The following is a 51,618-nucleotide window of genomic DNA, read 5'->3' as shown; positions in this document are numbered from 1 at the left end:
AATGCTTAAATTAAGCCCTTGGTTTGGTAGAAGCTGCTAGGAATCAAATGCACCATACCATTATTATTATTATTATTATTATTATTTGTATTTCTAGTAGCTTCTCTAAAATTTTTATTTATCATCAATTATTGTTGAAATTTTAAAATCTATAGAACCCTCATTACAGAAGAAAGTTAGTTGTTTTTTTGTGGAAGTAATATTTAAATTGTGTTAATATTTACGAAATATCCATACATGACCCTTCAAAACAGATTTTACACAATGTTTAATGTGTGAATAATGAAACAAGAAGTCTTCCAATAAATTGAAACCATATAATTACTTTAGCCAAAAATATCAAATACACAAAATATTGTTAAGTATTTCTTGATAATGGGTACATTGCTTAGGTCTCTTTCATAATAGTTTAATATCAGTAATTCTGTAAATCAGTGTCAGTAATTGTACTTAAGTCTGATAGCACTAAAACTTGCTTACTTCTCGAACAAGTTTATATTTAATTTATTTATTGAGTTGGTGTTTTAAGTCCACTTTATGCACAGTAAGGCTAATTGGGACTGGACCTACAGTTTAAAGTGGGATCCGAACCACTATGTGCCTCCACCGGGTATCAAACCTGGGACCCCTTGATTACAAGGCAAGGATGCAACCACTGTGTCATCGGGGAGGCCAAAGTTTATATTTGTGACATGTTTGTGTTACATATGTGACTGTCACACTGTCACTGCTGAAGACAAATGGATACCGATTTCAAGATATTCATTTGATGTCAAGTTATTTTACTGCAGTCAAAATTATTTTCCTTCCATAATAATAGCCCATGGCACAACAGCACGTGAGGACCAGGGGCTACCTACTGACTTCCTACCAGGGCCTACCTATCTCACTCCCACCTGTTGAGGTGGGAGATCATCTGACTAGTTATGGGGTGATGTGTGGTCAGCAAAATGTACACCCAGTCGTTGTTGTTGGTTTGCATGACTGGGTTTTGCCACACATTCGCAGCTCCCCAATTTCCTCACGATGGTAGGTGGCCACCAGTGCAATATACAGGCCAATGTCTCAGGTGAAAAGTTATTACACTTCCCCCGGGGAGACTCGAATCTGCGCACGTCCCGTAGCCGGAGCCTAAAGCATGATGCCAAGTGCCAATGCTAAGTGTGGGACATTTTCCTCCCATCACAGGTGCAAATCCTGGCCTGGGCATGGGTGTTCTTTGGAGTTCCCTGGCTTCATTAGTTTCATCATATCATCACTCATCTTCACGATTGGCCAAAAGTGACAGAGAAGCAAAGTAAGATAAACCTATATCGTTTCTTCTTTCTTTTGCTTTACTAGTGCAATTTTTTTTTTGCCGTCGAACAACGTCAATAACACAAAAGGAGACCAGCAGTGAATTTTTATATTTAAATATCTTAGTATTCATACACCACGAAATATAGTATTAAAATATATTAAAGGCCCAGGCATCTGACATCTGTGGTTTACAAACTATTCCGGAATACGCAGATTAGTCAGCTTCCGGTGTGAATTTGTTGAGATATATTAGACCAAACTTAGTGGTTACTTCACTGAGTACTTACGTCTTCGATGTAACTACTTAGGTGTTCAATTCACTTGGCGGTAAACACGCTGAAAAACACTAAAGGTGAACACTTAGGGGGAGTTGGGGGGAAAGCACAAATCTTGCTGATACCGAGTTCGACGTCTTCAATCTTCTAATCCTCCTGTCATTGGTTCATAGTAAACATGTAGCCTCTCTTCTTTAGTAACCTTTTCTCAGGTTCTGGTAGAGATACTGCACAGGCCGATAGTTCACTCACAGTTTATTCTTTAGACGCTATCTCTCTTTCTGGCTGAGATCATGACCATTAGTTCCCTTACAGTTTGTTCTTTAGACACTATCTCTCTTTCCGGCAGAGATTATGGCCGATAGTTCACTTACAGTTTTTCACAGCCCGCGAAATCAATAACCAACGTAACACGGATCCTAACCGTATCAGTGCTTGACTCGGACTGTCTTCTCTGCAACGCACATCAACCATTCCCTAGAAAAGACGTTAACGTCTCTTGCCGCCCTTTTTTCCTCAGCAAGGCGGGTCAACTTTTATAAGGGGTGCGTCAAGATCGGTTACAAAATAAAATAAATCAATTGAACTGCTCGGGTGTAAAACAAGGTAAGTGACATTTTGGTCATTTTTTATTTACAAATCCATCAATTTTCGAGTGAAATTGTCATGTCATACAATTTGCATTAGACTCAGTGAAGCTTTCTGAATTTGGCAAACACAACACAAAAACAATTTATCTACAGTATAGCTTCTAATAACATTTTTTCTTAATGAACTCAGAAATTATCAAAATGTCACTTACCATGTTTTACACCAGAGCCCTTAAAATCTTTCCCTCCCCCACACATACACATATCAACTTTCCATTTCCATCTCTACCTATCACCCTCTATTTCTTATGCTTTCTTCAATTTACTCTAACATCCAACCACTGGGTACAGTTATTTTTTTCTTTTGGCTCCTAAAGCATGGTATGCATTGCCTGTGAACTTTCCATGCATTAATAACACAGGTGTTTTCCAAATTAAATCTAGATCCACTTATGGACCTGCCCCCCTATAAAATAATAATAATAATAATAATAATAATATATCTTTATTGAGCGGGCGAGGTTCAGCGTACGCTGTTCTCGCACCTAACCCTTGTCAGAATACAGTCTACAGTTACAAACGGTATATATATCCAATAAGAAAAAAAAGAAAAGAAACAATAATAATAATAATAATAGTAAATAAGTAAGAAAGATGAAAAAAAACAAAAATAATGCATGGACAATTTGAAATCAAATAAGAACTGTAAAGATACAATTAATGAGTATATGTATACACAAAAAAATACATAAAACTAAATTCTAAATACAATTTTAAGTATATATATATATATATATATATATATATATATATATAGGCACACACACACACATGTACACATAAATGCATATTTGTTAATGTTTGATGGTGCAAGAATAGAAATATTTGACATGAAGTAATATGAAATTCTTACATTGACATTAATACATTGTGAGATGTATTTTTATTCGTGTGTGCTTCTAGATTCAAACTGTTTACATAGTAGATAGTCCTTTGCTGTGGATTTAAGAGCATGCAGTGTTGATTGGTTAGTTATTGTTATGGGCAATTTATTCCAGGTTGAAACTGCATTTACCGAGAATGAAGATTTGAAGGAGGTGGTACTGTGATGACATGTAAAAAGTTTGTTATGCCCTCGCGTGAAGTGTGAGTGTATTTGAGTGCCTACTTTAAGTTTTCTAAATAGATAATCTGGTTTACTTACTTTCAAAATTTTGTTTATGAAGGTGATATAGTGCAGATGCCTTCTTCTGTCCATTGTTAATATTTTATTTGTGTTCAAATGAGGCAGGATATGTTCATATTTTCTTATGTTCAATGCAAATCGTATACAAGAATTTTGCATCACCTGAATTTTCCTTTTATCTCTGACTGAGACCCCAGGACCATAAACTACATCACAGTAATCAAAGAGTGACCGCAAGAGCTCAACGAACTTCAGTTTAACTTTTTCTGTTAGATAATTTTGAGACCTATATAAATTTCTGAGAATGTAGAATGATTTTCTACACATTCCATTGATGTGTTCTGTCCAAGTGAGAGAACTATCAATCACCAAACCAAGGTTTTTAGATGTTGTTTTATGCGGTATGCACGTCCCATGTATCTTCAAGACTATGTCGTTATACTTGTCGTTCGTAATTGTTTGTCTGGGTACTGGCTTCAGCTAAAGATAAATAGTGATCAATGTGGAAATTCCCAGCTGGGGGATTCATGATCTAGTTTGGGGAAAGGTTAGAGGATGCTTGTATGGATCAATATGGAGACAATGCCTATGCAAAATATCCTGGCTAGGGGACTAGCATCCCTCCACGTTTCGTCCTCTACAAGCACTGCGCATGGGTGTACAGCCGAGATGGTCAAGTCAGGCAGTCATGACGAAGTGGTTAGTGCCCAGGCCTACAACTCCAAGAGTCACGGCTTCCAATTCCGTTGATATTGAGAAAATATAGATGAATGCAAGGAATTGGAAAACTAGATATTAAGTTAAATGCTAAGTGCAAAGGAAGTCAGCATAATAACTGACTTTTAAAAAGAAAGCCAGTATGATGTCTGACTGCCACGTAGAAGACCCAAGTTCAATTCATGGGGTGCGTGTTTTAAGTTGTGAACTTGACCAACAGTGTTAAGATCTTCATAAGCGGTTCTAAGGTGCACCCAGCCTATGAAAATAAACTTGAACCTGGGGCAACCTTGGGAGGTAAAGGCGACTGGAATGCGGTGCTGACCACTTCACATTCACAAATGACAGAGGTTATGGATTTGTGGGTCCATCCTCAGAGAGCAGTGGCGTATGCAAGGGGGGTTACCGGGTTTACCCCCCCTTGAGGTTTTAAAATATTATGGAAAATGCTGTAGAAAAAAATTAAAAATGGCTAATTTATCAGTCAAAGATCTGCGACAGTAATAATAATAATAATAATAATAATTTGAATTATTATTCCCATGCAGCATGAAGAAAAACACAACATTGCAAACACAATCTAAGCGGCCGCAAAGTTCAATTTTGCAATTTATTTTGCAAAAAGTCACGCAGTGACTCTCGCGAGAATTGTGAAAATTCCTTGCTTCGTAGCAGTGTGCCGACCTTATTGCAAACGTTCTTCCTGGTACTGATTTCACATCCCCTTGTGAACTCTCAAGTGATGCTGAGTCTACATGCACATCATTAAATAATGTTGAGGAAGTGCTTTGTGAATCACCTAGAAGTGATAAATGTGTTGGAATGTCTATAAACTTACTTTTCAACGAAAACATAGACTCAGTGGAATTTAGCAACATGTATTCTCGCGCTTCATCATCATCCTGGGCGAGTTCCATAGGTAAAGGTAATGTAAATTCTCCCGTGCATATAGCACCGTGCCATGAAGGCACACGTAGTGGTGTGGTGGGCCCCAAAGATTCTCGATCGCGAACTATTTTTTGCAGGTGATGTGATCAGCACCATGCTCCGGCAGCCTTCATCCCCCAGCGTTGCTCTCAGGTACCCATTGCTATGAGGCTGGGTGCGGAGACAAGGCTGGATAAATTCCAACCAATTCCGGGAATCGAACCCGGATATCCCACGAAGTTGTCAGACTAGACCAGCGCGGCTCCTTGAATGAGTGTCATATTTCGATTATTTCAATAAATTTAATATATTTGCTTGTTTTTATGGATTTTCTTCACACTTAAAATGTCTCACTTATCATATACAAATAACCGTTGACTAGACAATTATTTTGTAACAAAGAAACAAAAGAAATGTAATTTTGTTCTATTTCTTTCATAAATAGCAGCTGCATTAGTAGTAATTATTAGGCCTAGTAGTAATGAAAGTAATTAATTAATTATAAGAATTATTAATTTATTATTATTATTATAATTAATTAAAGTATAATAAAACAATGGTAATGTGAATTTGTAGAAAGTTTTCGAAATAACACCCCCTTGATGAAATCCTGCGTACGCTACTGTCAGAGAGTAACGTCACTTTTTTTAAAAGATAAAAATGGAATACCAAAGTATCTAGTTTGGTATGTGTCGATATCTATTGGAATGTGATACACCTCTTCTTGGTAGTCGGCCATTAGTTTTGGGACTGCTTTGGTTGTGACGTGTTTCTTTGGTAAATAGAAGAGATAACCTTCTAAACTTCAAAACTTCCAAATTTTGTTTGGCACGGTAATGATTGATTGATTTTGTTTTAAGCCCACTTTATGGACAGTAAGGCTAATAGGAACTGGACCTACAGTTTAAAGTGGTATCCGATCAACTTTGTCGTGTGCCTCCGCCGGGTATCAAACCCGGAACCCCTTGATTACAAGGTGTCGATGTTATCACTACACCATCGGGTAGGCGGTTATAATAATAATAATAATAATAATAAATTATTTATTCCCGTTGACCCATTTCCTTGGGTATGGAAAACGTAATGATCTATAGTATTTATATAATCTTTTCGAGCAGGCCTCATCTCTAGGAAGGTATCAACTCGGGGAAGCCCCGCCACCTACCGACCTGTTGGGTGAGATGAGTCAAGGCAAGGACTTTTAAAACCTTTTCCTGCTCCCCAAAAATAGGCAATAGTTAGGCTGGAGAGCTCGATCAACTAATCGATCTGTAACTAAGCACTGCTAATGGTTAGGCTGGAGAGTTCGTGTGAACTACTAACCGATCTCTAACCGGATTCGTGAACCGTAGTTTGTTATGATCTGTACTAGGTGTAGTAGGCCATGTTATGTATATTTTATTTCCGACTAATTATTGTGTTAGTAAAGGTAAAGTTCCCCAACACTTTGCACTATGCCATGACGCACATATAGGGGGATATGGGGGTTGAACCTCACACATTATTCGATCTCAGCCATTTTTATGCGATCAGCACCACGCTCCGGTCGCCTTTACCCGCCTCCTCCTGAAGTAATCATTTATTTGAAGCTGGGTGTCCCTCAGAGCCGCTTCATGACCACCCACCCCGGGGATCTAACCCAGGTCCCCCGCGTGACAGTCAGACGCCATACCGTCTCTATTGTGTTAGTAATTTGTCGAAATGTGTACATTGGATGGTTTCAATAATTGAAACTGTTTATTTATTTGTCAAAGAAATGACAGCCGTTGTGAAAAACTGAAAGTGTTTATGTGTGTGTGTCTGTGTGTGAGGGAGGGAGAGATAGATTGATTGATTTCGTCCAGGAATCACATTGTTTGCAATTACATGCTGTGATATCGAACATGCCAATTTGTATTTAGAATATCATAAATATTGCAATATAATACAGTACAATGAAATACAATATATGTACACTTGAAATATAGTAAAATATAGTGAAATATTTATAAGGAAATTACTGTTATCTAATAATAGGAAGGAGAAACAAACGAAACGGTATACCAACACGATAATTTTACAGTGTGAACTGGCAACACTGTCGGATCGAGCAGAAGCCGTGCAGTAGTCAATCCGTTCAAAGGCAAGTTCAAGAGTAGGGAAAGGATCTTTTGAAATAAATCATGTAAGTACGAAAGCACATGACGTGTGTTTTACGAACAGTAATCACCAACTCTTTTATATGTGTTTTGTAGAGTAGCTATTTTACTGTATGTATGACATAAACAACACCTGTAACTTGTTCGATAAAGGTAATGGAGAAAAACCGAGTAGGAAAGAACGACTTTCTGTCAGCTCGATATCTGAGTTGGTCGTATATTATGTATGTTGTTCGACAGACATCAGGCTTCACCTTCGATTTACCACGAAAACGTGTTCTTAACTACGTCATACTTTCGATAGTTGTTCGTAGATTTCTTATTTCCTTCACTTTTAATTTCTAAGTTTCAGTTTAGTTAACAAAGTTATAGGAGGGTAAAACTGAGTCAAACATTGGAAATTAAAGATGTGTGTTAGGGCAATGGTTACAGCAATGCAGATACTATCAGTAATGCAAATCAACATGTTCTTTTGGTATACATTAAGATTAAGTAATAAATTTGGCAATCCCCCTTCATACACAGGCCCGTAGCTAGAATTAATCTCCAGGGGGGCTCACGGGTTATCAGGGGGGGTTGTAAACCAAGCACATGTTTCAAAAGTTTAACAGCATTAAATGAGAGTAAATTATCTGGGGGGAGGGGGTATTAAGCTACATAAAATATAGAAATACGTATCATACAAATACTACAGTTTTTTCTATGTCTTCTAAAACATCTCTTGAAGTGTTAATAGACTGCTACTGACATCCCTTACAACACACTCAATACTACTTTTGATGATACAGATATTTATATCATGCAAGGAAAGAGGCACGATATTCGTGCGTATCGTACCCGGCCGAAGCAATAAAACTCCCCTCTCCTTCCCAAAACTTGGGAGTTGACGGAGATGTGAAAGGAATGTAAATGATGACGTCAAAGTCAAAGATTTCTGTCTAAACGGGAGGCCACAACAGGGACAGACAAGGAACAGACAGGCCCGTTGCCAGAATTGATCTCCGGGGGGGGGGGGGGGGGTCACGGGTTATGAGGGGGAGCTTTGTAAATCAACTCCATTTTTCAAAAAATTAACAGTGTTAAATTAAGGTAAATTATGTGGGTGGAGGGGAGTCATTAAGTTACATAAAGTTTAGAAATATCACACAAGTACTGCATTTTATCTTTATCTTTTAAAATATTGCTTGAAGTGTTAATTGGCTGCTACTTAAATAATTCCTTACTACGGTTGATGATACAGATATCACACAACAGAAAAGGGGCAATATTCAATCATAGTGCCTAGCGTACATTCCACTCCCCCGCAGAAACAATAAAACTCCCCTTCGTTCCCAAAACTTGGGAGCTGTTAACCTTTGACGAAGATGTGGAGGGAATTGCCATAATGACAGATCAGTCACAGATTTCTGTATAAATGGGAGGTTGCAACAAGGGCAACGAAGGTACAGATAAAGAAGCTCCCCTGTGAAGAAACATTCTGAAGTCTAGAGAAGAGAATCTCCTAAATGCTTGCCGCTACTAGACCTTATAAATAAGATGAACGAATGTAATAGCTTCTGTTCATGCTCCCTGAATTTATCCATCACCAAACTTGTGATCAAAATAATATCGGCTGTCTACATTTTCACTCTTCACTGCAAACAAATTATGCAAATAGTTTTACATTATATCATGTGGCTGACGGCAGTACCAGGTAGGGTGGAGGGGAGGGGAGCCTGTTCCAGCGTCTCGAGATCTGGGAATCCTAACCAAGAATTTGATAAAGAGTATCGGAAAGTCTCTCTCTGAACATCTTGTTTCCTAAGTTTGCTAAGTATGGTGCGAATTTCTGTAATAATTCATTCTATATTCTTTTAACTGTAGTAGAAAGGTTATAGTTTTCAGAACCCAGTCTAATATGAAGCACCTCACCCCAGCACATCATTCAATGTACCTATATATTGTATATTTTTCGTCGCTTTTCTACAACTAATTACGACGACGGTAATGAGTAATCATAAGAATGAAATTGATGAAAGGAAATTCACAATACAATATCCGAGGAGGCCGGGACTCGCTCGAACCCAAGAACTTCGGTGGTGAGATCGAACGTCGACGACTTAACTGACTCGGCTCTACCGAAACTAATTATTACACTTTTTTGGCTAAGTAAGACACCGCGGTGTTCCGTTGCTTCAGACCAACAGGCTAAGTTCTCCGATCTTTTCAGACTTTTCCCGCTGAACAATTTCGTTTACATCCATTGCACATTATAGGCCCCAGACCTCGCGTAACATTGTTCCAGTAAGTTTATGGTCCCGGGTTTGATTCCTGGCGGAGTTAGATATCAGTGGCTCTGTTGCTGATCGTCCTTTCGAACGATCCCGGTTAGAGTGCTGCAGGAAAAGAATTTCGCTCGAGCACCAAATAGTTCGCACGGACGACGCTAGATAGCGTACGGAACCGAGAGCTGCTTCGCTCGAGCGAATAACGCTCGAACAGGCAAAACGAGCGGTACACACTCGAAGCCCAGTAATACACGTACAACCGTAATTTGTCTGAGGTGGCGGGCCCTCAAATATGAATCGTGAAGTGACAGACGCAGTGAAATTGAAACTCAAGTGAATGTAGTCACTTTCTTTTTCAATATCATTTCAAAGTCTCGAACGAGTCTGAGTCCGCTTTCTCTTTTTCTCGTCTAGATTTTTATAAGACCGTTTTGATCTCTGTACAGCCAACGGCAAAGATAATAGAAGGCGAATTGACCATCGCTAGTTTCATTTGTTTTTATTCTCGTACATCCAGTGTTGTCTGAAAGAATGGAATTATTTTGATGCGATGCATATGTTGCCCACTGCTTATTGAAGTTTCTGTTTCAATTCATGTACAACACAATGTGGAAAACAGACTGTATGAAAATAGTGATGGACAATAATTCTCCTACTGTTACTTTTGGTGTTGGGTGTATCATTCTTACTTTTGGAGAGTATGCAGTCATCATCATGGGGGTGACCTCTAGAAGGAATTTGGCAGGGAGAAAGATTCAAGTTCACAAATTCAGAAGGAACCAGTAGCGTACATACCCTCGAGCCCAGAGGCGGACCTGAAGCCGAGCCCCCGCGCCAGATAAAAATACTTGTGTACGTTTTTTTCGAGTTTATAGGATGCTGCTGCCTCCAACTAATCTATTTTTTCCTGACTTCATGGACATTGTTTTGACATGCTTTAAAATGTTACATGGATTCACTTGTGTAGAATGATATTTTGCACAGAGTACTACATAAAAATCGTGTTCAAATATTTCAATCAAAAATAGTTAATATGATGCACTATTTGTTTAATTATACAGCGTATTTACAAAAACATTTCGTGATTATAAACGACCACAAAATTTTAATTATGTATATTACGAAATTTATACCGTTACCACTCGAAAGAACAGCTCAAAGAATTTTAGCGGATGTGTAATTGATGGCGTTAACTACAACAATAGATGGCATAACAGTAAAATAATGAAAAAAGGAAAAATATAGCCAAAAGTAGCAGAAAAACACATTTTAGGGAGTAAGAGGAAAATTAATGAAAACATTGACAATTTGCACGGTAATACTAATGGACCCCACTGTACAATGCTGTATGAATGAGTGTTGCAAAGAAACTTCAAATAATAATAAGAAGAAGAAACGTAATGGTCTACAAGAGAGAACACACCAAAAGATCTTTTGACTGTTAATGTGTTATTGTAAATGGCATTGTTGTTAGAAGCAAATTGTATTACTGTACTGGCGATGTTTACTGGATGTTTAGGTTTGTACAGTGGAATCCATGAGTATTACCGTGCAAATTGTCCATTTCATTAATTTTCTCTTACTTCTGCTACTTTTGGCTATTTTTTCCTTTTTTTCTTTCTTTTATTGTTATGCCATCTATTGTTGTAGTTAACGCCAACAATTACACATCCGCAAAAATTCTTTGAGCTGTTCTTTCGTATGATATCGGTGTAAATTTCGTAATATACATAATTAAAATATTGTGGTCGTTTATAATCACAGAATTCTTTGTGGACACGCAGTAGAATGAAATCACGAAGTGAATATATAATTTTATATGAAACAATGTAAATTCATTACAGCGTCGAACAAACGAAAACTAAACAAAAGAGATTTATGATAGATTACGTTATTGGATATGATTAAAAATTGCCACTTCGATAGGATAATGCACCCAGTTCTGTAATTAAGTATAATGAACGTGGCAACAGTGGCACATCGGAAATGAAAAGAAACACAAATTTAGAAACTCTTATTAGACTCCCATAATTCTTGGTTTTAACCTTCAACATGCTCTGCTTATTATTCTTAGGTAATAATACGAAATATAATTAATTGTTTATATTGTGAATATATAGGACACCTGTAATTCAGGCTAAGGAACGAAAAATTGTGATTTTTTTTGGTTAATTGGCCCCGCCTACAGTGATGAATTCAGGAGGTGTCCTGGGGTCAATTCCCCTGGAAATTAAGAAGTCCCTCCCGAAAACTTCAGGCACAGCATTAGATAAGAAATTTGGCAACTATGTTACTTTGGCTTTCTTTAATTTATTATAATTTAACGTAGAACGAAGTAATAAGCATTCCTTCAGTTTTCTTTATAAATAAAAGTCAAAGTAATGAAAATATAAGTCATCGTCCGTTTTGTTAGCTGCTAAATTAAGAATTATGATGGAAATGTAAATTATTGCATGTTACATTATTATTTTATTGATTCTTATAACATCACTAGCTGATTGCCCGGCGTTGCCCGGGTATTTATTTATCCCAATCTTCTATTAGACAGGAAGATATAGAATTCTAACTATAGTGTAAAATGAACTTGTAGTTGAACGGCACTGGGAGTGTCAGTATTCATCTTAGCGACCCCGAAAACTATGGATTCCACACTGATATCGGTCATTTTCGATTATTTTTACATATCACCACCTTCCCACCCCCACCCCTAGGGATGCCAGGGATGTCTTACCCCCACAGTATTTCTTTGTAGATTGCAAGTGATATGTGTACTAAGTTTGATTGAAATTGCTCCAACCGTTTGAGAGTTATGCCGGAACAAACATACATACATACATTTTTATATAGATAGAAGAAGATATAGATTCTTAAAATGATAGTTAACTTTATCTAATTACACTTAATTTAATTACATATCAGAAGTAGGGGAAAAATTGAAAATGTTAGTATTCTTTTATTGATATTATAATTTTATGCCTATGATATTATATGCCTCGTATTAAGGAAGTCCCTCCTTCAATTTCGGTACTTCAACGTCCATTCTTTCACATCAGAGCAAGAGATTTAGTTTCAGTGTTGGCATTCATGAATTTCCTTTCCAGAAAGTTTGGGGAGAGGTAACCGGTGTAACCGCAGGTAACAGAAAAATGTAAAGAAATTAAAAAGTTTTTTCTAAATAAAATAACAACATTGTTAAATAAGTTAACCGACAGCGTTGCAGTTGAGTGTATATTGCAGAGGACATTTTTTCTGCAGCCGACAAAAGCGAAGAGACAGGCCGTTCCGCTACCCTCAAGAGGCAACAGGAGGAAAGGGCGCCAATGCAAGGGAACGGCGGGGAAAGACTTGAGGAGGCAAGTTTGCTAGGGAGTTATTCATATGCCTGTTTAGGGGCCCTGTTGCCGCTGCGGCCTACAGGATCAGCAAGTGTTGTCACATTGGATTTCCAGAAAAGAGCTAAATCCCGCCTAAAACGGGGATACTATTTCTCTGAAGCAACAAGAGCTAGACTGCAAAGGCAAAGCTGGATTTAACTACAACTGAGACCGTTTACGTAATAGATGAAAAGATAAGTACTTGATGCGATTCGTAATTTGGACAAACCTTGCTCCAAAAAGCTAAGTTGGCAATAGTAGAACGTACATCTGGACTTCCCTTCCACCTCTGGAGGAGGGGAATTCTGTCGTCTGCTCACCGCAGAAACGTCAAACTGACCCGAATGTGTGGTTCTTCTTTCCCTTTCCACCTCTTTGCAAAGAAACAGAGATGGTTGACAACGCTCGACCACTATTCACTGGATTTTCGCGGTAACTCTCTCATGAGTGGTAGTTCTTTGTAGAAGTGATTGTGGCTAAATAAATCACTGAGCGGATTTTAAAAAAAGAACGAAATGAACAAAAATCCAGAATAAAAGCATGTTTTCTTTAGGGGGGTAGGGTGGAGATGATAACTTCTGATGACCAGTAACGCTTTTGAAAAAGTCACGCCACGCCGCTGAGAGGAGTAAAAGTCTGGATTGTTACACGAGTGCTTCTAGAATATTACAACACTAACTTTCATCCACGTGCTCAGCTTTGCAAAGATAAAAGCATTTATTCCAAAGTAGAACGTATTAACTGAACAATCAGTTAAAAGGAAAAAAGTAACCAAATTGTTCATCACTATTATCGTCAGTAGAGTAACTAAGATCGCGTGCCCCCCCCCCCCGCAATATTGGCAAATGCCCCCCCCCCTTCTTTGAATCTTCCTCTTATTCAAGTTCTTAGTCTGATGATAACACAAGTAAACATAACTGATTCCATCTGACCTTACTTTTGTGAAACTAAATAAACTTACCGTTGGCAGATCTTCGTATCTTTTTTACCGAAGCGTCGTTGTTTCGAGGACATGAACTCCATTACCACACTCTCAATGTTTATGTTCTGGCTTTCTTCGCTTTCAATGGAGAGGAAGGCTAACGAACTGAGCCTCATCTGCGACATAGTACTACGAAGATAGATCTTTACAAGTTTAAGTTTGCTGAATGAGCGTTCAGGGGATGCTGTGGTAACTGGCAGAGTGAGGAAAAGCTGCAGAGCGGTACACATATCAGGTACACTGCTGGCAATAGCTGAATTTTCCACCATTAACAGCTGGGCCAGTTCCTGTATGATTGAAAGTTCAATTTATCGTTCCAACATTATGGATCGAAAGTTTAAAAGTTGTTCAGGAAAATCGAAGGACAGATCATCAGAAAAATATTCACAAAGTGGTTTAGCCTTCTCCGCGATGCCTTTGTCTGATAAACTGCAGAGTTCTGAAGTACAGAAAATTTCACTCCGAAGTCGTTCATGTTCTGGAAGCGTACTGTTACATTAGCAAGCATCACATCATTGAATATGGACGAGATTACATGGCCCCCTTTTCATGGTGGGCCCCCGTACTGCGGGCTCGTTATTTGCACCAGTGATTATCGTTCTTTTTTCTTCATTCTATGTGCTCTAGGAAATGGATTTACACTTGAGCTGGCTGGATCAGAGGTTATTATGTGTTTATTTGTTATTTTCGTTTTAATTCTTGAACACCAGGTGGCGGAAAACAGAATGAATGAAATTGGTGGTGGATACTACTATTATATTTTCTGTAGGCTGTACGTACACCCAACGGCAAAGATAATAGTAGGCAAATTGACCATGGCTGTTTTCATTATATATTTATTGCACGCCCTGTGTTGTTTAAAGGAATGGAATTCTGTTGATTCGAAGCACATGCTGACCTCTGCTTATTGACATTTTTATTTCAATTCATCATCACAGTGTGGAAAAGAAACTAAATTAAAAATGATTGACGATTTGCCTGCTTCTTTTTCCGTCGGGTGTACACTTGGCAGGTTGTGGCACTTTCAAATCAAAGTAACCAGTTTTCAGTTAAATTGAATATCGAGCTTTTCCTTCCCCATCCCTTGAATTACAGCTGCAACAATCAATACACCTTCTTGAAATTGCAGTTTGCAAGAATTGATAGCCTCGTTGAGGAGGTCTCATATACTCACTAACCCCTCTGCAGGCAGTTGAGAGAAGGACTGCTTTGCGGAATAAAAGTGGACAACGCTTTCTTGAAATAAGAAAGCTATTTTCATTCGTTGTCGTTCATGACTTCGGAGCAGTTAGAAGCCAGTCGAATTGGTTATCAATACAATATACATTACCTTTGTCTAGCCCTCGTCCGATCAAGTATTCAATGCTAAAATTCAATAAGGATATGGGTGGGTTTAGACCAGTAATTATGAACCTTTGTGAGCTCACTTCCGGTAAATTTGTTTGTTTTTTTTTAGAATTGATGACCCAATCTAAACAATTTTACTCGCAATTAGCTTAGCATTTTTTTAAATAATTAATATGTATTATTAATAAATAGATCATGATACAGATGATACGATATAAAATTTGGTTTAAATTAGCTGGCAACGACTGGATTTAATGGAATCGTTTAGTTTCCTCTGGCCAATATCATTAAATTAATTTAGTAAGTGCTGATTTTCATTGGCATGTTCTATTTCGGATACGGAAAATCTCCAATTAATCAAAATATTTCCACTTCAATAAATTTGTTAATGAAAATTGGCGGGAAACTAAATTGATATTGTCCGTCAGTCAACCTCCAAATTTGGAGGCGGTAAGCAACGCTCCTTCCCTGGTTAGATGGTTTGATCGTTCACTGCCACTGTTGCGAGAAGATTTTCGATTATCGCAGTCGAAACCAGCTCGGGCTGCAAGTTGTTTCACTCTTCCCGCCCTAACTCGAGAAAGGTCGAACAGTTAAAATTCAAATTTCGAATCACAGCCTTGATTTCTCACCAGTACTGGCGAGCAAGGATTTCCTCTTATCGCTAACAAAAGCCGAACGAAAGGCCATATTTTCAGCTGGTTACCAGTTCGGGCTGCAAGTCACAAACTTTAGGAGAGCCTGTTGCGACCCGGTACTGGGCCGCGGCCGAGTGGTTGAGAAACACTGATTTAGACAGAGGATGGAGGGAGGCATTTACTCGTATACAGTGCTTGAAGTGGTAATTGTTATGTGGGGAGGGGGATTGGCTCAAACCTTCGCATACATTGGTGGACTGCCTGTTTGTTTGAGACAGTGCCAATGAGTCAGCTTGGAAGCAGGGTTGCCAGGTTGTCAAAAATACGGGACAAAATCACACTCAGAAATTGAAAATATGGGATAAAATTGCAGAAATAGCGTATACAGTCTCAACAAACATTTCTACTCAATGCTTGATCTTCTGAACAGTTCTTTATTATGCAGAACTACCATATACACTGTATTGGCATAAAAGTAAAAGGCATATATGTATATACCTTTTTTTTCGAACTGTCGATGCATGGAAGAGAATGATACAAGTTTTAGTTGCAAATAGGATTGTTTTTATCTTGATATGAATGAACACGATTGAAAAATTGCACTTCTAGACAACGCATATACCCTATAGTCCACGACACATCACTGCTTAGAAGTGATTGTACATTTTCGAGAAAAATAGTATTTACTGGGGCAGGCCCGAGGACCAACGAGGCCTAAACAAAGAGGGCCGAACAGAAGGACATGCCATCGTAAGAGAATACTTTTCTTTCGACCTCCTAAAACTGCTCTCAATGTCAACAACTCTCGAATGATCTCCACAGACACTCTACAAAGGGATTAAAATCAATAGATGCGACTCTCTGCGTAGCGCACATGAACCGATGGAAGAAGAGTTGCCAATTTGGACATTTATCCACTAGATCTAGACGTATCTTATGTTCTCAGAAATGCCTTACGCACATGCATGCCGCTGACCTCTGTAGCGGAGTGGTCAGTACGGGGGTCTGAGGTTCGAATCCCGTTCTGGGCATGGGTATTCTTTGTGAGTGTTCCTTCAATTTCATCACACCATCATTCGTCCTCATGGTTGCGATTAGCCAATAGTGGCAAAAAATCGACGCTAAATAACAAACGTCAAATCAAACCATATGCGTGCTCAGATCCTTTGATTAGGGGAGGGGTGGAGCAAAAGCCTTGATGAAAGTTCAGTAGAGAAAAGCCAAGCTACTTTCCATCTCACAGTTTCCAATTGACACATACAGGGCGATTCAAAAAATGTTAACACTATATGGGAAATAGAAAATGTATGGTTTCGTTGATTAAATTCGTGTTATTGCAGCAAAGTTTCCTCCTTTAAGCAAATTTATATCTCCCATATAGTGTTAACATTTCTTGAATCACCCTGTATATGTTGACTCTAATATCACATTAACGTGCATAAACTGCAAATGATGCACTTCTTGGTGTGTCAAAATGCACACAGAAATGCAAAAACTGGCAATTTGATCAGCTGTTGTTCTGTGTGTAATGCACCAAAAATGCATCAATTGGGAAGATCAGGCAAGATCATTTCAAAGATAACAAAACTACACATTTATGTGTCAATTGATGCATTAAAAGTGTTTTTTTTTTTTTGTAAATCCTTGAAATGAACTTGTCTGATCATCTCAATCGATGCATTTTTAGTGCATCACACAGAACAACAGCTGATACAAGTGCAATTTATGCATTTTTGTGTGCGTTTTGACACACCAAGAAGTGCATCATTTGCAGTTTATGCACGTTAATGTGTTATTGGAGTCAACATATACAGGATGATTCAAAAAAATATTAACACTGTATGGGGAATAGAAAATTTGCTTAAAGGAGACTTTGCCGCAATGACACGAATTTATTCAACGAAACCACGAGATGTCATCAGAGGCGGCAATTAGGGGGCGAGGGGGGCAGTAGCCACCCACTTTTTGCTACTTTTGTCCTTGCTTCCCCCCACACACACTTTTTGCATCTTGCCCCCTAGTTTTGGAACCCAATCGCCGCCACTGGCTGTCATATACACTATCCACCAATCATGAGCACCCGTGCTCTGCAGTCTACATGGGACAGGTTTCAAAAATGTGTCAACAATGATGGTAAACACGTGGAGAGCATGTGAAAACATTATCATGTAAATTTGTTCAACAAGTAAACGTAGACGGCGAGTGGTATATTTTCTATTTCCCATATAGTGTTAGCATTTTCTTGAACCACCCTGTATGTGTCAATTGACACGTTTTGGGTTCTGTGTGTACAAGCTCTGTATTGATGCATTTAAAACAGGGGCGTATCTAGATTTGCCCCAGGGTCCACGAAAATCCCGCTCCCGTGGACATTAGTTTAATTTTAGAAGTAATTCTATACATGTCATACCTGTGACGCGGTAATGGGACTAATATTTTGTCAACAATTAAACAAAAGTCACAAAATTAGTGGCTCTTTTTGAACTAAAACTTTCACTATACACACGCTTGCAAATTGAATGGACGTATATTTACAATTATTGTGTAGTAGTATGTGAAACACAGTTCGGTTCAACCGTCCAATGAACATCTGCAGGCTTACGTAAATTGCCTAATTTAAAATGTTAGTCTTCGTTCAATTGGTCCAAGAGTTTCAAACACCGCCATTTTGTTTGAGTTTTGTTTTAAGTTCACTTTATCCACAGATAGGCTAATCGGGACTGGAAACACAGTTTAAAGTGGGATTCGAACCACTACCCTCCACATTGTCACTCTCACATTCATAAGAAATAATTTCACCTCGTTGCTTGAAACTCTTCATCGACTTGAAAATGCTTAATCTTTTTTTAATAATAAAGAAATTGTCTGTTAACGCGATAAAATAAAATTTCGTTTTCTGAGACTCATAGCATTCAAACGAGGCCTTAACTTGCAAAATGTTCACACAATTTGAAAGTTTGTCCGTTTTTTACGGTGACACCCTGTACATTATTAGACGGCTTCACGATATTGTTAGTTCCGTGCATCCACATAGGTCTCTATAAATCCTGGCCTGTCGTGAGGAATGGCGATACAATAAGATTATGCTTTGGGGAGTCCGTATGTGAGGAGCTGCAGCTAGGAGAATCAATGCCGGATGACGTCAGCAAGTCTTCAATCCATTAGTTGCGTTGCGACAGAAGCCCACTTGTGACAAATTAAATTAACACACGTCTCCGACACGTGTGTCACCCTGGCGTCTCCTAACCAGGGGCGGATTTATTCCATTCGAGCCCCACCCTTTGCATTAACTAATGAAAATAAAGTTAACAAGATTCTGAACTTCTATTTTCTCATTGACGTGGAAGAGAACTTATAGGAATACGACAAGAGTTTGCTGTGGATTCAATTTATACACACAGACGGCCTCCTCGATGGCGCAGTGGTTGTGTCCTCGCCTTGTAATCAAGGCAATACCCGGTGGACGCACATAGTGGTTCGGATCCCACTTTAAACTTTAGGTCCAGTCCAGATTAGCCTATATGTGCATAAAGTGGACTTAAAACAACAATTCAATTATACACGCAGACACACACACATGCCGACCTCCGTGACAGAGTGGTTAGCACAGCGCACTACGGCGCCAGTGGTCCTGGGTTAGAATCCCGGCATGGATCTTCTTTGCAAGTGTTCTTACATCAAATTCATCATTCCATCACTCATCCTCATCGTCACGATCATCCAAATGTGGCAGAAAAGCGACCCTAAATGACAAAAATAAAATTTAACAAACAATTTGCACACAATCGGGACTGAATTTGCAGCATGAAATAAGGCACGAATCATTGAATGTTGAGAATTGATCCCGAGAACCTCTAGACAAGATAGAGTAACTAACTAGCTACCTAACTCTCTAGCCTTCTCAAACCCGAAGGTTTATGGGATGCGAAATGCAAGCGAATTGTTCGTCACCACGTTAATTAATTTTGTTCCACGCAATATAAGGTTCAGGAATTGAAACATGTTACGTTCCCCGGTTTAGTCTCAATGGATCTACTCACTTTTATTCCTCTACGGCGAGCATGAGACTTATCAGCCTACTTTGAAGCCCTCAGGTTGTGGGAAATCAGATAAGGATATGCTTACGTAAACCTTACCAACTTGCATTCGCAATTAAACTCCTTATTAGAAACAAAATTGTATTAAGTTCATAATTGTTCTTCACTACACAAATTAACACATTCACATTTTTTAAATCACTTCCATTATCCCCCAACATTCATAATAATATCACATATTATGTCATAATAGACAATTAACATATTAAACATATCAAACACTTAAAATGATACAATAAGTGGGTGCGTATCAAACAAAAGGGCGACAAAGCAGTTGAAAATATCCATTCCTTAAATTACGCAGAATGTGAGTGAAAAAAAAATAGTGATGGATAATTTGGTTGGTAGTATGTATGCATTCATTCCACTGTACAATGACGACCAGAAGTTCCCTGACAATTGGACTGAAACAATAGTCTTCGAAGTGGCTGCACCTTCACATAAGAGACAGTGGGGTTTTATCGGAAGAAAGTTGGCGTGGACTTGAGAGAGATTGTAAACCATTTAACTAGAACAATACAAGTGAACTAATCCTAAATGATAGGCAACGTGAAAAACACAACAAATGACCATATTGCATAACTTTCAAGGGTCTATTTTAAGTAGGGTGACCATACGTCACATTTTATAAAGGTCTAGGAGTTATCTTGAAAACCAAGTCTAAATTTGAGAGACATTTCATGCTAAAGTGAGATATTGTTTTGTTCTGTATGTGTTCCGTTATTTGTAGAGCAGTGAATAAGCATGGCCAAGAAGCGCACATGCAGCAACAAGACAAATTTAAACGTTGAGTGTTGAGTTGAGTGTCAGATGTGTGGGGTAAGGTTTTCGGTGAGATTTATAAACGGTTGGTGAAAAATAAAGCTGCCCTCAAGAAGACTGATTATTCTGATAAATACTTCTGGCACTCCTCAGCTTCAGCGTAGGGCTAACATCAAAGGTTAATCAGAAGGAACCAGAAATACTGTGTAAGTCACGCCGAGATTATAATAATTAATACCTTTTGACAACTGGAGATCATATTTCAAATAATAATAATAACATAATTATATAATTAGACCTAACCGATTTTTCAGGAGGGGAGGGGGTAAACTGATCTCCTTGGGATAGCACCATTAAGCCTTGTTTCCATGATAGCCAAACACTCAATATGCTGACCAAGGCAGAATTAATTTTATTTTAAAACATAAACTAAACGTTACGTTTCAACCTTCTAGCAAGGTCTTCTTCAGACTCTGTACCAAATACAAAAATACAAATGATTTGTATTTGGTACAGAGTCTGAAGAGGACCTTGCTAGGAAGGTTGAAACGTAACGTTTAGTTTATGTTTTAAAATAAAATAAATTACTCCTTAGGATGCCCCGTTTCTGGGCCAAAATATTATGGTCACCCTAATTTTAAGAGAAGAATGTATGCACATGTTACACATTTTTTTAATTCAGTCAGAATTTCTGCACTGTTGAAAGCACATATGCAAGGAATGTTCCTGAGTAAACAAATTGTCTAATCGATTGTTGTCAAAGGCCTAGACTTCCGGTTTTACACGTGAACAAGCGAAAAAGTGTGGTATGGACTTTTGTCGTTTCTTGTCAACCTAGTGGATAGTTATGGCAAGATATGTATATACGTAAATAAACATGAAATGATATTTTGAAATTCAAATTGTTAAAACTCTCGCCTTTGCCGTGAGCGGTTGATTCCTGGTGGAGCTTTAAATTTCGGTGTTGATAAAGCACTTTGAAGAGACAATTGAGAGCTACTTGAAAGCAATTAGCGGACTCTAGTCTTGAAAGCCAGAAAGCACAAAGCAGCAGCGATGGGACTCACAAGGACGTATTTAGGGGAGATTCAAGGGGTCCGGACCCCCCACCCCATCTCGCGAAAGACTTAGTAAGTACTAAAATCAAGCAATGAAAATATAGATTGATTTATTCCCGCCGAACTTATTGGAAGGCAAGGATTATATTGGGATCATACGACTTTGAATGACATACCAAAGAAAATTCATACAAGAATTATTACTACTTATAATAAAATATTACCAGGAACTTTACTTTTCGTCAACTGGATCTAACATCCTTTTTATATATTCCATAAATATTCAATTCTATATCTATTTGACATTAATTTCCTTGGCATGCCGGTGGCCTTTATTTTTACAAATTTTGCCGACCTTAATTATACGTAATCTACATAATGAATATGTGGTGTTATATCAGTATCTTTATGCTGTCTTTTTCCTATTCATGAAATAAAAATATATTAATTAATTGGAATATTTTAATTCATACTATTTTATTATTATTATTTTTGAGACACTTGGTTTGCACCCCCCCCCCTCGAAATATATTTCTAGATATGTACCTGAGAATTCATATAACCCAGTAAAAAGCCACTTGACAAGCCTTGGCCTGTGCTACAGAGTGTGAGTTTCAATAGTACTATTTGGTTTTGCCATTTTTATGAAAGAATCTAATATCTTCTTAACGTTTTGTAAATTATGTTTATCTTTCATCAAAATGAATTTTATGTAACACAACCAGTGATAATATGCCAGACAAGAGGAGAGGTTACATATAGTTTTCACTTCACCAGCCCCTCTCCCAAACAGAGGAGAATTTTGTTAAATGGAAAAACGTATACCACAAATACAGATGCTATGTATGTGAAAAAGTGCACAATAAATGTTATTTACACTCCACAAAATGCTCTAGTGATTATATCTCCACTCGCTCATTATGCAAACTCACTTTATAGCCTCGCCGATGGTACAGTGGTAGCATTGTCACCTTGTAATGAAGGGGTCCCAGGTTTGATACCTGGTGGAGGCACATAGTGCTTCGTATCTCACTTGAAAATGTAAGATCAGTCCCGATTAGCCTTACTGTACATAAAGTGGACTTAAATCACCAACTCAATCAGTCTTTCATTTCCTTTTAAACTTTACGAGGACTTTTTTTTGGGGAAGAGTGTCTAAAACCAAATTTTGCAAGTTGATGTGGAAAAAGAAACTGTTTTGTGCATTTCAATTTGAATTAGTAAATTTAATGATGGTGATTGTGTTCTGAATTAAAGGGATCTTAAAGAAGTTCCTGCAGATCGTGTTGCTCCTGGTGCAGCGAGCGATGCACCAAAAACTCCACAACAGATAGCAATGGAAAACCAAAGACTTGCAGCTCAGAACCAACGACTTGCAGCTACAAAGAGACTGCAGCAAACACAGGCTCAAGTTGATGAGGTAACATATCTTGTATCCTAATGAAAGTGTGTATTGTTTCAAAAGACTTCCTTTGTTTTATTCTGCCAATGGATAGATGTATTTTATAAAAATGCACAAGGTATTTCTATGAGATTTTTACAGATAATAGTGTTTGCTAAAAGAATCAGTTTGGCATAAGGAATCAGCAATTCATTGTGTAATGGATGTCTTACTAGTCTCATTGTTGTGTCTGAACATTTCTATTTCACTATTTCCTCCTAATTTCTCTGGCACACTCTGATGAACTTTATTTATCCTGTATTTCTAATGATATATCTGATGAAATGACAATAGAGCAACACATCTTTACTGTAAGCACTCCTACAAGAATGTGATATTTTGAACTCTAGGCTTGCTCATATAAGACTAATCTTCTCCTCATTTGTTTTCACATTGTGATCTCTGTTGTGACCTTTATTGAGTGTGGGAATTAAACTTCTTGCTTTGGGGGGGGGATTCATTCAAGTATAAAGAATCTACTCTCTTTTCAAGGGGAATACAGACATATTATTATAATTAACTAGAAAAACATTAATATAATAGAAAACTATAACATGAATAGTTAATTTCCTGATCCAAATATATTTTTCAAATTTACTTTTGACTATAATGAATTCCAATTTTTAACATATAGTCTTGATCTCATTTTATACAGTAACTTTAGCTGTTTATAAAAAACAACAATATTTAAATTATATTTGTATTTGTTGGATATTTACAAACAATATTCCAAACCAGTTCATCAAATTTGTGCTCTTATGCAAGTATAATTTGAGAATAATGAAACAATAAACCTTGCTGTGGTATAAATTTTCTCATCCCAAGAATTTCTTGCATTTGTTTCATATATTATCTTCTTAAAACCACAAAAATATATGAAATATTATTAAGAATTTTGTGGTAATAATCTGGGTACATCCTGTTAGTTTCACAATAATAAGATTGGCTCTATTGTGAGAAAGCCCCAGCAGCCCTACCCCCTATTAATTCATACCCTGCACTTATGTTAACCAAAAATGTTAATAAATGAAGTTTCACTGCAGAAATCTCTCTCTAAGCATAAGCTCTAGTATTGAATTATATACGTTTTCTGATCTGAATAATGTCAGTATGTGTGTGTGTCAAATACACATATACACACAAACCGAAGACTCACATCTGAAGATCTGAAGAACACCTGGAGTCTTTACAGACTGGAAGATGAAGTAATTTGAGCTAAGTATGTTTGAGAGCATTCTCTAAACATTCCTTACAAGAAGTGGCAAATCATTGATGAAAAATAAAGGCATGTGAAGAATATAACAGTATCTTAGAGGTTTCACTGATCCAACAAGAACAAATCAATATGCAACAATGCTGACTAATCTTTATAGAAATTTTGCTTTTATTTGTGACCCAAAACATAAAGATTTGAACATCTTATTCAAACATTCTCTTTCCTGTCTAAAGTTGAACCATTCAGACACGTTCCTGGAATTTGAAACTACTTGTCTTATTATTCTATTTTTCCTCTTTCTAGAGACCAAATGTCCCTATTCAAGTTAATGTTAAAAACTTTGTGAACCACTTCTGATGTTGGTTTGATTGTAAAAGGTAAATTACATTTCATGCCTGCATAACTTTTGTAATGTTTGCATGTAGGCATTGCATATAGCTGCATTGGCACCATGCATATTGCAAATACAGTAGCATGCAATATATACAATAGCATGCAAATATATTTGGGATGATATTAGAATTTAGAATTTTTAACATTCATATGATGTAAGTACTTTTAGAGCTTATCTCATGATTTCTATTTCATTTAGTAATTAACCATTTCTTCAGTTATTTTAATGTCATGATTTGGAGTTTGTACTTTCATACGTTCACATACAATTTGTAGAGTGGTTTTGTGAATTACTTACTGCTTTCTATGCATGTAATTATATAAAAAAATGTATGTTTAAATTGTAATGATAAATTGTACTTGACAATATTTCTTTCTCCATTTTTACCTCTGTAAAACTATGTCATTTTACTATGTGCATACTCCATACTCAACTTTTATATGTGCATAATTAGTTCATGAGTTTACAATGAACAGGTATTTACACATGTCCACCATTTTTCAATTTGGTATAATATTTGTATCATTCATAGTACTTATTTCTACACTCTGATTTCTAACTTGTTTCATTTTTCATTTCTTTTTTGTATCCAACTTATTTTTATTTTCCACCAAAAGATTTTAAACTACCGTTTTTCAATCGTCACACACATTTATATGGATATTTTCAGTAGTTTCATCTGAAAGTAAGATATGAAATCAAGAATGTAGAGAATTTTGAATTTCATATGTTATTTGCATATAAATAGTAAGTTATTAGAAATTTTGCTTCACGTAGGAAACTGCTAAATAGCATGAACAGTTTGAAGCATTTTTAGAGTTGCATTTTATAAATTGACTCTAATTATAAGTTGCACAATTCTTGCATGAATGTAGCTATCTACAACCTTTAGCTTTCTGGATGATACATTCAACCAAATTCTTGCTAACATTGCTCATATTTTGACCAAACTATTTGCTTACAACATAGCCACTAAAGCACAAAATATTCTTCTATGATCTTTCATTTTAATTATTAATTGCAGTGTATTACGTATATGTAAAAAAACAGTGCTCAAAGTGGAAATTCATAGCAGGGGGATGCTTGTTCGAGTTTAGGGATAAGTGGGGAGGATGCTTGTATGATATAATAGGGAGAAGATGGGACAAGTTGGGAACTTTTACGTAAATTATCCTACCTGGGGGAATGCTTTACACAAATTTTCTTAACTAGGGGAAAGTATTCCCTCATATCCTCTCCACTTTGAACACTGATACAAATAGCATTATACATTCAATGAATGGTTATTTTCTGCATTCTCAGAAGTTTACATATTGTGCAAGCATGCACTAATGTTAGTTTTGGAACAGTATTAAAGAGTGAAACAAAGGATTATGAGCAGTGCTTGTTGAAGTGAGGGGGATGCAGGAGGATGGTATCCCCCAGCTAGCAAAATTTTTGCAAAGCATCCCCCCTCCTCTAGTTCTTGTTGTCGCCATGTTAATCCATAGGAGCATCTCCTCAGCTAACCCCAAGGCTTGACCAAACATCCCCCCCAGCTAACATTTTCCACTTCAGGCACTGATTATGAGGCAGATCATAACATTGACTATGTAATAAAACAGTTTCTCATCCATGCAATCTTTCAAAATCTTACAAAGTAGTCAAAGCTCCTTTGTTCCTTGATTGTGTGTGTGTGTTGCTTTGTTAAGATGGACCTAAAGGAAATCGGTAAGGATGGAAAAGATTGGATTGATCTTGCCCAAGATAGGGACAGATGGAAGGTTTGTGTTGCTGCAGCCATAAAACTTCGGGTTTAAGAATGCGAGAGTTAGTTAGTTATAGCTCTTGTCTACTCTTATGGTGGGCAGCCTATATGCTGGCAAGGGAAGTGGGGAGCAGGTAATCAGGCATGCCGAGAGTTATGACATCTTGGGAGGAGTTTCTGCATGCACCTCGTTCCACAGACTGCTGCATTTCTTACTGCACTGCATTGGTCACTCCCGCTCCCCACTTCCTTTACAAGCATGTAGAACGCCCACCATAAGACTGGACATCTTGCTTTCAACATGTTTCCCGTCAGTTCTTGAATGATGTAAATGATTCTATTTTTTCTTCTTATTTTTTCTTCCCAACTTACTTGTCTACTTTCCTTTGTAATTATTAACAACTTACATTCCTCCTCTTTACTTAAGGTTCAACATTTATGTTTATATTTCAAATGTTATTTTAAAAAATACAACAGAAAATTTAACATTTGTAAGTTATTTAAAATTTAAGCTGAAGGGTTGCTGATTATGCATATACAGGGTGATTCTAAAGGTATAGTACAAACGAAAACCACAGATACCTCCCATGAAATAGAGACGAAAGTTCCCCTTCCACTTTGCCGAGAGATGCCTCCGTGAGGAGCTAGACAACGCCGAAAACGTGTGAAAATGAACTTCACACCTCTGTAAGCCAGTACCAGTGAAGATAGAAAGGCGGAACAAACGAAGTCAAAAGGAACACCAAAGTCGCCCATCCGAAAAACACTAGGTGGCAGCTGCGCAACGCATGCGCATGGGTTTCCACAAAGGAAATAGGAGTGTCCCACAAGACAAGTGAAGGGAAAGGGTAGCGATCGACAACGGTAGGGAGAAAAGAAGCTATGAAGCATGAAGTAACAATTGCACAGCGGGAAACAAACACCATGACTGAAGCAGTGCAGTCGAGAAAAGTAGTGCGGGGTTGCAGAACCACGGGAGGACGACGTAGGATGTAAAAACACACCAAGAATGCAAGCAAAGTGGTCCGTGACACTTGACAGGCAACAGATGCGTACATGGTTCGGGGCAGAAATGGCGGCGCTGGCGGTGCAGCGCAAGTGGAGTCCCCAAAACACAGTGGGGAGACACCGCAGCAAGAACAAAGCACGGTGCAACAAAAGAGAAAGAGGACCGGATGGGGAATGGTACCTGCCAAGGAGACAACAAATGCGGGACGAGGGATTCCCCGTAGCAGCACTGAGGGGATGTCACACAGAGGTCGTGCGCCAGCAGGACAAACACAGCAACTACGGGCACAGGAGGTTATTGCTAATGAAAGGTGCACGTACAGATAGGACCACGTACCCCGTACTGATGTTGTAACAAACGTCGTGATGGGACCCAATCAGCCTCTTAGAAATGAAGCCGGAGGCACATCGCTGGTTAGGAGCTGGCGAAAGGCTGCTGGAGTGTCGTACGGACCCCACTACTCCCTACGGTGGACAACACTAATGGACAAGGTCGGAATGTTTCCATTCCGATCACCAGGTCCACCGTTCCCAGACCTGACGCGGCTGCTTGCTTCCGAGTGGAACCCCAGCCGAACAACTCGAGTCCCTCCTCGGCCGCAGCCTTCCGCTCCGAAACCAAGCTTGGCCTCACACCACCGCAGCCACACACTGCCGCGTGGGTGTGAGACCGGGTCAAGCAAGGCTGGACAGATAAACTGCGTGGGACAATCGTGTAATGAAGCTACGTGGGGGTATGCACGTCTGTTCAACTGCTGGGTTACCCCACATTGGTGTACACAAACACCACACGATCATACGTAGTGCTCCCCGTCGGCTCGAGCAAGACAGACGAAGTACGTGTTGTGGGTGAATGGGGCAAGAATGAAGGACGCTACATGTGTTCCACGATGACAAGGCCCCAGAGTACATGGCCCCACCTGACGGCAGTGGTCAGGTAGTGAAGAGCACAGGCACGGGTGGCTCAGGAACGTCAGCTGATTGTACCACAGCGCCGTGCAGATGTGTGGGCTGATTGGAAGTGCAGCGTCAGGGAGCGTGTCAGTGAAAGAGCCGGTGCAGTGGTGGTGTGCTTGACGTATGACAATTGAGTACATTGTTTCGAAGCCGTTGTGACCAGTGTGTGTGTGTGTGCCACCTGTGCACTGCAGTACAGTATTCCATAATTGGCACTATCCTCACCATACCATGGAACGCTACACATTTGTAGAACTGACGGACATGCATTTTGTCTACGGCCTTGCAGATGGCATTGGCCGAGCAGCTGCACGCCTTTATTGCGGATGGTATCCGGAGAGGCGACAACCCGACAGCAGGTTGTTTTCGAACGTGCACCGTACCCTTGGTGAATCGGGTGTGTTACGTGCAGGCCATCATGTCGGTCATTCAAGACATGTGCGCACCGTGGCGGTCGAGGAGGACGTACTTGCTCGCGTGGATGACACACCGTCCACTAGCACCCGTAGCATTGTACGTGCACTGGGAGTATCACAGTCGACAGTGTGGCGTGTCCTTCATGATGATCTGCTGTATCCCTATCATCCACAGCGAGTCCACGCGTTGCAGGCTGGGGATTACCCACGACGTGTGGAATTCTGTCAACGACTGTTGCAGTTTTGTACCGACGATCCCCGTTTTTTGCGCCATGTGCTTTTCACGGACGAGGCAACATTCACCCGTGAGGGCATCTTCAATTGCCGAAACAGCCATGTGTGGGATTATGAAAATCCACATGCTGCAGTCGAGGTGCACCATCAGACCCAGTTTGCAGTGAATATCTGGGCAGGTATCATCGATGAACAGATTATCGGTCCATACCTGCTGCCACCACATTTAAATGGCCGCCTCTATCGCACCTTTCTTGCATCAGTCCTTCCAGAGCTGCTAGAAGATGTACCCTTCAACGTGCGACATCGTATGTGGTTTCAATTGAATGGAGCGCCTGCACATTTTGATGGCACAGTGCGAACCCTTTTGCACCGTACCTACCCACAGTGCTGGATCGGCAGAGAGGGCCCCATCCCCTGGCCCGCCCGTTCGCCTGACCTCACACCAATGGATTTCTTCTTGTGGGGCCATGTGAAAACACTCGTCTACGAGACCCCGGTGCCTAACAAGGAAACATTGGTAGCGCAGATACTTGCAGCATCGGCCGAGGTGTGTACCATGCCAGGGATTTTTGATAGGGTTTGCCAGAATTTCCTGCGACGCTGCAATGCCTGCATTGAATGTGGTGGTCTTCAATTTGAGCAACTTTTGTAACAACGTCAGTCCGGGGTACGACTACGTACTACGTACTATTCCTATCTGTAAGTGCACCTTTGCGTGGCAATAAACCTCCTGTGCCCGTAGTTGCTGTGTTTGTCCTGCTGGCGCACGACCTCTCTGTGACATCCCCTTGGTGCTGCTACGGGAAATCCCTCATCCCGCATTCGTTGTCTCCTTGACAAGTACCATTCCCCGTCCGGTCCTCTTTCTCTTTTGTTGAACCGTTCTTTGTTTTTGCTGCGGTGTCTCCAAACTGTGTTTGGGGACTCCCCACGTGCTGCATGTGTTTGTTTCCTGCTGTGCAATCGTTACTTCATGCTTCATTGCTTCTTTTGTCCCTACCGTTGTCGATCGCTACCCTTTCCCTTCACTTGTCTTACGGGACACTCCTATTTCCTTTGTGGAAACCCATGCGCATGCATTGCGCAGCTGCCGCCTAGTGTTTTTCGGATGGGCGACTTTGGTGTTCCTTTTGACTTCGTTTGTTCCGCCTTTCTATCTTCACTGGTACTGGCTATACAGGGGTGTGAAGTTCATTTTCACACATTTTCGGCGTTGTCTAGCTCCTCACGGAGGCATCTCTCGGCAAAGTGGAAGGGGAACTTTCGTCTCTATTTCATGGGAGGTATCTGTGATTTTCGTTTGTACTATACCTTTAGAATCACCCTGTATAATCCAAGCAATGACCACGAACTCATGAAACTAAAATTTCATAAAGTACATATTTATGAAAATATTGCATAAGAATAGCTATATCTCCATATCATATGATTTTTTAAGAACCTCTATTGTTAAAGAATGAAATTTTCCCCAACAGTATTAAGGACACATAATGGTAACATACACATTGTCCCTCCATTGCTTCTTCTCACTTGTATCTTCATTTTAATGTATGGTTCTATTGTAATGATTATCATTATCTTTCAATTTGTTATGTGTTAAAATTTTCTTAGGAATGGTTAATACGCTGCAATATGCATGTGCATGCATATTTCCATGGTGGTGGATTATTTATTGTGTGGTTCAAGTGTACAATTCATAATAAACTAGACATAATTATATTTTTGTGTTAGTATTAATATTATGTGTATAGAGATTTTATAGAATGTAAAATAATTGAAAAATGTGTCATATGGATAAGGATAATTTAACAACATGTAATCTGATACATGGGGAAGAAGAAGAAAAATATATCCAGACAATTTATACTTGCCACAAGAGAAAGAACAATAGATATTTAAAAAATTATGAGTTGCATGAGGTAAGAAAGGAAACAAAAGTTGTAATGACTGTGTAAGCACCAATAAAAATTTCCATGATATTTTTAGCAACACAATGATTAAAAATGGATTATAATTTTTCACATGTTCCTGAATGAAGGCTTTTCTACTTATCAATACAGAATGCATATAGTACAATCTAAATGTTCCTTTTTGTATCAAAAGTAAAGTTACTAATTCATTAAACCTATTCATGGTGGGTGCGTTAAACACAGTTTTAATACAGATGATGTTCCTGCTTAACATGATGTGGTTTGTGTTCCTTAGGCAGGAGGTATGAGGGGTTGTGTGGGTTGTCTACATTTGTTCTTTCCATTTGGAATAGATCTGAACAGTTTTCAGATTACAAGTTCACAGTTCCTTCTGAATTATTTATTCTCCTCATGTCATATTAAGTCTTTATACTTGCTAGTAAGATTGTTACATAATGTTATTGGAAATATGCAAATTATTTTATAATACTGAATATTGCACACATAATAAGTTTTGACTAAGGATACCACATTTCAAATAATAAAAATAGTTGCTAAAATTTTATTTTGTAACAATTTTAACATATTTTTAAATAGGTTGTGAGTATCATGTCTACCAATGTGGAGAAAGTCCTGGAAAGAGATCAGAAACTCTCAGAATTGGATGACAGAGCAGGTATATTTGTATTCTATTTATATATATTAACAATTTTATAAGTTTATATTGTTGTAATTTTATCATTCTATTCATATTTTTGCTCTTTTATACTTTCGTTCTCACAGTGGCATGCCTACGAGGGGTTGGCAGGGGTTATAAATCTCCTATAGTCCAGTATTCCTTACAAAAGAAAAGATCGTTAAAAGCAGGAAAAGATGGCAAAATGAGTGACTACTAAATAATGTAGCCGCAATCCCCCCCCCCCATCCTTTCCCTTGCAAAAATCCTGGGCATGCTACTGCTTTCTCAACCTCCCCATTAATACAAGTATGGAAGCAATAAATACACTACTGAATTATCAAGTCCTTGTCCAATACACTGATGAACAAATTCAAACATTTTTTTTTGCTCCTTTGAACGAAAATAGGTGATTATTTATAATTCGACCCCGCTAAATCCAAATCTGCAAGTAGAAATGATGTATCACCTATAGTTTTTCCTGGATTTTCATTTTTTTTAATAAAAATGTAATTCCTTTTGTAATAATACATCGAAATTTGAAATTATTTTTGTTTGTTTGCTCATGAAATAAGATGTAAATATTGAAGTGAATAACTATGAAATATAAAAAAAATTTAAAAAATATATATAGGACCGATTCTGATTGATCAATGAAGAAATTTCATGCAAAAAAAGGAAAAAAAAACACATTTTTACTCACATTTTCAAAATATCTTTCTTGAACTCTGCCATTTGTAACTGCCACCAGAAACCTTTTCCTTGAGGTTCCAACAGTAGTCTGCTAACATGTTCTGTACCGATTTTCCTGCATATCGTTTCTCCATGACAGAAATATCCTGGTTAAATCTCTGGCTGCATTCCTCACTAACCGTGCCCAAGTTAGGGGGTGGGGGGAAGTCCAAATGCGAATGTAAAAAGTGAATTTTCAAGGACATATTGCACCCCATGCGCTGATAACAAGTTCTTAACAAGTTCCTTGTAGTTGTCAGCTTTCACATTTCCAAGAAAATTACAGCATACTTGTCTGAAAGCTAACCATGCGCATTTCTCTTTTTCTGTTAGCAATTCCACAAAGTTATCATCATGAATGATCTCACGGATTTGCGGCCCAATAAATATGCCTTCTTTTAACTTACTATCACTGAGTTTAGGAAATGTTTTTCTCAAGTACCCAAAACCCTCACCGTGTTTATCCAAAGCCTTAACACAATTTTTCATCAGCCCTAACTTTATATGCAACGGTGGTAACAAAATCTTGTCTTTCTCAAGTAGAGGGTGATTCCTAACACCCTTCTCTCCAGGAATTAAGATTTTTTCGTATGGGTCAATCCACAATGTTTTAAGGTTTATCCTTTGCCCGGCAGTCCCATTCGCAAAGAAATCAACAAAATTTTGTAGATCCAGACTACATGTCTAACAGTATACCAATCATTTTGAGGTCTCTGCATATCTGCTAACCATATTTTTCATAATTTATCACTTTTAATATTGTATCCATATTTTCATATGTTTCCTTCATGGTGGAAGAATAGGCAAGGGGTACTGATGGGTATATATTCCCATTATGCAACAATACTACTTTTAAACTATTCTTAGATGAATCTAAAAATAGTCTCCACTCGTTTGGGTTGTGATTCCAAGTTCTTGCAGAAGGCCTTCTACATCATTGCAGTAAGTTAACTCATTACTAACAGAAAAAAATGTGTCAGTGATTGTTGGCATTTTCGATATGACACCCTAACACCATCTTGTAATAAATTCCACCCTCGGAGACGATTGGGAAATAAAGTGAGGTATATTTGGATCAGGAAAATTTGGATCGGTGTTTGAATATGAGGGTCCAGGTTCGTCATCCAGAGAAGCACTGGTTGTTTCTGTTTCATCCACTGTCCATTCTTTAGAAGGCTTAGGAATTGGTATAAAATCATAACTCATAGGTTTCTTTGCTGAAGGAACATCAGGATAAAATATAGAATGTTTTGATTTAGAACTATATCCCACTATGTTGTTAAACAGAAGTAACAATCCGTAGTATGATCTTTCTGTTCTGTCCACATTACAGGATTTCCGAAGGGCATTGATTTGTAAGTGCCATTAAGCCAACCACGTAAAGTTCGCGAACAATTACAACAAATTTTATCTCATGCCCAGCTTTTTCCCTCGTCTACTTTACTTCCAAAATACAACTCATATGCTTTTTTCACTATAGGAGTGATAGTATTTCTCTGTGACTTCGGAGTAAATTCCCCGCAAACATAACAAAACAAGTTCGGGTTATTCACACATTTGCGTGACATGGCGAACTCATTAATTGAGTTATAATATATTTCTTTAAAAAAACAATTATGAATGCTCTTATCGTTTTGTTAAAATACAACTTACACTTCACTTCAGTATATACAAGATTACATTCACAATTTCACGAACATAGTCAAACATAAAATACAGTTACTCACGAAGGCTACTCGCGAAGTTATCGGAAAGGAAGTTAAGACTCGACTAACCCACAAAAGAACAAATTTTAACAGAGAAACAGGAAATTACTCTACTGCCAGATGTTTCCTCCACGAAATATTAAGTGCCAGTCATGAACACACAAGGTCGCTAAAAGGTTCTTATCCATTTGCTAGGAATCAAACATTAAGCCAGATGCGGAGTTGGAGACCTGAAATCATAAAACTATAAAATGTGGGTGTTCTGCAAAAAAATTAGGTGATACAGGAAAACGGATGCGATATTCTTTATCAGCACATCTGAATACATAAAGATCACTTAGTTTTATTTAAAGGAGTATTTCATTGTTTATCAGTGTAATATAAAAACTTGTTGAAGTATATGCAAAGTAAATACGTATGTATGCTCAGCTGGAAACTTATCATACATTGGTTCCAGTATGAGTGAATGAATTGAGTGCTGGATCACAACATCATCTCTGGCGATTGCAGGTTCAAGCCTTGGGAGTGTCCCTTCACCAATTTAATCTAATCATGATTCATTCTCATTGCTGCGATTAACATTAGCCTAAGGAGGCAGAAGAGAGACGTAACCAGTGGCGGCTGGCCAAGTGCAACAAGTGCAGATGTTTTCACCTAATTTTCAAATTAATATTGACATTTTTCATTTGCTTGTTAAATTAAACTATTTCCCAGCAGAACGCACACGATAATACTCAAATAACACGCCGCTCGGCGCTACGCACGTATTGAGTTCGTCCCAACCCAAGAGCAAACACCGCTAGGTTGCGGAAAACTTAGCTGGTTGTCATGGCAACGGTGACGTCACCTAGCGTTGGCCTTGAACGGGTGTCGCCTTCTAGATGAAGCAGTTCTCTCGTCGGAGAAAACATCGCATCCAGTGCTTGTGGCAAAATCTTCGCGTTCTCGCGAGATCTTGTTCCGCGTGTGTGTTTCGCGTTTCCTATCGTGTGTTGTGTTCATGTGTTGAGCTGTGGTTTCTACAATGAACCCAGTAAATGACTTAGTGTGTAATTTGTTGCAGACACCATTTTCCAGATGGACGGATGAAGACAAAAAAGACGTTTTAAATTGGGGGCACTGGCACTTACTATTTGTTTTCATTGCCTATAAATATACTTCTTCACCTGTTATTTTAGGCACGAGCCGCTACTGGTCACGTAACATGAGAAAAATACAAAGAAAAATATAAATTATACTCAACACGTGAACTGAGATGTACTGAATCCAATTTCAACCCACTGCTAAACTGAAATGAAATGGAGTGAAAAGTAACCAACTGAAATGAATCAGTATTATTCTTATCATGTAAATGAATTAGAATCACTATACATATTGAACATGATGATAATAATAATTCATGAACAGAGAAAATACTTGAATATTTCAACATGCTTAAGTGCAATGAAATTATGCATAGCTGATGTGCACTGCAAAATCAAACATGCAATAGGAATATTGGCAGTGTGGCATAATTTCCAGTGGGGGGGATGGGGGATGAGGAGTCCCACTAACTTATATTGAAGGGTCATATATACATAATGTATGTATTTGTTGAGAATAATGTTAAACCAATTAACCGTATGATGTATGTATTTCATTCAAAAAATGCTCTTTCTTGTCCTGCAAAAACTGAAGAGACTAGTTAAACTAGCTTCAGTATTGATCAGTGTTCCATGTATATAGAGTCCAGTGTGTATAAGGAACTGATAATTACAGGTAAGACTGGCACAGGTACTTGTAAGAATGTGATTTCAAATTGAAGTAGTGTTTTTGAGGTGGCAGCATTGTTTTATGTGAAAACTGCTTTGCTTCTCATTCAATTCTAATTATATTTCATTCTTGACCCTCATCTGAACATTTAAACACCAGTTTCACTATCATATCAAATATAAAAATATACAATACAAGTGGCACTGTATCACCACACACATTCTCACGGTCAATGACAGACACTCAATATACCCAGGGCAGCATGCACTACCCACTGTCTAGGGGGTGACTGGTCAGCTGGTATTGAATATTTTATTTCAACATGTTGTGAAAAGAAAGATGAAGTGTTAAACTTACTGGTGAAATAATGAAAATACATATATACTTGACACATGAAGGAGTGGGTGAGTGTTTTGTAGTTTCTGCCCATTTTCGAAGGAAGCGTTTGCCACTGCTCCCAGTGTATCAAAGTCTTGAACTTTTCTTAACATCTCAACATTCTTCTATTTGTTTTGATGCTACAATCTCTTGAAAAATTATTTTCAATGCAAAAGTGTGCAGTTACTGTAAACAAAATATGTGTGACATATCTAATAGGTAATAAATAGGTATATCCATTTGGTATGGCTGTTTTCAAGTATCACACATGATCACTTATCAAAGACTCAGATGAAAAGGAGAGGCTCCCCTTTAAATAATCTAGACTAATTTCGATTTTACAGAAGTCTATCTTGTTCTTGTTATTTCCTAGACAAGTTTTGAAGGGAATGATATCATTTGAATTTTTAAATTTTAAATTTAGAGACAAGATTTGTCTCGATGCTGTGCCTAAGCTAAATAAATATTTCATTTATAACTTGTTAATACAAGACGAGGAAACATCTCATTATCACAATGCAGTTCTGAGTTTTCTTAATTATTTGCCATACTACCATCAATGACATTGATTTTGCTAGTGGCCACCCAGGTCACATCATGACCCTATTCCTTGATTTTTATACTAATTGCTACTGCCATTGAAACAATAGACCGTGTTGCCCTGTAAACTGCAAGAACTGGACATATAACGTGTGACATGTGGTGTAGATATTGAATCTTTGTGAAACCTTGATGTTCATGCCATTATCTGAAGGCAGGAGTAAAACCCTCACTCCCCCCCCCCCATAAATTTGAAAAATTTGAATTTATATGTAATTAAAATAGATCATGATATATTGTGCTTCACTGAGATATTACAAATAAAATTGGATTATGAATATAAAAATATGAACTTATTTTTCTTTGCTCTTCAACATTTCTTCTTATACTCTTTGATATGCTAATTAATTTGACATTGTTTATTCCTTTCCCCAAAGCTAAAATTGTCACGAAAAACTTTTTACACTTGTGACAACATAACTGCAACATTTTAAACTACGCAACCTCACACAAAAAACAACATACTCATTTAACCAGAACCATATGATTTGACATTGTAAAATTATGAAATGACTAAATTTGTAGAAATTTAAAAATCAAGTAAAAATTGGTATTGTTTATTGAAATTAAAAGTGCACAGTGAACACTGAAAATGAAAAAAGAAAATAAATTCATTGAATACAATTAGCAATGAAATAATACTTTTTATACCAGTAGTGTGTGAAAGATTATGAAGTCATGAGCATTATGACTATTCCATTCTATTCCATACATTGAAAAAATATTTATTTTATTACAGATGCACTAGAGCAAGGAGCATCACAGTTTGAAAAACAAGCTGGAAAATTAAAAAGCAAATTTTGGTTGCAAAATTTAAAGGTAAGACTGCAAGCTGTTACAGATTCTTGTTTGTTAAAAATCATGTAGAGAGAGTTTCTGTTGCCAAGTCTTGTTTATGCATTTACTTTGTCCCTATTTTAAATTAAATACTCCCTCTATCCCATAATTATTGCCCGGTACACGTTTGTTTGTTGTCTCATAATAATTGCCCAATATTCAAACTGTGATATTGGTGTATACAGAAGAAGAACATGAAACAAGGAAATGGTCATACAACTTTACTACTCAAGGATCAGTACAAATTGTGCTTTCCATCTGCCTCTTTGTCTGTCATTCCTGTACTACCATTTTGGCATACTGGACTATAATTATGGGACAGAGGGAGTACTAGGTAATTTCTAAGTTTGCAACCTTGATGAATGAACTTATTGGGATATCCAACTTATGGTTGGAAGTTCTGCAGTTGTGTCCTTGGCCATGACAGTGTCATTGTGATTATCCTTTCAACAATTTCATCTGATCACTATTCATCATCATCATCATCATCATCACAACCTAATGAGAGGTGAAAGTGGTTTCCTTTCAGTGTATGTGTGTGTGTTTTTGATTGTCTGTATAAGTTTCTATACTATGTAAGCAACAAATAAATTAAAATACATAATGAGTAGTAGCCACTGGATGCAATGCATGCTATGGAACTTTTGTAGTATGATTATCATTGCTGAAGAAATGAAGACTAAAATTGGTAAACGCTGTAAGTGCCACAATAATTCAAACACCGTTTTCTACGTTAAACTGTGAAATGTGCCATGCTTGATAATGTGGTAAATGTGAAATGTGGCTGGTAGCCCTCTAAGTAGTTGAAAAGGCATGTTAAGAGGTCACTAGTATGCACGTTCTTATGGGCTGATATGCATAACGATGCAATTTCCCAACACTTTCACTTTTGGCACTTACAGCGTTTACCACTTTTATTCCTCAAATAATGAAGTATATGTGTCAGCTTTGGGGTAGCAAAGCACACTCTGCCCCCCACCCCCCACCTCAAATTCACGTAGAAGGACACATTTTATATATATTTGCATATATAAAGTATTATTTATACTAATCTTGTCCCCCCCCAAAGTTTACCTTGCCCCCCAAAATTTATCATAAGTTGGCACCTTTGTGATGAAATATGAGTTAATGTTTACAGAGCCTTGGATCATCCATTTTCTCTTATTTAACCAATTTTAATATGCGTAACATATTATTTTATAGAGGAACAGGAAGAAATTTTAAAATTTACGTGCCCTAAAATACAATGATGTAAAAATTAGGAATGTGTCAGATTAATTGGTGCAGTATAGGTATAATATAGGCATGCCACTTCATCCATTTATTTGTAAAATTGCTGATAATTTTATTGAATCAATATTTCAGTAAATAACCTGTAATTTAGTGCAACATTTTGCTCTTTTAAATAACATTCTTAAAATAACATTCGTACTTTTATATTATGTGAAATATTAGTTACTGGCATCAATAAATTTTATATCAGAACTTTATCAGTATCGACCAAAATTTCATGTATGACCCTCCCTGGTTAAAATAAATGTTATGCTATTATTGCATGCATATCTTTTTTCTTCTTCGCCACAACTTATAATTATTAATTTGTCTTTCTAGTTCTTGGACACATATAGTTTATACCCTGTCCCAGCTAACTGTAGAGCAGGGCCATGCATATCGGCAGAGGAGGAGGAGGAAATCGAGTGGTGAAAGCGCAGCATTGCCAACCGTATGGTCCAGACCGTACATGTACGAACATACGGTCCAGACCTTAGTCCATACGCTAAATGCATGGTTTGTCAAAATTTGCTCTTGCAGTTTTATCCCTAATATTTCCCTAAGAAATTCTTAAACCAATCGTACGGACCTGGAGACAAAAATATGTTTCATTTGCCATGTGCGTTTGGTATTATCATTTTCAAAAGTTTGCAACGCTGCATAGCAAAGGAGCAAATCGGGAAAACTCCCATTGCCCATTACACAATCCCATTTCTCTCAATGTTCATTGGTGGATCCATCTCACATCACTACTTGTTCAGAGACTTGTTTTCGTTCGCCTGGTCTACAGTTAGCTGATATGGAGTTTAGACTAGCAATTCTTTCCTCATATAGCAATATTTATAAGTTCTTTTTAGGCCTGAATTTAGGGGATGTAGACTATAGCCTTGGGCCTCTACCTAGAAAGGGATCTCAACTTGGGAAAATCTGTTTTAAGGATACTTTATGCTCAGAGAAGCTAATCAGGACTGAATGTACAGTTTAAGGTAGGATCGGAATCACTGTGTCTAGTGCCTCCAGCGGGAATTAAACCTGGGAACCATTTATTACAAGATAACAGCAATACTTCTATGGCATGGGAGGGCCCAGAATTGATTTGGAAAGGGTCAGAAAATGAAATAATTATGATATTTTGAATGTGGTGAAAATATAAAAAATATATAACTGTCGAACTATCATGCCTAAAAGTTATAACTGAAATTGTATATGGGGGGGGGGGGGATTCCACGATGATGCTAGCTCCAGATCCAAACATGTATAAATCCAGGCATGTTCTTGTCAATTGCAGAATATGATAAAGTTTTCTTATTGAGGCCATGTTTATCCTGTAATAAGAGCTACAAGTTGTTGCACTGACATCATCCTAAGTTTCAGCTTGTTATTATTATTCCTGCAAATGCTCTTTACATTTACAAATCTGTTAGACATTAGATGGTGAAATAGCAAAACCAGAACATCAGTACAACATAGGTTTGCAAAATTGAATGTTTGGTACATCACTCCTGCAGCTGGCAACCATCATCATCATTCATCACCGTTTCCTGCCTTTGGCTGGGTCGGCATAGAAGTCAAGCCTCTCCATTTTTTTGCTGATCTTCCACCACTCCACACTTTCCACAGTGTTCCAATCTTGTCCTCTTCTCCTAACATTCTGCACTATCTCCTCTTTCCACCAACATCTTGGTCTTTCCTTTGGCCTTACTTCCACTCCTTGTGCATTGTAAGTTCTTACTGGTAGTCTTTCTGCATCCATCCTCTTCAACCGAACCATCTCATCTGTGCCTGATCTATTCTGTCCTGAAGCTTCACCACACCCACTGTCTGTCCGATCTCCTGATTCCTTATTCCATCCCTTCTAGCCTTCCCCAATATATTCCTTAAAAAATTCATCTACACTGCCTGCATCTTTCTTTTGTCTCTCTCTGTCATTTTCCAAGTCTCGGCTTCATATGTAATTATTGTTACATAGTTTGTCTTATATAAACACAGTCAAAAAAGTTTTGCATCAGGATGGAAAATGAAAAAATATATATGAAGTACAAAGTTTATTGGCAATGACAGTGGGAATACAAAAGAAAAGATGAAGAACAAGACATGTTGAATGAAAAGGGAAAAAAAAACGTACAATTTTCTCAGAAATGTTTTTTAAAACTAAAATGGCACAATTCATGATGGAGGCGAAAAACAAAGAACTGTCACAAGAAGACTGTTCATCATATAGGATCCACTAAAAACATTGCCTACCAAATGGTGTGTCCTCCCCTGACTGCAAGAAGGTCTTGAACATGCTGTGGAATACTGAGGATGAGACGATCAAGGTGATCTTGCGGTAAGCAATCCCATTCGTCCTGTGCTGCTAGAATAACTTCACGAAGATTGGTGGGAGCCACAGGACGGTTTGCAATGACATTTTTTAGCATTGCCCATGCATGTTCGATGCAATTCATGTCGGGACTTTGCGCTGGTCAGAGCATGCGACGAATATTCGCCGCCTGCAGATAATCGTGAACCATATGTGTGCGGTGTAGACGGGCATTGTCATCCACCAAGACAAATTCGTCACCAATTTCCTGATGAAATGGTTCCACAGTCTTCTGGAGAATGTCCCTGACATAACGAACAGCTGTTTGTGTCCCTCTAATTGGAATTAGGGGCGTTCGACGTCCGAGCATGATCCCTGCCCACACCATGATTCCTCCTCCTTGGTATGGATGGACCTCCTGGACACCACGAAGACCCACTTGCAGTTCAGGGCCTCGCCACACAAGTCCTCTTCGTGAATCTGGCCTTAGACAGAGCCTACATTCATCGGTGAAGAGCACATGAGCCCAATGATCGGGTCCCCAATTTCGATGTGCACGGGCCCAATGCACACGCTCGTGCCGTGTCGTGGCAATAGGTACTGGCGCCGGAGAGGTCTTCTGGAACGTAAACCACTTCCTCGGAGTGTGTTTCAGACAGTTTGGTTTGACACACGCACAGCAGAGGCTGACCGGAGGGCATGAGTGATGTTCCTTGCCGTCATGGTATTCTGTCGCCGAGCTGAGAGTCGTACATAGCGGTCTTGTGCTGGTGGAGTGACCCATGGACAACCTGTCCGTTGACGATCTGCTACTGTTCCTGTGTCTGCATACCGCCTCCAGGTCCTACAGACATCACCTTGCGCCACTCCAACAGCCCTAGCTACAGTCCATTGTGACATGCCAGTCTGCAGTAATGTGATGATCCTGGCCGGATCAAACTGCACTATTGTATGCCTAGGCATGCCTTGAACACAGCTGCACTCGCTCACCTTCGCTAACTGGACACAAGGAACACCTAACTAACCTTCGCCGACTACCGTGGTGCTATGCTCGGAACACACGCATGCACTTGCCAACTCCGGTAGTCGTCTGTGGTGATCGGTATTGCACGTCGACCACGTTACTTCGCACAATGAGCTCTGCTTCATCGGTTCCTGTCCGCTTTGGCATGTTGCGGATGCTATTTTCATAACTTCTCGGGTGATGCAAAACATTTTTGACTGTGTTTATTAACTTCTTGCATTTCATAGGTACATATCTGTTTCATATCAATCTTCGAATGCTGTGATGGAGTCCACCACCCATTTGTCCTCTTCTGTTTACCTCCTCATCTATTCTTCCACTTCTCTCAATTATGCTTCCTAGATATTTGAAATTCTCCACTACCCTCAACTCTTCCATGTCCACCTTTATTTTTGGAACATTTCTGGCTCTGTTTCTTGTTGTTATTAGCACCTTAATCTTTTCTGCACTAAATTTAATTCCTGCTCTATTAATTTCCTCATTCCAACTATCAAGCTGTCTCTGCACTTCTTCTTCCCTGTTTCCCCATATTATTTCATCATTAGCAAACAACAAGGTCTTCATCTCTTCCTGTCTTATCTTCTTCCCCAATTGCATTGCAGCTGACAATCCAAGTGTGTAAATTAAGAATATAATAATTTCAGCATAACATTTGTATTCAATGTACTTATGTTTTCTTGAAGCTGGACAACAAGGGAGTTAATTTGATTTTTTCCCCTCTTTTTAGATGATGATCATTATGGGATTGATTGGACTCATTATAATAGGAATAATGATATGTAAGTATGTGGGTAAGATACATATTTTTATTTGTTGAAAATTTTTCAACAAACTTAGTTTTCATTGACAACATACAGTTGAAAAGTTCTTCACAGAGCAAGCTGACCTTAGGGCAAGGAAATTATATTTCCTTGGGCCCCACCACCTACCGAGTTTTTGAGCTTCATCAAATTGTTTAACAATTAAAAGAAAAATCAACTACCTTGTCACGGTACAGCTAATACATAACAGGTGTGGACAATGTGGGAAATTTATCTCAGCTCTTATTTGAATATGAAAAGACTTGGGGCCCCTTTTAAAATATTTGGTGGCAAGTTACAGTTTAAACAACACACATAAAACTAATATTAGTGGTAAAAGTTCATGAAATACCAAGTTTGATTGTTTATTTTGTAACAATAAGAGATCGACTAGCTGTACAACAGAATTTTCCTACTGGATTCATAACCGTAGGCAATTTACACTCTATAAGTTTACCTCAAATGGTGTAAATATAAATTAAAGTATGAGATAAGGGATTTTTTTTCCCTTCTGGGAGCAAGTAAGCTAATTTGGCATTTTGGAGGGGAGCTCACATGTCAAGTTTCCCGAACCCCTCTGGCTGACTCGGTATACCCCTGCTAATTATTGCAGACATGGTATTATGATATGTTACTGGGAACTCACTCGACCAACCTCCACATATTAAAAAAATATAATAAAACACTGAGTTGTGAAGTTATTTGTGGTGTCCGTTGACAAGTAAAATGCAGATAACTCTGCTGATACATATTCACAGACAAGAAAACAAAGGGGGTGTAAGGGGTGACCTTCCACGTAGTACACCCAAATGTCAACCTCACTTCCACGTCAGTACACCCTGGACTGAAGACTAACGAGGCTCTGGCGACTGGGCCAATGGCCAGTATAATTTTGTTTGTATTGTCCTGTTGTTTTGTCCTTATGTGTGCTGAGTGACCTTTTACAGCCTCAGCTTTTAACGAAAGTCAGAACATTTTAAGATTTTTAATTACGCAACGTTCGAGTTGTTATTTGTAATGATAAGGGGCTGGCCCCCGTATAATGTGACGGGAGCAAAATAGCCTAAGTGCTGACGCTCCCAAAATTTTAAATTCAAATTCAAAAACAAGAAAACAAAGATCGCATCTCTGTATTCAGTACTCATCTCAAAGAATTCCGAGTTAGAATTGTGCCATTGCTGACCCACGTAAATCGGGTTACTTATACATATATATTCTTTTTAATTTTATTTTTAAAAGCGACACTCTCTGTTGAATTCGGATTTCATAAAAATTTCATGAGCACAGAGACAACATTGTGGGGCCCCTACACCTCTCGCCCTTCTGCTCTGCAGGGGTTGCAGGGGTGGCCGCTTTGCCACTGACTGGGAGTCAATATGAAGTAAATATGACTGTATCATAGATATTTTCTGTTTTATGTGTTTTGATTTTACTAAGTTTATTCAAATGGAATAATTACTATATCTATTTTTCTTAAAACCAGAAGTAGAAAGCAGATATATTCTGTTTATGCATAGGATTACCAGATCGCTGTAAGGAAAATGTAGGACATGCTGTCCCAAAATGTAGGACACGAAAGATTTTCAATAAATAATGCATATTTCTATAGAACACGTTAGAAAGTAGTTGTAAAATTACACTTTTCAGTTTAAAAAAAAAAATGAATTCTTAACGAATGTTTAAATGCAAAATTTCAAAACTTGCAATCATACTAATCAATACATGATTTAAGTGATACTTCTGAGAGAAGACATTTTTTTATCAAAATTTCATGTTTAGTCAAACTATATTTATATTAGAGTGGACAGTCAAACTCTTTGAAATTATAGCAGTAGCGTGTGGTGACAATTTAGATAGCCGAAGCACTGAATATATAATTTTTAAATAAACAATAGTAAATGAAGGGCCAGGCTTGCCTTGATAAAAACATCACATGCCACTGCTTTGCGGCATTTTAGTATTTCACGGGCTCTGCAAAAATGCCTCTCGACACTTTCAGGGAGTCCAAGTATCCTGGGAATTATGCAAAATTCGAATTGCATTCCGAAGCAGTGCTTTGGTAGCTTACCTTGTATGCATGCCACTGAATTTAGGGACCAGTACCAAACATTTTGCATACTTTATGCAAAAAATAATTTCTCTCATGAGTTTGTTGTGTTGATTGTAATGAAAGAACTCTCTCAACATTTGAATTATGACCTGTAATGGCAAACAAATATTCAGCAATTACCGTAATTTAAAATGGTTCCAGAAGTTTCATCTTGGGTAGTTTTTAGATCAATAACAGGGTGTCTACCAAAATAACACATCCAGAATTCTTGACTTTTCTGGACTTTTCTAGACGTTTTTTTCAGTTTTTCTTAACTTTTATTTATTCGACCCTTACTTAGGTAAAGTAATTAGTAATTAAGAAAATAAATATTTATTTAATGAAAACCCCTACCAAAGGGCCAGTTAAGATAAAAACTGAAGCTGAATTTAAGAAGAGAATTAGATCTGCTTTCTCGTATTAATGTATCCTGATCTGTGTTTGGCAGCAAGCGAGGCTTTGGCATCTCGACTCACAGCCAGTATAATCTTATGTGGTGCTTGTATCGGTTGTCCCTGTATGTTTGTGATTATCCCTTTATCCATGTCGTAAAACCATTCATCCTCATCTTCACGATTAGCCAAAGAGACAGAAAAAGTGAAGTAAAATAAAGTAAATCAACCAATCAGTCATTATGATAGCAAGAATTCTTGACCACAAGAATAATTTGTTGCCTTTTTATTGACTTTCTTGACCTACTTGTTGATTTCTTTACTTTTTCTTGACTTCCATGACTTTCTTGACTGGCAGACAGCCTTTGTTCTCTATACCGCTGCTTTACAATCAAATTATATTGAATAAGAATGGGCAACACCTTGTTCCATCAGTATAAACCCTAAGGCAAGAAATTCTGCTCAGGCATTGAACAGTGACGTTATCAGAAATTGGTCCCAAAACTTTGTTCATTAATTGCTCCCGTTTTCCCGTTTGTTTAATAGCAGGACAAACTTTTTCTTTCTTTTTGGGCAAGGACTGAATCAAAATAAATTTCACTATTAAGTTTGGAAGTGCAGTCCATAGACTTGTAACTTGCATGATTTTTTTTTTCTGTTACGTATTTTCCTAATTAATATTATGTGACGCTCAAAATGTAGGACATTTATGATATCTTTCAAATTCCTCCCGGATGCCAGACATAAGGCTAAAATGTAGGACATGTCCGGAAAAAACTGGACGTCTGGTAACCCTATTTATGTAGTCACTATTTACACTGTATGTGCTACAGCATGACTGAAGTGGGTTCTGATTGGCTGTTGCGAGTATCTAGTCATGAAGCTAGTACTGAAATACAGAGAACATGTTCAGCTTCTCAGTGAGTCAAAAGGCAAGAATTTCTAGCTCTGTACTTTATCCTGCAGTCAGAGATGATCTACTTGGGAATCTAGCTCTATGGGACAGGGCTTTACTGTGTTTCAGTCTGAAGTTGTATGTGCACACACTGTTTGTCTCTTTGCAGATAAATTCATGCCTGAGGATACGCCATCAAACGCACCACCACCTGCAGCGGCCATTCCTCCCAATGGTGAAACTAGTGTCGGCAATGTTCAAGTTAATCCAGAGTAGAGATCACAGATATCCTTCATTCTCAGTCAAATTTCTGTAGTTCAGTGTTAAAACATTGTGTTCTGTTTATTGCTATGTTAAAGTAGAAAATATTTCCCTTTCCATATACTGATTTACAAAGCTGAACAATACCCCTCCGTCCATCTGTCCGTCCAGTTACCCCTCTATGTTCATAACTCCAAAATCATTGGAAGTATAGTGGGTTGATAACTTCTACCAGTCAAATTGTCTATCATTATTTTCATTCGTTTTCTCGAATATCCTGTGTGTATTTTAAGAAATGTTATTGTGCACGGTCTCGGTATCCTTCCAGAAACATGCATTCAGTGCTTTTTTTATTCCTACTGCTCACAATCAGTCACTACATAACCAATAACCTGAACTCTATCCCAGGAAGCTGTGCATATCGGTAGAGAAGGGAAAATTACAAGTTGGTGGAGCAAAGCAGTTCATTCAACCCTCCTAGGTTACTACTTGCAGAGAGACTTGTTTTTGTTCACTAGCTCCAGGGATACCCAGGACAGAGTGTATAACTCTTTCTTTTCTGCCCCCCCCCTACCCCCATGCCCCATAGTGGTTTCCCGATGACATAGTGGTAATGCCATCACCTTGTAATCAAAGGGTCCGTGGTTTGATACCCAGTGGAGGCACATATTGGTTTGGATCCCACTTTAAACTGTAGGTCCAGTCCCACTTAGCCTCTGGTGCCTAAAGTGAACAAAACTGAAACCCCTCTGTCCCATGCAGATTCATAGCTAGAGGGGCATCACCCTGGATGCTAAAAATTTTGATTTATTTTACATCGCCTTTCTGAATCAAAAATGGCCACCAAACAAGAAAAATAAAAAGTGGGAAAAGAGTAAATGTCAAGTAGCCCAGTGAAAATATTGGTGCCCTATTAAATTAATATGGTTATCGACTTGAAAAGAAATATATTTAGTAAAACATTTTTTGCTTGCTTCACTGTTCTTGTAAGGCACATCAAGTTTACAAGTACTTATTACTTGCATATGTATGATTTGCTAATGCTGATGCCCCATACAATTTACAAAGTAATTATCTGACAGTACATATTTGCATATCCATTCTGGAAATTTGAAATGGTCAAGATCGAAAATGCATGTTTTGAAGGAGTGATTAGTATTAATTACTAGTCTCAATTATAATTTCTTCATTGTGGCATTTTATTATACCTAATGCACATGGATCATAATTACTGTGTTCTACAAATTATAATTAACTTATGTACTGTACTAAATATACTAAAAAGTAATCCATTGTAAGGTACCCAAGTAAATAATACCAAAGGTGTGAGTAATCATTTTGCTACAAATTTCTGTTCCAAAAAACAATATTTTCCTTGCTGTGATGGGGAAGGGGGGGGGGGGCCTCTTGGATGAAAATTGACACCATTTTCTTAGCAATCCTAGTCTGACCCTAATACTGATAACAGTACAGAGGTTGTCTATAGCTTTGTTGGTGAATCTGATATTGCATAAAAAGCATTGAATGAACATGATAATAAACAATTTGCCTGGTAATATTTATCCATTCACTTGCAACAAAATAGGGTGTGTCAAAATGTTTACCAAGCTTCATTTGATAAAAGTCCCCTTGAGTTAAAAAATAAAAATATAATTAAAAAAGAATAATTTCTATTATATTTTCAACATTATGAGGAATCAAACATAAATATGAGATAAATTAGTAGTAGTGTGTGTCTAAAGCTGTAGAGATATAATAAGGCAAACCACAAACTTACTGTAAACCTACAGAATTCTAGTAAATTCTAGATAATATGCCATAAATTACCATATTTTGTTCACTTCTTATGGGCAACAACAAATAACAACAGCCAGTGTTCAAATTAGAGAAAAATGTGTGTGTGTGTGTGTGTGCTTGTGTGTGTGTGTGAGTGTGTGTGTGTGAAATTATGAGCTAAACAAAAACTCAAGAACCAAGATTAAAATAAGTGATATTTCTGTCATTGTTTCCACTTAAGTATCATGTATGATAAAGTGACTATTTAATTGATTATACTATTTAGTATACTTGATTAAAAAATATTTTATTGTTTACACCTTAAAAAAGTTACCAATATATCTAGTTGATGGTGAACATAATTAGCTTTTAGTCAGTTTAAAAGAAGAATAAATTATATTTGTAAAACACTGTGTCAGGAATGTAAATTGTATCTATGAAAATGTATAGCCTGTCTGTATATTTGTAGTTTCATTTTAACACATGGCTGTGAAACGTGGTCCAATAAATAATCATAGAAATAATGTTTCCTTTTTTCACACGATACATTTTTTCACAGATGTCTAGTTACGAGGTATACTACATCATGAAGAATTGTTTATCTGAAAAGTTACAGACACAAACATTGCTTATGCATCATAGTTGATGGGTTATGATAGATTTGTGTTTGAAGCTACATTTTTTTCTTTCCTCTTAAGAAGGAGTGACAATTTGGGGATAATGTAAAAAAAAAAATGCAACACCTCAAAAATATTGATAAATATGATGACATGCCAATTTTAACCGTTACTTTCTTACCACTATGTAGGTTTTTAAAAACTTTAATTGACAACAATGTATACAAAGACAATTTAGTAGCAGAATAAGCTCAACAATGGCCAAGAATGGTAACAAAGTGTATACACAACCACAATGACATACATTAAGCTGCATTATTGTGCAATAAAATTTGTTTGTTTCAACAACAAAAGCAAATAAGCCATTATTGCCACTCACTGATTGTGTCTTCTTTCTTTGCAAGTGAAATCCATCACTTGAAGGAGGTAAGATGTCATTAAGTACGGAGGACGCTGTCAAAGCAGTTGCATTGGTAGAGGATGGGCGCAGTTTGCGTTATGTTGCTCAAGTGTTACGTACCACACCGTCCACAATTTTGCGTACCATCCAGAGATACAGATAGCTTGGTACATATTCTAGACGGCCGGGTTCTGGACGGCGGCCGTCAACATCTGCAAGAGATGACCAGTTTTTGCGCCTTTAGGTTTTCCTTAATCGCCACATGATTGCAGTTGAAGTCAGAAATCAGCTTGAACAAGTGAGAGGTGTGAATGTCATCAAGTGGACTGTGAGAAGAAGGTTGCATGATGCGAAACTCTTATCCAGGAGACCTGCTACTGGCCCAGAACTGACAAGAAAACATCGAAAGAATCGCTTGCGTTTTGCAAGACACCATAGTGACTGGAATGACGAGCAGTGAGGAGCAGTTCTCTTCTCTGATGAGTCTCGATTTAGCCTTAGATCTCCAGATGGAAGAGAAAAGGTTTGGAGAAGGACAGGAGAAAGGTATTTACCGTGCACATTTTCGTCAAGGACAGCATTAAACGGTAGCTCTGTGATGGTTTGGGCAGGGATATGCTTGACTGCACGAACAGACCTGGTTCTTGTGGATGGCGGATCACTCACGGCACGCCGCTACATTGAAGAAATCCTTGGAGATCATGTTATTCCCATTGCTCACTACATTGGTAAGAATTTCATGCTCATGCATGACAATGCACGTCCTCATGTAGCACAATGTGTCAATTGTTACCTGAATGGTGTTGGAAGTGAAGTTATGCAGTGGCCAGCACATAGACCAGATCTCAACCCTATCGAGCACGTTTGGGATATTTTAGGGAGAAATGTTCGCCATCGTGACCCAGAGACCCTGCAAGAGCTGCGAGAAGTCCATATACAGGAATGGGAGCGAATCAACCAGCAGGACATCACTACCATCATAAGGAGCATGCCTCACAGGATGCATGCTGTAATTGATGCCAGAGGGAACAACACACGTTATTGAATATGATCGGAATAGTACAAAAAAATCTCGTGAAGTGCTACAGGGAGTCAGAAGAATATGCCTGACATCAAAGTGGAAGAAAAATTTCACAAAATCATGGGAAATGTTCAGTGTGCACAATGACTGTACAGTTTACTTTACGTTACATTACGTTATTCATGGCGATTTGGTTAAAGAAATTGCTCTTTCTGTGTTAGAAATATTGTAGCATGAAGAAAATACACAATTTTCTGCAAAACTTATAATTACAAGCATGTCATAAAGAGTTTGGATTAAATATATCACCTTGCCTGTAAAATTTTCAAGTATTGCGTTTTTTTTGCACCTCAGTATATATTCAAATAAAAGAAAGATTTGGCGGAATCCAAACTGTTAGAAGCAAATTAGGTAAATTTAGTGCCTCAGACTTTGCAGCACCAACCTAAGTGGGGGAACTTCCCAGATCAATCAAGAAAGGTCAAAATGTCAAAAACAGCCAACTTACATGAGCCTGTGGAGCCCAAGCCAACCCAAAAATTTGATATTCTCTTCTTCTATTACTTTTTTTAATTTATTATTGTGATTTCTGGTGGAGTGCTTGTTGAAATCAGTAAATAGCAGATTTAAAGAAGAATAAGTATGGATGCATTATTGGTATGCGTTAATATCATGATACTTGAAAGGGAGGATTTATGAAATTGTAAATGTGTAATTCAAGTGTTTTGAGGTTCTTCCAAAGTTGGTGCCGATGGTCAAATATGTCTAATTTTGTTTTATGTTCATGTTATGCTCAGATAGACTGATTGGGAGTACACCTACAGTTTAAATCAGAACCGAACCACTGTGCAATGTACCTCCACCAGCAATGAAAGTTAGAACATTTCGAGAAGTAACAACAATAACAACACACTAGTTGAACCTGAGTTTTGTTTCCTAAACTCCAAAAATGTAGTCTGAAAATATAAAATGTGGAAGGATAGTACAGTCTGAGGCATTATCTCCCCTCTCCCTTCCAATGACAATTAAAATTAAGTGATCAACTGTCTTCTGTTGTCAGTTAACATATGAGGAAAAGGAGACACTTCCACATTTTGTATCAAGA

General features: G+C 38.0%; 1 protein-coding gene across 1 annotated transcript; it reads left to right on the top strand.

Moving 5' to 3' along the window:
- The first annotated feature begins 7,082 nt into the window (after nucleotides 1-7,082).
- LOC145984102 (vesicle-associated membrane protein 3-like) lies at nucleotides 7,083-48,969 on the top strand. The gene is made up of 6 exons (XM_083117561.1): nucleotides 7,083-7,158; nucleotides 22,915-23,077; nucleotides 31,581-31,659; nucleotides 37,567-37,646; nucleotides 42,990-43,041; nucleotides 46,608-48,969. Coding segments are annotated over exons 1-6 (483 nt in total). The 5' UTR covers nucleotides 7,083-7,156; the 3' UTR covers nucleotides 46,715-48,969.
- The last annotated feature ends 2,649 nt before the right edge of the window (nucleotides 48,970-51,618 follow it).

The sequence above is a fragment of the Lepisma saccharinum genome, chromosome 1, assembly GCF_977018435.1.
Source record: "Lepisma saccharinum chromosome 1, izLepSacc3.1, whole genome shotgun sequence".
Taxonomy (NCBI): Eukaryota; Metazoa; Arthropoda; class Insecta; order Zygentoma; family Lepismatidae; genus Lepisma; species Lepisma saccharinum.
This window is presented reverse-complemented; position numbering and strand designations above follow the sequence as displayed.

Excerpts from the sequence above, each read along its gene's own strand:
- LOC145984102 (XM_083117561.1), top strand. Across the intron at positions 23,078-31,580 it reads CACAGGCTCAAGTTGATGAG|GTTGTGAGTATCATGTCTAC; the intron begins GTAACATATCTT and ends ATTTTTAAATAG. Across the intron at positions 43,042-46,607 it reads TATAATAGGAATAATGATAT|ATAAATTCATGCCTGAGGAT; the intron begins GTAAGTATGTGG and ends GTCTCTTTGCAG.